This window comes from Nelumbo nucifera, chromosome 1 (assembly GCF_055504915.1).
Source record: "Nelumbo nucifera cultivar China Antique chromosome 1, China Antique-T2T, whole genome shotgun sequence".
In the NCBI taxonomy this organism is placed as follows: domain Eukaryota; kingdom Viridiplantae; phylum Streptophyta; class Magnoliopsida; order Proteales; family Nelumbonaceae; genus Nelumbo; species Nelumbo nucifera.
This window is the reverse complement of record NC_142649.1, coordinates 23,868,707-23,940,795: the sequence shown is the minus strand read 5'-3', so window position 1 is coordinate 23,940,795 and position 72,089 is coordinate 23,868,707. Positions and strand designations below refer to the sequence as shown.

General features: G+C 39.6%; 2 protein-coding genes and 1 long non-coding RNA gene across 3 annotated transcripts in view; all 3 read left to right on the top strand.

Moving 5' to 3' along the window:
• The first annotated feature begins 11,774 nt into the window (after positions 1–11,774).
• On the top strand, positions 11,775–13,044 carry LOC148803005 (caffeic acid 3-O-methyltransferase-like). The gene is made up of 3 exons (XM_088896868.1): positions 11,775–12,083; positions 12,202–12,266; positions 12,644–13,044. Exons 1-3 carry the CDS (start codon positions 11,831–11,833, stop codon positions 12,935–12,937), a joined length of 612 nt encoding a protein of 203 aa, XP_088752994.1. The 5' UTR covers positions 11,775–11,830; the 3' UTR covers positions 12,938–13,044.
• An 18,253-nt stretch (positions 13,045–31,297) lies between these two features.
• Positions 31,298–42,901, top strand: LOC148803004 (caffeic acid 3-O-methyltransferase-like). Its single transcript, XM_088897539.1, has 4 exons — positions 31,298–31,877; positions 41,588–41,898; positions 42,017–42,083; positions 42,460–42,901. The coding sequence occupies exons 1-4, from the start codon at positions 31,459–31,461 to the stop codon at positions 42,749–42,751; spliced, it is 1,089 nt and encodes a 362-aa protein (XP_088753665.1). The 5' UTR covers positions 31,298–31,458; the 3' UTR covers positions 42,752–42,901.
• A 26,255-nt stretch (positions 42,902–69,156) lies between these two features.
• LOC148803003 (uncharacterized) overlaps positions 69,157–72,089 on the top strand; it is a 4,790-nt gene continuing 1,857 nt past the window's right edge. Inside the window, exon 1 of the long non-coding RNA XR_016074152.1 lies at positions 69,157–69,985. This is a non-coding gene — a long non-coding RNA (uncharacterized LOC148803003). The remainder of the gene's footprint in view (positions 69,986–72,089) is intronic.

Here is a 72,089-nt window from a genome sequence, read left to right as displayed (position 1 = left end):
CTTGGTAGTCTTCTTCTAAGGCTTCTTTGTCTTCCTCTTTTTCTTGCCCGTTTTGTTAACTTCAACAAGCATCACCACAGGCTCATCCTTCTTAAGTAAGTCCTCAGCCCTTTGCAATATATTGCTCAGCTCTTGGGTGCTGACATTTAGCTTGTTCATATTGTAGTTTAATATGAACCCATTGAAGGAAGAGGGCAAGGAGTTCAGAATGGCATCTACTTGAGTCCCAAGATCTAGCTCGGATCCAAGGGATTCTAGCTCGTTAATGTAACCCATCATCCAAAGACAATGGTCGTGAACTTTTTGCCCCTTGGACATCTGAGCGGTCATGAACATTTTCAAGACCTTCTGTCGAGTAGAACGGTTCTGCTCTTCATACATTGTTTTCAGACTGTCCAATATGTCCTTAGCGAGTTCGATCTGATCGAACTGCCTCTATATTGAGTTGTCCAAAGAAGCAACGACATAGAAGTGGGCTTGGGAGTTTTTATTCTCCCAATCTTGGAATTCTCTCCTACGGGCTTCAGAAGCCCTATCACCCGGACGTTCCGGGGCAGAAGACTTGACTACCTTATCCAATTTTTCAGATGTTAAAACCAGCATTAGGTTAGGGTACCAGTCGGCATAGTTTGGGCCTTTAAGCTTGTTGTCGTCAAGAAGCTTTGCAAATTGTCCGTTTGCCATTTTCTGATAAACCAGCAAATATCAGTCCACAACCTTATTTGATTCATGTTCATTACATAGATATGGATTTTAATCTATGTTCCATTTCCATTTATTCATCTCTGAGATTTCCCTCCTTTCTCAGTGACGGAGACTACGGGTTGTCTCTGGAAATGTGGGAAATCACATAGGGTGCATGGAGCCAACTGTTTCAGCTGCATAACCCCACCACCTTTCTATGAAGGATCATATCCACTCATCACATGAGCTTTCCCTTTGGCCTCTGTCAGACAAGTTTCAGAGCCGTTTTCAGGTAAACCTTTCTGTCCAGTGAGTGCTTACCCATCATGTTCGTGAACGCCAAGGTACCGTGAGAGAGTTCCCATTTTCTAGTGAAGCCTCTCCCACATCGGTCTATGACGCCCCTATCATCTTATGAAACACTCAGACAAGACCAACAGCAAATGGATAGCCCATTTTCTGGTGCGTTTCCTCATTATTGAAGGACCCATCCTCATGCTAATGATGGAAGGCCTTTAGAGAGTTCATCATATGAATCTCCCTATCACATGCACTCATATTAGCTGGAGGGAATAGTTAATTGCGCCCTAGTTCTTATTTTAGGTCCAACCAAAGTGGCTCCACTGACTTTCATAAAGCTAGATTTCGGTGGGCCTAAATCGGCTAGGGTTCCGCACGTAACCTCTTCAGGAGGTGTGGGGCCCACCATTGAGAAAAGGTCATCCAATGACCAGGAGGGACACCATGGCAATGATTTGCATTCAGCCATGGTGTGCGCAAGAGCCACTATCAAATCTGCATGGGCCAAGCACTTATGGCCCATGAACGTAGCACATCACACATCCATACATCACATGCAGGGAGGAATTGATCCAATCAATTAATTGTCTGTAAAAGCCCATTTGAAGCCCATTTTAATCCATAATATTATCAATTAATATCATCTAGGTATATGGGCTGAATCAGGGTTACCTAGTTCGGCCCATATAGCTTGTTCTTTTGAAGTGGGCTTTTGGCAGTTTTAACAATTTAAAATTGGGCCTTATAGGTTGGGCCGAGTTAAACATCCAATTAATTATCAATCCCTAGGCCCATTAAACAAAAGTTAGGGCTGATATATAGCCTTAATCGAACCCCATATTTGGTCCAAACAATTTGAACCAATCTTGGTTCGAATGGGTCTAGGGTTTGATTTTTAATTAAATCTTTAATTCAAGAAAATAATCTGAAATTAAAGAACTGATAAAAGAAAACAAGAATCAGTCAATCCAGGGCTGTTCGCACAATCCATCCTGCAAAACAGAGGTTAGATCACAGTTTGCAGTTTCACAAACTGCAAATCGTAGATTGTAGTTTTCCCATCTGCGAAATCTCCTTCTCTCCGAAATCTTCTTTTTTGCGCCGCCATCTTCGATCCAAAATAAAATAAATAGAAATCCTATTTCTATTAATAATTACATCAGATCGAATACCTAATACATTGTGTCTAAAAAAAAAAATTATTTACAGACCAAATGTAATGAATAAATCAAGAAACTGCAAATCTTGCAGGTTCCCTGCGCAAATCAAGAACTCGATCTCCTCTTGTACGAACAGCCCATAAATCAATAAAATCATAAAGAACTATTCTAAACAAAAATCAGATTTATATAAAATTAATTTCAGATTATTTGCCCATTAATTTTGGGAACAAATTTCCCAAAACCTATATCTACGCAAATCGGGTAGAACACCTTCTGCCCATTTGCGTAGGTTCAGATCTGAAACAAAATGGTTCAAGATTTGAACCATGGCTCTGATACCACTGAAGGGATGGGATATCCATCACATGGACGTCCAAGTCTTGCGGAATGGACTGGGCGAATTTCAAAAATTTCTCCCATCTTTGTAGGGAATCGAATTCCCTATTTTGAAAACATATTTTCAAGGATCAATCTTGAACCATAAACCAGATCAGATCTGAACCAAAAGGAGTAGGAGGGAGGATGCACCTGATACGAAGAAACAATATCTCCCAATGGAGGTGTTCACGCTCAAGGAAGGATCCAAAATCTGCTCCCACTGAAGATGGTGCAGTGCAGGATGGAGCAGAATCTACAATGTTCTTCCAAAAGAACTTGACCCTTCGCAAGGATCAACTGGATGGCTTGTGAGTACAGCTCCAACCAATCTTTTCCCAAAAGATTGGAATCAAGATCAGATCTTGATTTCTCCCAAGAACTGGAGATCGAACTAAAGGTAATGGCGGTAGCAAAAAGGAGGCGGCAGGAGAGAATTCATAGGGTGCAGAAATCTCTCTTCTTGTGATTTTCAGCTCTAAAGAGAATTGAACATCAATCACTAACTCTCTGTGTGTCGCCCCTTTTTTTTCTTTTCCTAATCTTAAAGGGATCAACTCCTAATCTCATTAGGAGTTGCTAATCCAAATCATATTTGGGTTAGAAGTCCCTTTAAGCGATAAGGGATAACCCTTATCTTATCTGCAGATCAGATCAGCCATCTCCTAATCTAATTAGGAGGTTTCTAGATCTAAATCTCATTTAGATCTTGGACTCTCTAAGTGGATAGGGTCTAGGCCCAATCCTAACAGCTGATCCATCTCAGAATTCGCCCCCTTTTAATTGACTGATCAAATCAGCCTAGTTCGAAATGGGCTTAAGGCCCATTTAAGTTTATGTACTCCCTTAGCCTTCCAAACTGCTGCCCAGTTAGGCTTCCTTGTATGGCGTGGGACCCAAACATTGATCTACACATCAGCCACATAGGTTCGGCCCAACCTTTGTTACAAGGCCTGGCCGAATACACTATTAAAGACAGTGCACCCCCTAAAAACCCATCTTATGGGCTCTATGGGCCCAACACTTACCCTAAGTGGTCCCTGGGCCAAGTCACCATGTAACACCCAGGGACTGTGGGCAGATGCAAGATTAGCCCATCAGGTATTATCCTCAATGGTCTTACACTTAACCTCTCAGCCCATAATGATCAAACACTGCCCGACAAGAGAGGACCTCTCCCTCGGCTGGAAGGAACAGTGTTGCACTCTCAGCTTATATGGATCCCGGGAATTCAAACCTTTTGCAAACCATTTCGAAACCATAACATATATATATATATATATATATATATATCTTTATATAAATATATTTTGCAAAACAAATCTCAACGATTGAAATCGGCTGCCGGCAGTCTTGGTTTCCATTAGCGAGAGTGCATCCCCGATCATTACCTTTGTCCGACTAAGGGGCTGATCCTATCACTATGATCACCCACTTAGATGAATTCTCAGACAGTCCCAACATACCCAGGTTTTGACCCCCGCTAAGGATCTCACTGATTGGTATATCAAAGATAGCCCAATCCGACACCTAGTGCAGTATCATAATCGAGTCTAGGGGTCGGGTGTAACTTTCCAGTTTTGCTCATCAATCTCTAAGGTCCAGGGCAATACTGGAAATCTGGTCCGGTTCAAAGGTTCTATTAATCCTACACAGTATGTGCCTAGGGTCTCACCCTGGCAGCTGAGATAGGCCACCCCAACCGACTTGGTGGCACCACAGTGTCAGCTTTGTCCGGATAGGTCTCCCCAGACCGATCCACTGGCTGTGAACGTTCTAAACTAACACGAGTCTCATTAAGTGTCCAGTTTAAGGGTATTACACAGAAACATACCAATGGAACATGAATCAAATATGCACTTTTATTCATTTACAATAAACTCATAAAGTAGATCATTCTGATTGAAGCTAAGGGCATACAAAACTGTCTAACTAAAGCCAGAGAGGCTTTGCACAATTTCCAATCATACTTCATCAAGCAGATCCCAAGGTCCGAGAACACTGAGGCCGATGCCTTGTCCTGGTTAGCCAGCACAAGTAACAACACCATGAGGACTGTGTACATAGAGAACTTGCCTCGGCCTAGCATTCTCGAGGGGGCAGAGGAGGTCGCTCCTGTTGCACAAGCAGAGCCGAGCTGGATTGACCCACTCATGAGCTACCTACTCTGTGGGACCCTCCCTGCAGATCGTAACACAGCTAGAAGGGTTGAGCGACAAGTAGCCAAGTATGTCATAATAGGCGGACAACTGTACCGAAGATCCTACACACTCCACTACCTGTGCTGCTTGCCTCCCTCAGAAGCCGAGCTTGTTCTCCGCGACACTCATGAAGGTCTGTGTGGTGAACACTTGGGGGATAGGGCTCTCGCCCAGAAAGTGCTACGATAGGGTTACTACTGGCCAACGGTGAAGGCAGATGCGCTTGAACTCGTCAAGAGATGCGACAAATCTCAAAGGCACGCCAATGTCCACTACCAGCCCGTTGCCGACCTAAAGTACCTCACCAGACCATGGCCCTTCGCGTAGTGGGGAATCGACATCCTTGGACCATTCCCTCCAGTGACAGGACAGAGGAGTTTCCTAGTGGTAGTAGTGGACTACTTCACGAAGTGGGTGGAGGCCGAACCTCTTGTGACGATCACAACACGAAGCGTGCAAAACTTCTTTTGGAGGAGCATAGTGTGCCGCTTCGGACTGCCTCGAGTACTTATTTCTGATAACGGAAAACAATTTAAAGACATCAAGTTTTAGAATTGGTGCAACCAAATGGGGATACAGCAGAATTTCACCTCGGTGGCACACCCCCAGGTGAATGGTCAAGCAGAAGTCATGAATAGAGCCATCCTCCGCGGACTGAAAGCACGCCCGAGCTAAAGGACTATGGGTAGACGAGCTGCTCAGTATACTGTGGGCTTACCGAACTACTGTGAAGACCGCCACGGGTGAAACCCCCTTCAACCTCACCTACGGCATGGAGGCAGTGATCCCAGCCGAGATCGAGGTGCCCACGCTATGCCTGGAGGCATAAGACGAAGAGGCAAACGATGATGAGCTACACACCAACCTTGACCTAGTTGAAAAGGTACGGGACCTCGCATACATCCGGACCGCAGCCTATCAACATAGAGTAGCTCAGTACTACAACGCCAAAGTCAAAAAGCGGAACTTCCGCATTGGAGACCTGGTGCTTCGTAAAATCATGGTGCCTAAGCTCGGTGTTGGTAAGCTCGGACCGAATTGGGAAGGACCCTATTGAGTAAAGCGGGTGTTCTGGAAAGGTACGTACGAGCTTGAAACCTTAGAATGGAAACAGGTGCCTTGGGCATGGAACATCAGCAACCTAAGGCGGTATTATCTGTAATCATCTAACTGGAGAGCGGACTATAAGTCACTCCCAAAAGTCTAAGGACTAAAAGTTCCGAGATGGTAAAAGACCTCGGCATTGTATAAGCCCCAGTCGCCTCTTCGGCATGGGCAAGATCAAGAAGGGTGGACAATAAGTCACCCCCAAAGCCTAAGGGCTAGAGTATTGGGTTGACGGATTCATCACCATATAAGTCATAGTCGCCTCCTCGGCATGGGCGACCTAGTCCCAATCGCCTCCTTGGCATGGGCACATAAGCCCTATTCGCCTCTTCGGCATAGGCAAAATACCTCTAAATGCCTAAGGCATAGATGGCTCGGGTGTAAGCCCTACGATGCCTAGCCCACTTCGGCATATAGCAACAAGTTAGACCCGATAGGGACAACCGACATCCAAATGAGTAACACGTGCACAAGTTATTCCTACTAGTAGTCTGGGCAGATAGTTCGGGGTAATCTACACTTAGAAAATTCTTACGGTTGGTTATCCTTACTTATTGTCCAAATTGGTAGCTTGGCAATTCGGGTAACCTATACATTTGCTGCCCGGATTGGAGGCTACTCACACTGAGAATACTTTTACGCAGAGATTAGACAAAAATATGTATTTCATTAACAAAATGATTGTAAGTACAGGAAACTTTCTAAACGACCTGAGCTCAATGATCTCGGGGTGTACATCCAAGATTCAGAGAGAAATAGAAAAGAGGGAAAAAACTCTCAATCTTTCACTCTCACCCAAATCCGACACCCTTTACCCCTTCATCTTAAGACCCGAAGCCGGAACTGATTCCAATACGGAAAAAAAGAAAATTCCCCGAACCCAACCTGTATGCATTTGTGATCGGGGAAAATCCACCCCGTTTGAGGCGGATCAGATCGGTGACCTAGTTTTGTGGGTAAAACTGTCATCCCTAGGTGAAATAGATTTTCAAAGAGAAAGACTTAATTAATTAGAGAGAATGGTGAGATCAGTAGTAAGGGAGGTTCAGGTTTCAGGTTGTCTCAGATCGTGTGAAAGAGGTTTTATACACTTATGATCCCTCGTCTGACAGGCACACGCGTCATCTACCCTCTTTTCCTCTCGGTTCTTGCTTCTCGTTTCACTTTGGAGTCCGGACAGGCAAACAGCCAATCAACGTCATCCCAATGAACCATCAATAGTAGGCCCAATGAAAGTGGGAATGGGCCAATAAATAGGCCCAATAAATCACCTCTATTCACTTCTGTTGTTTGTTTTTCTAAAGAATCGTTATATGTCACCTTGCCATTGTTGTTGAAAGGTACTCCTGTCTTCACTCTGATAGCCACCATTTTGTTGCACTTATGTTGTTTCCTAACCATTCTTTATCTCTCTCTATCAATGGGTCGGAAGTATACGGTTTGGATGAGGTACTAGTCACTATGGTATACCGAAACAATGTAGCAGAATTTCTGATGGGTATTTTTATCGAGAGGGAAAGACCGAACGATGCAGAGAGTGGGACAATGTCAGGGATGTTTATTGATTTCGGAACACTGACAAATACATAAGGGAGAATGACGGTTCAGCCCAGGGTCAGAATTTGTAGGTTCAAAGTACATTTGGGATAGGTGCTAGTTTGGAATTGATGCCAATTCATCTACAGGTATAAGTGCATAGAATGTAGTTTTTTGGCCTTTTGAATGTCTATAGTTCTGTAGTGAAAATCAGAAATCTGCATTGGACTTATCCGTACTTTTCTGAATATATAATTAATGTCTCAGAGCCATTCTCGGCCATTCATCCTAGACGGAGGTCCATACAACAGTTGCCTCTTCCAAACAGAGACATAATGAGCTTATAGACTCCGGTAAAAGTTGCCCATGCAGCCATGGGGAAAGGATGTTGCAGTGAAGAACATGGCAAAAATTACACCTTCTTTGATTCAATATGTGGAGATGAAGTCATCAAAGTAATAAGTGAAAGAGTATAGAACCTATTTCCAACAATTACAGTTTAGTATCCTACACTAATAGCAACGTTTTGATACCATGGCATCGACACTATTCAAATAACTGGGTGTTAAAATGTTAATATAATCAGTTGGGTTTTATTTTGAAAATTTGAAGAATAATGGAGGGTAAATTTGACATTTTACCCTCTAATGTTTTTCTTAGAAGCCTGCTCCACCGAATGGTCAAAACTCCAAAGAACTTGAGCGAGATTTAGGTGGCGTTCGGTAGTTTTTGGTCCCGTTTACAGTAAGATATGGTGTTCTGCTATGTGTGGATATAGTCCCTGCCCATAAAATAGTGGACAGAAACAGGCCCCACTACAATTTATTGTTCACAGTATTTTCCCGTGGATGGTCCACACTATGGTCTGGACAGTTTGTGCAAAGGTTTTAGTGTAACGCACTTGCGTTACATCGGTCCAATTACTCTCATTTTATTTAATTTTTTAATAAATTTTAATATTTTATCAATAAAATAATAATATTTAATGTTAATTCTAGCACAAGTTTGATGGCTCTCCTTTTCAACTCTTTTTTATTATTTAAATATTAATTTTTTAAAATTTCTTATCAGTTAAATAACTTTTAAAATATTAATTTTCTTTTTAATATTTAAAACAAAATTTTTTAAGTTATTTAAAAAATGCAATTGTTGTCTACATATTGATACCTTTTTTTTCAATTTATTTACCATATAAAATGCAAAAATTAGACATTTATGGTCGACATGGTCGACTGTGTAGATCTCCCATAAAATGTATATGAGATACATGGAATCAAAAAGTATGGTGTGGATTTGTTCACATCACACTTACAGAATGCCACCGTAGGTGTGGGCTGGTCCGGTTCGCACAATCTATCCATAGTTTAGAACAACTATGAACTGTGGTGTAGTATGGACTTATCCCTACCATAGGGTGTGGTGTGGACCAATCCACACCCACCAATTTATCATTAACACTTAGAAGATCCCTTATGCTCCTACCAATTTCAATCTCCCCTTCCACCTCAGCAAGATTGTCTGCCTCTTCAGAAAGAAGCTCTATATTTGAATTTGAATTTGAATCCAACATTTCCAATGTGGGCCCCACTTCATCAACATCTCCCTTACCTGCACAAGACACCGACACTAGCTATCTAACATCTCCATCTCTTACTGTGGTGCTGATCGAACTCCCTTAGAAAGTTGGTTAAAAAGTCCTCTCTTTCGTCAATGTCCCGCAACCCACCTCCGGTCCCCTTCCCCTGTCGAGTTAGGATGTATCGACTTCCTTGTTTCTACCTTTACAAAGCCTCCAAGCGAATCCCCTACTTTTGGGAATGTCTTCCAACACCATGCATGCAGGGGAACTCCGAAGCACCTTTGTTATGTTTGTGCCTTTGAATTCTTTGTGGCAACTCGCTTCATGAATCCACTCCTAATTAATTTGAGAAAAACCCAAAGGCAAATTTTCATAATGGTTTGTAGAGGCTCGTAGTCCACCCCACAGCGGCATGGACCTGATCCATATTCATTAACAACTCTTTGAGGGCACAACTCTGTATTTTGGGGCTTAGGATTTTCTGTGAGGGCACAACTCTATATTTCTTCTCCATTGACAACTTCATAGTGGATTTCTATTCCTCCTTTGCCCGTGGAGGTAGGATATAAATTGAATCACATAAATCTATGTATTTTGTGCTTATTTCTCTTTATCTCTATTTTTACTTTTAGTTTGGGTGCCATTCAGATTTGTTTTCTTGAGTTTTTTCACAACAACCTTACCTTTGTTGTGGAATTTTAGTAAGATCTAGAGCTGACTCTTTTGTTTTGGAGCAAAACAAGTGAGTGTGAAGTGTGGCCGCTTCTAAGAGAGATCTAGGGCTTATTCTCGAAAACACTCATGATTCAAAGAGGGGAACAAGGTCGAAATGTTTCAAAACAAAAGAACCACTAAAGAACTGGTGAGTTGAGTTGGTTGATTGGTTAGCTAGTTATGATAAGGAGGAAAGTTTGAAGGAGTCTGACTCCACCCGTACTCTATAATTTAACCTATCATACCTAAGTGTTGATTGAAGTCCAAAAGACATCACCATGAATACTTTTCTCACTACGATGCTCAGATCATTCGATCTTCTTGTAATTTTGTATCTTGTGGGGGATTGTTGGCGGGAGATTCAAATTTACGAGAATCTCTCTCCTCCCTCTCTTGTTTTTGTCCTTTCCTCCCTTGAATGACTCCTTATCCCACATTGCTTGGGAAAGGAGTGGGAGTGGAGTATATTTGTAGTTTTGCTCCCTCTATGGGTAGGGACCCATAGGATGAGAGGACTATAGATATTCCATGCATGTGAGGGGGGTTGGGGGTGCTTTCAAACACACGCACCAAGTTTGGCCGGGGTGGGGGTGCGGGTGCATGTACGTGTATACGGGATGCACTGAATCATTTTGTTTTAAAAATTTTGAAAGGACACATATGTGTCCATTCGGATCTGAGAGCACCCTATAAAAGGAATGCTGGCCAACCCAGTCAATACACACACCATTTTTTGATAGTTTTTCTCTAAGACATCAATCTTCAGTGGTTCGCGGTGGTCTGGTAAGCGAGTGTACGCCTATCAGTGGCCTGTGAGCTGTTTTATCTTGGCGATCGGTTTGCGATCACCAGGCTGCATTATAGGGGGAAAATACGGTTTTAAGGAGAGTGATCAAGTGGCACGACTCAGCCCTCCATCTTCTTGCAATTCTCAGTTTCGAGTTCTTGCAACAACTTCAAATCATTGCTCTCTCTTTATTATTTTCACAACATCAGATCAAGTGGCTTAGCTCCCTCAACACAAGTGATGGATGGTAAATAGGGATGACAATATGATCCACCCCAATCGGGGCCCCGCATTTGACCATTGGTAGGGTCATATTCTAATTAGGGACAAGGTGGGGACAATATTTATGTATGTATGTATATGCATATATCAAATTATAATTATAATTAACACATGCCTCTATTGGGGGAACCTAATCAGGTTCAAGTCCAATCCAAGCAATAGTTTGAGGTGAGTTACAAGTCTATAAAATTTAAATTTTTATTAATTAATTTTAAAATTGTATAAATGTTATTATTTCTTAATTAAATGATCTTAAAATAATGTAATTAATATTAAAAAAGCAAGTGGTATCTATTTCTCTAAATTCAAATTAAGACTCAATTGGTTTGGGCAAGTTAAAGTTTATATTTGTTCTCTACAATATTCAAGCAACATTTTCAGGTGAATTGAATGACCTATTTATGAAATTTATTTTTTTATCAATTAATTTCAAAATTTTATTGATGTAATTATTTTCAAATTTAAATAAAACTTTAAATTAATGTTATTAGAATTTGGGATTGCAAATTGTATTTATTTGCCTAAATTCAAATTGACCTTATGTACTAGTCGGGCAAAGATTGAGGGAAGTGTTTTAATACTCACAATTGTCTTCTACTTGCACCTATTCACATTAACACGCAGTACCCTTTTCAACCAAGGTTCAAAGTATCGACACGTACCGGCTCATATCAGCCAATACGTATCATTCTGGGACCTCCCTGATATGCCCCTATAGTGGGTGTATCGGGTTTCTGACCGGTTCAGGGGGTGGAGGAGCCCTAAACCGCCCCCCTGAACCGGTTTTGAAAAAAATAAAAAAAGAGTAAAAAAACAGTATCAATATCGCCTGTGTATCGATAATTTGAACCTTGTTTTTAACTAATTTACTATCAATCATTTAGCAATCTATATATTCCCCATAAATAGTAGTCTATATATAGTCCATCTTTGTGGCTTCCAAATATTACAAAAAATTAGTTAGCTCTATAATTTCCTTCTTTATTTCTTTTTCCTTTTTTTTTTAATGGACTGAAATAATAGTGTTATTATTTTGATCTGTAGGTACCATTTGAAAGATGTTGTTCTTCAAGGTGGAATTCCTTTTAATAAGGCCCATGATATGTCTCTATTTGAATACCTTGAGAAAGATTCTCGATTCAACAAAGTTTTTAATAGAGAAATGTCAGATCATAGTATAAAAGTCATGAAGAAGGTACTTGAGACATACAAAGGCTTTGAAGATCTGAAAGAGGTGGTGGATGTTGGAGGCGGGATTGGAGTCACACTCAACTTAATCACATCTAAGTATCCTCAAATTAAGGGTATTAATTTCGATTTGCCTCATGTTGTTGTAGATGCACCATCTTATCCTGGTATGACTTATCTTTTCCTTTGCATAATTATCATTATTTACTAGGTAGAGAAATTAGCAATATTTCTGCTTCCAATTTTATGGTATTTTAGTAAGGAATTTTAATTCTTTGTCATCAGGTGTGGAACATGTTGCAGGGAATATGTTTGAAAATGTCCCACAAGGAGAAGCCATTTTAATGAAGGCGAGTTACTTTTTTAATTTTTTTTAAATAATTTATTTCTTACAAAGATCATTCATAAAATATTTTAAATGAATTATTATAATGGGACAATATAATTCACAAAGATCATGCATGCTATAATCCGAATTAGTTCCTTGTAACTTATAAATTGTTTATTACAATTCTTGATTTTATATATTATATATAATCAAGAAATATTTTCAATTGTTGTTATTTATTTGTGTTAAAAGAAATTAATTTATCTAGTAAACTGAGTTTTGAATTGTATTTAAAAGGTGCATGAGACCTGAATTAATCCCCCCGTACGTATTATTAATTTAAAAGCTCAATTATATTATTCGTAAAAGAATTTCTTTTCCTTTCTTAAACACTTGTAGTTCGTACTTCATGACTGGAGTGATGAGCAATGCTTGAAGATATTAAAGAACTGCTGGAAAGCTCTTCCAAACTCAGGAAAGATTATTGTTGTGGAATACATTCTTCCGGAGGCTCCAGCAGCTGGGATTAGTGTGTCGCCTGAAGTTGCAGATTCAGTAATGTTATCTCAATGTCCTAGAGGAAAAGAGAGGGCATATGAAGAGTTTGAAGCACTGGCAATGAGCTCTGGATTTTCCAGTTGTGAAAGACTTTGTTGTGCTTATGACATGTGGGTTATGGAGTTCCACAAATAGCAGGGCTTTGTTTGTTTGTTTTGATGAAAAGGTTCGTGTATGGTTGTGACTGTGAGTTAGTTTTATTTGTGTATGGTTGTGATTGTGAGTGAGTTTTATTTGTAAGGGTGGGGACTATTCTATATATCCTAAAGTCTGAATATTTTAACAGGTAGATAATAGCCACGCTAATATTTTCTCTACAACATAATTAGAAATAAATTGAGTCACTAAAAGCGGCTTTCCTGTGTTATCTCTGGCAGGCCGCTACATTCTAATCAAATTTGTTTTGTAATTCCCTGGAAACTCGTCACCAAGGTTTTTAAAATCAATCCGGAGAATGAACCGGTCAGGGGTCCGGTTCTTGGGTCGAACAGTCGACCTATTCTGATAAAAAAGTAAAAAAAAAAATAAAAAATGGTTAAAACTATTTGAATGGTTTGAATAGTTAATCGTCCAAGTGAGCGGTTTGCTGATCAAAATCAACAGTTTTTGAAAAAATCTGATTTTAGAAAAAAATGGAACCGATCATCTGACTGGTTTTCGGTTTTTCCGATCCGACCGTCCGATCTGATTTTAAAAATCAGGCTCGCCACAAGAATGGGATGACAGTCACCACCTAATTTTTGCAAGAAAAATCAAAAGAAAAAAAAAACAAAAATAGAGGGAGAGAAAGAAGCATGAATTTTGAAAACCTTCTACTAGAAAAAACATGACAGCCAGCTTAGCTATTAAAACCATTGTCTTAGGTATAAGCCGATCTACGATTTTGATCAAACTGGCAGCTTAGACTGAAAGAAAAGATGGTGGTTGTTTTTTGAATCTCCGGCCTTGATATTCAAATGTGGTAGCCAGAATCGCCGGGAAGCCCAGACTGACTTTGCAAGACAGACAATGAAACAAAAGTGGTGTGAGCTGGCCTTCATGACCGCCGGCAGAGATTAATATTTTAAAAGTATTACTATTCTGCAACTTTGCCTGGCTATAATGCATGAGTTTTGTGGAACGGGATCTGCTCCTAATATTGGGCGCCTCACATACACATCCACTGTGCATTGGGAACATCTCCCGTGAAAAATAATTTACAAGTATGGGAGATATTCCCAATGCATGGTAGGATGTGCGTGCGAGACACATGTGAAGCACCCTATGTGAGGAGTAGATCGGGTCTAGGGTTTTGTTAAACCAAAAGCTATACAATAAAATACATAAGAGTACAAGACCAAACCCTTGTTTTATATTTTAAGTTTTAGATAATTAATAATTATTTATATTTTGAGAAAATCTATGATGCGGGAAAGACATGGTATCGAAAGAGTTTTGACCAATCAAAACCCACCCATGATTTCTGATAAATAACACCTGATTGGCTACCACACTTTATGATTCTAGTTGATTGATCAAACATTTTTCAAATATCATATATTTTCCATATTATAGTCGAACCCTTATATTTTATATACTACTTTTAGTTCTTTTTTTTTACAAGACAAAAAAACAATAATTAATTTCAGTTTGGGTTTTCAAGTATTTCCATTTGGCTTTGGTTCAACAATTTCCTAATTAAGCTGACCAGGTCGAATCATTTTCAGATTGGCCATTTGTAAATCGACCACAACCAAAATGACCCAATTATAGACATATAGTAAAATTTTATATTTTAAATATATTCTTTTAATAATACTGCTATAATTTTTAAATTTAAATTTAATTTTTAATTTTAAATCTTTTGAACCAACTAACCAAACTAAAAACTGACACAAACCGATAAAACCTGAATCAGATGGTTTTCATTAATGGTCGGTCGATTCCAAATGACCAACTCCCCAACCCAATTAGGTTGATTTGGTTGGCCAAACCACCTACAACCAAATTGAACTAACTTGTGAATACTCTTAATTTCAGCCAAATTAATAGTCTAATCTCTAATAAATAATAATAGTTTAATCCTAAATAGTTACCGAAAATTTGTAGCAAAAGTACACAATCATTGGAAAGAATTTACAATAAAAATACAATAAATAACTAATAAAAATACAATAAATACTAAAATCTATTAAATTAGTCAATAAATAGTGCAATCTCCAATATAGTTTCATCACTAATTACTATTAATCAATAAATATAACAAAAATACATATTTGCTAAAATTAAATTTATAACAAACATATAATAAGTTAAATTTAAAAACTTAGACAACAATAGTTTGATCTCCAATAATATTAAAAATTTTATACTACATAAGAAAAAAATATAGATTTTTACATAATTAATGAAAATATATTTATCATAAAAATACAACAAAATTTACTGAAAATATAATAAATATTGATTTCAGTATATATAAATCTTTCTTAAATATAAATTAAGGTTTTAAAATTATTATTAATAATAATTAGGTTTTCTTAAAATTATTTCTACAATTATTAATTTATTTAAGTGAAATATTATTTTTATAATTAGTATAATAATAATTTTAATTATGGCTCTATTTTTTAATATCTATTATATTTTTTTGAAAGTTATTATTGTAGAGAAGATGGGTTGAATGGCCCATAGGCTGTTTATCCTTTTTTTTATCTTTTATGTTCTTTTCTGTAATGGGCCTTAATATGGGCTTATTCTTTCTAATTTTATGTCTTTTTAATTTTTTGCCCAAATAGGGACTTCTTTGTAAATTACCAAAGTTTAACTTAATAAAATAGAATTATGGGTGTAAGAGAAGAGATTATGTTCGAAAATCTTTCTCTCTGAACCCAAGTTGCTGCCACCTTCTTCTTCATCTTCTCTCCTCTTGAACTCTGATTCTGCTACTTTCTTTTGATTTTTGCATCTTTCTAAACAGTCATTTCTTCTCAAAAGGCTGCTTTTCTTCTTGGTATCAGAGCAGGCTCATTTCTCCCCTTTTATTCTCCTTTTTTCCCATACACAGTGTGTATGGAGAACTGAATCGTATGAATAGTTAAAGACACCTATTTCAGCCCAGTTGTTAGTGGTTTCCAGAGAGAAGAGGTCTGGCTTTGTTGCCCCATTGACAGATTCAAGTGTGTTGCCTAAAACCCTAATTTTTTGGAGAAATCTGATTACGGGCTCCACAGGGAGTTTGACCTGGGCACTCAGTAACTGAAGGCTTTCTCATTCTCCTTCTTGAAGATCGAATCAAGTGGATTGGTGTTATGTGAAGTCTACAAGGAGCGGATGATTTTTTCTCCCTTTCTTTCAGCTTCCGGGTGTGACGCAGACTACTGGTATGGCTGCATAGAGGTTCGCTCACAATACAGTTTTGTTCTGTCTTAATTTGGTATTTTTTTAAGTTGTTTGAAGTTATTTTTGAAGTGTTTAAGAAGATGAACTCCTCAGACTTTGAAAACAAGCATGTTGCTGAATACGGACAGGTTTCGGGAGCCTCTGTAGACTCTCTACTAGCTGTGACCACAATCAAGCTAGATTAAACTAATTATCTGGCTTGGTCACATTCAGTAAAGATTCATATTTGTAATAGAGGCAAGTGGAGTTTTATCTCCGGGAACAAAAAGGCTCCTCCAGAAGACGATCCATTATATGATTAGTGGATGAACTTAGCAAAGGAAATTTGGGATACTGTTGTTGAAACCTATTCCCAAAAATTAAATGTGGCCAGAGCTTACAAGTTGAGAAGTGATGTGAAGAATTTGAGACAGGGGGAGAAACCATTAGTTGTATACTTCTCAACACTGAAGACTTTATGGCAAGAAATAGATTTGATAGAAGTTGTAACCTGGGACATCACTAATGATGCTGAGACCTACAGAAAACTGGTTGAGAGAAATAGGGTGTTTGAGTTCTTGACATGACTAAATCCAGAGTTGTGAAGAAAGTAGTGAAGAAAGCAGAAGACTTGTCCAGGTTCAAGGGGCTGGTCTGAATGATCACTTTGCTAATATAGGAGTGAAACCCAAGGGGGATGCAGGGACTCCAAGTAGCTTAGGAAAGAAAAAGATTATCTATGAGTATTGTAAAAAGCCAAAACACACTAAAGACAAGTGCTGGAAATTGCATCCTGAGCTCCTACCTCTTCGGTTTCAGAAGAAGCCTGATAATAAAAGGGCAGGGAGTGCTAATGTTGTTGCTGGTCCAGATAGTGATAGATACCAAACTGAAGAGATGACGACTAGTGTGCAGTTAGTAGCTATGAAGGCAGAATATGAGAAGTTTGGGAGGATGATCAGTCACCTAGAGGGTGTGACCTCTTCTTCCAACCCTTCAGAAAATTCAACCTCTTCTGCATTTGCTCATTCAGGTATACAAGCTTCTGCCAATCATGCAACCATTTCAGGTAATCGTAAGATCCTTTGGATTATTGATTCTGGTGCTTCTGATCATATGACCAGCCTTTCTACTTTGTTTGTTTCATATGATTTACTTCCTAGACGTGAAAAAATCACCCTACTCGATGGCTCTCTTGCCCTTATCTCCAACAAGGGAACCATCAAGGCTATGGACTCCTTGTTATCTGTAAGTAACCTAACTAAGTCATTAAACTATTGTGTAACCTTCTTTCCTTCCTACTATGTTTTTCAGGATCTAGAGTCTCAAAAGGTGATTAGGAGTGGTCGTGAGGCGAATGGAATAAACTTGCTAAATACTCCTGGACAGTGCCATGAACAACCTAGAAAAGCTGCTTTTGGGTCTACATCTACAGAGTCCACCAATCGAGTCATGTTATGTCATTTTTGTTTGGGTCATCTTTCTTTTTCTGCATTGAGTCATTTTTTCCCAAAACTGTTTAAGGGAATTAGTTTGTCCAGTCTTCATTGTGAGTCTTGTGAACTGTCAAAACATTCTAGAAACAATTATCCTTTGAGTAATAAATGATCTTCTTCTCCTTTTAATATTGTGCACTCTGATGTGTGGGGACCTTACCACTTACCCTCTATGGGTGGATACAAATATTTTATCTTGTTCATTGATGAATTTTTTCAGTTCATTTGGATATTTTTGATGAAGTCCCGTGATGAAGTTCCCAGACTTGTGAGGCAATTCCATGAATTTGTCCTAACCCAGTTTGATACTAGGAATAAAATTTTTAGATCCGACAATGCAAATGAATATTTTGAGAAAAATTTGACCTGCTATCTCACTGATTTAGGGGTTATTCATCAAAGCTCCTATGTTAGGACTCCATAACAGAATGAAGTTGCTGAAAGAAAAAATAGACATATTGTTGAAGTTGCAAGAAGTATTCTATTTGCCTCACATGTCCCTACAAAGTTTTAGGGTGATGCTGTTCTCACTGCTACCTACCTTATAAACCGTATGCCTTCCAGGGTTTTAGGGTTTAAGTCTCCCTTCAGTGTCCTTCATCCGGACAATGATCTTTTTCCTATTCCTCTTTGTGTCTTTGGTTGCACCAGTTATGTACATATCCCAAGTGTCCAAAGACATAAATTTGAACCAAAAGCCCACAAGTGTATCTTCCTTGGTTATTCTCCCACACAGAAGGGTTACTGTTGTTTTAATCCGAAAACTGGCACTCGGTATGTCTCAATGGATGTCACATTTGATGAGCTTTCTTCCTTTTATGGTTCTTCTCTAGAGAGACACTGTCCAAAGGGGGGGGGATTGTTTCCATGCTACCTTTGATGTCTCAATGGGTGTCACCTTTGATGAGCTACAGTAGATTGTAGCTTTATATAGATTGTTTCCATGTCATATTTTCATCAGGCATCAGATCTGAAGTGTAGCCTGGATCAGACTTTATCAAGTCTCTAGAACTGTGCAACGTCCTCTATCCAGGCCACATCGATTGCAGCACTCGACTTCTCCTCTTGTCTATTCTGTCCCACCTCAAAGTAAATTAGAGATATCACCTGTTCCATGATAGTCTTAAGGACGACATCTAATTCCAACTCAGGTAAGCTCCATTAATCGTCTTTTCTTTTTATTTTTTACTATTTCCTTATTTTTTCTTTTTTTTCTATTGTTTGCTCCCCTGTCGAATCAACTTTCAGAGCAACCCAAAGTTGTTGAAGAATATCACTGAACTGCCAATGAACTGCGAATGTCGAATCAACTTTCAGAGCAACACCAAAATTTACTCTCAATCATACCAAGATTCCATTTCAAGGTCCTAGATTGATCAGATTCCAAATTTGCCCGATCTAGGCCCAATTGGCTTAATCTTACCTTACAAATCACCAATATTACACAAAAATCCAACATCGTGAAATTTCACCCAAAACTGCCTTTGTTTGCCCCTTCATCGCACAAAGATTCCATCTCGATGCTCTAGATTAACCGAATCAAACCCTTTCCAGATCTGACCAATCCGAGGCTCTAGAGTCCATCTTGCACAAAGATTCCTTCTTTTTCTTCTTGCCCTTTTTCTTTCTCTCTTTTTCTCCTTTCCATGTTCCTTTCTTGTTTTTGGATCTTACTGCCGCTGTTACAACTTCCAGCAACGGTACATCACAGTTACCTTTCTCTCTCTTCCTCTATATATCTTCACTCTTTCTCAGTCTCTTTGTCTCCTTCTGCATCGCCTCCCTATGTCGTATGAAGTCTCCTTCCTGCCACTATAACTCATTGCGACGGTAGTATAGACGACGACCAGTGAACTATGAATGTCTTTGCAAATGAGACTATTCTTTATATTCGTTTTTATCCATTATATTTCTACAACCGTATTCATTTTGTATAATTTCCTATTATGTTTTCTGGATTATTAAATTCAAATGAAAATATGTGTATGAACATTTTCTAACAGCAGGAGAGGTTTTAACTTCCTCTCTCATCAAACCATTCCACCGAGTTCGAAGGTGGGGGTTTTGATAAAAGGGGTAAGGGAGCAAAAACCGTTTTTGAAAATTAATCCCGGATGTCCCATCACCTCCTTTTCATATATTTAATGGTTGGCGACTCCATTTCCAGCCCAAGTGGCAAAGTGAGCCGTTTTCCGATGCTAACAGAATGGTGACTCCACGGGAGAGTTCATGGACCATAGGTGGGGCCCACATGAGACCCTTTTGGCTTTATTACCATTTTTGTATATATTGCATACTTTTGTGTTTTCCTTATATTAGAATAATAATTGCTCTCTTGATGTTTATTTGATAGTTCATTATTGCTTTATCTGTGTTATTGTTTTTGTTTGCTATTCACACTCTACGCACATCATCTTGCATTTAGATTTAGCATCCCAACGTCCCATTAGGAGAGAGTTTGGTACACTTGGGCCATCGGGACTAGGAACCCGGTGAGACCGGTGGAAAGCTCTCAGCTAGTCATCAACCTGAGAAGCCCACATGGGTGGAGGTTCCTAGATTGGTGACCTCAACCATGGATCTAGGTGTCACACTCCAACCTCAAGCATCACATTCCACATAGTACACATGTGTCAGCCTAGTCAATTAGGGTGTCAGCCACCTCAACTTTTCTTGCATATATGCCCCTTGTGGGACCCACATCAAATAATAACACAATCAAAATATAAAAAGGGATAAAAAGGTCAAAAATAAATAAAAATCAAGAGCAAAAAATAAACAGAATAAAGAAAAAAAGTAAAAAAAAATTGAATACAAAAGGAGCAGTAGGGTATAGTTAAGCACAAATATACACAAATGAAAATTAAAAAAAGTTAAAATCCAAAAAAAAATTAAAGAAGAGAAAGATAAAAAAGAAAAAAGGAAGGAAAAGAGGAACAAAGGAAAAAAATAAAAAAAATAAAATAACCATAATCTCCAAAAAAAATTATAATTCAAATAAACAGTAAAAAAAAAGTATAATAATAAATCCAAAAAAAATCAACGACGGAAAAATAAAAGTGGAAGTTTTTAAAAGAGGAAAATAGAAAGAAACAAAAAAACTAAAATTAAAAAAATCAAAAATTCAAAAAAAAGGGAAAATTTTAAATACAAAAAAAACATAAAAAGAGGGAAATTCAAAATAAAAAAGAGGAAAGTCATGATGTAAGAAAAAGAGAAAAGAAAAATCCAAAATAAAAAAAAGTTAAAAAAAATCAAAAGCAAAGTAAAAAATAGGGAAAATCCAAAGCCTAAAATAATTGTAATAATAAATAAAAAATGGAAAATCAAAAGAAAAAAAGGGGAAAACATAAAAAAAGAAAAAAAAACAAAATATAAAAGAAAAGGTGAATCTCAAATAAAAAGGGAGAAGAAAAAAAATCCCAAAATAAGAAAATGGACAATTCAAAAACCCAAAAAAAGGCGGTGAGAAAAGAAAATTCCAAAATAAAAAATAAAAAAAAATGTAAGAAAACTTAGAATAAAGTCCAATATATGAAAATGGAAAAGTCTAAAATCAAGAAAATAAAAAAATGATGAGAAAGTAAAACCCATAAAAAGAGGGAAAAGTCAAAATACCCACAAAAGGGAATCTGAAATTCAGAATAAGGGGAGTCCAAAACTCAAAAGAGGAGAAAGAAAGAAAATACAAAAAAGGGTAAAATCTAAAATGCAAAAAAAGTAGAGCAAAAAATTCAAATTTCCAAACAAGGCAAAAAAATCCAAAATTCAGAAAAAAAAAAGAGGAAGAAGAATCCAAAATATAAAAAAAAAAGTTAAATACAAAAAAAAGGAGAGAAAATCCAACAATAAAAAAAGAATAGAGAAAAGCCAAAAAAATAGAAAATTATAAAAAAAGAAAAAATCCAAAAATCCAAAAAAAATGGGAAGGTGAAAGGAAGTCCAAAGGATAAAAAAAAAGGAAAATTCAAAAACAAAAAAACGAAGAAAAGAAAATAGAAAAAGTGTGAAAATCCAAAATAGAAAAAAAGAGAAAAGATACAAAAATATAAAATCAAATAAAAAGTGAAAATTCCAAAATCAATAAAAAAATAAGGATAACAAAATACAAAAAAAAAGGTAAATGCAAAAATGGCAATATATAAAATAAAAAATGGGGATATATAAATGGGAAAATATAAAATCAAAAAGAAAGAAAATGAAGAAAAATCCAAAATAAAAAAAAAAGAAGAGAAAAACCAAAATCCTAAAAAAGGATAAAAAATCCAATGTGCTATAAAAAAAGGAGAAGAAAAATCCAAAAATTCAAAAAAAAGAGAGAAATACAAAAAAAGAAAATATAATAAAAAATCCAAAATGAAAAAAGCAAAATTCAAAATAAGAAATAGAAAAAGAAAAAAATCCAAACTAAAATAGGAAAATTCAAAATCTAGATAATATAACCAAATAGAAATATAAAATCCATAAAAAAGGGAAACAAGTCAAGGAAAATTCAAAAAAATCCATAGTTCAAAAAAGAAGTGATAGAATAATCCGAAAATATTAAAAATAAAGATTAAAAAAGGGATAATCCAAAATTCAAAAAATAAAGAAGGGGAGTTAAAAAGTAAATAAAAGAGAAAAATCATAAAAGGAAGAAGGGAGGAGAAATATCAAGTTAAAAAAAAAAGTCAAATACAAAAAAGTTTCAAAATTTTCAAAAAAAATAAGAAAAAAATAGAGAGAATGAGAGAGTGAGAACAAAATAAAGAAAGGAGTAGTTGCTAACTGGGTTATATTGACATGAAAGCACCATTGAGAGTCCTTGGCCAATTCTTCATCAGATAGTGACCAGATCAGTGACCGAGTCGTGGCGCAAAATCCTTTCCAAAATCTTGTAATCACTTCTCAACTGGAAAATTTGATTTCTTTCCTCCTTAATAGAGCCATGGGTGTTGGTCTAGTTCCATTTTAAACTATGTCCGGTCTGATCCCTTTTAAAAGGGTACATAGAGCAGCCCGTTTCATGGGTCCGTTCACTTCCATAAATAAAATATTATTTTCCCCTATTTCTCTCTCCCTTGCCTGAGATACTTGTTTATAAGAAAGTGATTAGTACGTTCAGGGCTTTTTACCTGTAAAAGAAGGTAGTGTTTGTCCCCTCTCAAAGTCCTAAAAGCATGCTTGAAGAAAAGTCAGGTGTTGATTAAAAGCTCCATAGTTGAACTTCCTGTTGACCTCCCAACCCATAAGAAATCCATCATCCTTATCCAAACTGGGGCAAAATTGCAACTGCCAAAGTATAGCACATTCCCCTTGAATTCCCTGAGCCACCACAGAATAAAGGCACCATCCTAACCTAGTTCTCTGTTAATTAATCAAAGAAAGGACTAGAGGCCATCCTCGGTCATTTTTTTCCTCATTGATCCATTGAATTTGTAAAATTCGCTAGTTAACCAGTTGAACTTATACATTAGACCTTTTTTGGCAAACTAGCCAAACCCACAGAACGCACCTCAGGGATCATCAAAGGGCTAAAAAAAACAAAACAAAAAAAAGAGAAAAAAGAGAGAAAAGAAAAAAGAAAATAGAAGAAAGCGGGAAAGAAGAAGGAGAATGCTCAACATATACTTCTTCAATATGCAACGTCCAATCAATAATGAAATGAAGGGAGGCCATCCTTGGCCGCTTGCTTGACCTTGTGCATTCAATCCTGATAATATGTAATAAAATCCCCTATTTGGCCCTTTGAGCCTTCCTATCAGTCTTTTCTTCACAATAAATACCTTTTAGTGAGTGAGGGTCAAAATAAGCAAATTGCGATTAAAGCAATCGTACAAGATCAAAAAAAAAAGGAAAGAAAGAAAAAAGAAGAGAAGAAAAAAGAACTTTTGGTAGCTTTGGACCCAGGAGAGGAGAGCCTAACCCCTTTCGTCTCCCATCCAAGTCTTACGTAGACTGGTTAGTCAATGCTTTAGGCATTTGAGTCACTATCTAAACAAAAACCGTTTTTGTAAATTAATCCTAGAGGTCCAATCACCTCCTTTTCATCTATTTGATGGGTGGCGATTCCATTTCCATCCCAAGTGGCAAAGTGAGCCGTTTTCCGATGCTCACAGACTGGCGACTCCACTAGGGAGTTCTTGGACATAGGTGGGTCCCACATGGGACCCATTTGGCTTTATTTCCATTTTCATATATATTGCATACTTTTGTGTTTTCCTTCTATTAGAATAATAACTGCTCTCTTGATCTTTATTTGATAGTTCATTATTGCTTTATGTGTGTTATTGTTTCTATCTGCTATTCACACTCTACGCACATCATCTTGCATTTAGATTTAGCATCCCATCATCCCATTAGGAGAGAGTCCAGTACACTTGGGCCATCGGGACTAGGAACCCGATGAGGCCGGTAGAAAGCTCTCAGCTAGTCATCAACCCGAGAAGCCCACATGGATGGAGGTTTGCATATTGGTGACCTCAGCCATGGATCTAGGTGTCACACTCCAACCTCATGCATCACATTCCACATAGTACACATGTGTCAGCCTAGTCAGTTAGGCTGTCAGCCACCTCAACTTTGCTTGCATATATGACCCTTGTGGGACCCACATCAAATAATAACACAAAATCAAAATAAAAAAAGGGATAAAAAGGTCAAAAACAAATAAAAAAATCAAGTCAAAAATAAACAAAATAAAGAAAAAAAAAGTAAAAAAAAAATTGAATACAAAAGGGGCAATAGAGTATAGTTAAGCACAAATATACACAAATGAAAATTAAAAAATTAAAATCCAAAAAAAGATTGAAGAAAAAGATAAAAAAGAAAAAAGGAAGGAAAAGAGGAACAAAGCAAAAAAATAAAAAATTAAATAACCAAAATCTCCAAAAAATCAAATAAAAAGTAAAAAAAGTATAATAATAAATCCAAAAAAATTGAAGAGGGAAAAATAAAAGGGGAAGTTTTTAAAAGAGGAAAAAAAAGAAAAAAGGTCAATAAAAAGAAAGAATAAAACTAAAATTCAAAAAATCCAAAATTCAAAAAAAGGGGAAAATTTTAAATGCAAAAAAAAACATAAAAGGGGGAAATTCAAAATAAAAAAGAGGAAAGTCATGATGTAAAAAAAATAGAAAAGAAGATAAAAAAATCAAAAGCAAAGTACACAATAGGGAAAATCCAAAGCCCAAAATAATAGTAATAACAAATAAAAAATGGAAAATCAAAAGAAAAAGGGGAAAACATTCCACCAAGTCCAAAGGTTGGGGTTTTGATTGAAAAGGGGTGAGGGAGCAATCTTTAATTCTTTTTCTCAGGCCCCTGCATCCAAAAGGGGATTGGCCTGTGAGTATGGAAGAGGACATCCTTTCAAGCTAATGGAAGCTTGTTATTTTCTTTGTTATTGTTGTGTCTTTTTTATCATCTATTTGCAATCATTGTTATTTTGAAATCACCATGTGGGCCCCACTTTTTGAACCCGGGAGAGGGGTGCCTAACCCCTTCCCTCCCCCATCCAAGTCTTACCTAGACTAGTTAGTTAGTGCCTCAAACATTGGAGTCATTATCTAAACAAAAACCGTTTTTGAAAATTAATCTAGAGGTCCCATCACCTCCTTTTCATCTATTTGATGGATGGCAACTCCATTTCCCGCCCAAGTGGCAAAGTGAGCCGTTTTTCGATGCTCACAACGAGTTGGTCGATCCTCGGCAGGGGAAAGCTGCCCCTAAGACAGACTTTATTTAGGTCAGTGAAGTCGATGCAAGTCCTCCACTTCCCGTTGGCCTTCTTCACCATTACCATGTTAGCCAATCAGTACGGGTACTTTACTTCCTGGATGAAGCCGACGTCGAGCAATTTCTAGACTTCATCGGCTATCACCTTCTACCATTCTGTGGAAAAACTTCTCTTTTTCTGTCTGATGGGTCGGTAGCATGGGTTGGCGTTCAGGCAGTGGGTGATGACCTTGGGGTCGATCCCCGAGGTATCTACCGCCGACCAAGCGAACATGTCGGCATTGTCTCTCAGCAATTGCAATAACTCATCCTGAAGATGATCTCCCAAGAGAGAGCCAACCTAGACAGTCTTTTCGGGGACTTCTTCGGAGAGCAACACTTGGATGAGGTCTTCGACAAGCTGGCCGTGTTGTGTCTTCACGTTGTCCCATAGATCTATGCTTTCGGTCTTCAGTGTTTCTACTATAGCTCACGATCCTCAGTAGGAGGTCAAGTAGCACTACCGTGCGGCCCTCTGGTCCCCATGCGGAACTCTTACACCGTACTGGGTTGGCAATTTCATCACAAGGTGGAACATGGAGACAGAGGCCCGCAGAGCGTTCAAGGTCGGCCAGCCGAGGATGGCATTGTACGAGGATGGGCAATGGACGACAATGAAGTCTACCATTGCCGTTGCGGTGATGTCACCATCTTCGATCAGAAGGGGGAAGAGTGATTCTCTTGATTGGCATAAGCGACTCCACGGAGAAGCCCATCAAGGGAGTGTTGACGGGGATGAGGCGGTTTCTGTCGACACCGAACTTGTTGAATGCATCTTCGAAGAGGATGTCTATTGAGCTGATTGTGTCAACTAAGATGCACAGCACTTCGAAGTTGGCCACCTCGGTTATGATCACCAAGGCATCATCATGCGGGGTCTGAACCCCCCAAAGGTCATCCTCCGTGAAGGTGATTAGCTCTTCATGCCTCTTTTTTCTGTCCTTTGTCATCGATCTCAAGTAGCTGCGCATACTTTTTACGGCCCAAGCTGCTTTCTCCTTCGTCGGCGATCCCTCCCGATATCACGGTAATGACACTGGCTAGGGGAACCCGAGGTGGTGGTCTATTCATTTGGCACAATTCTTCTTGTGCTGGCTTCTCGTCTTTGTCGATGAATTCACCAAGGTATCCGCACCTGACCAGGTCCTCAATGTGGTTACGTAGATCGTTGTAGTTATCCGTGTCATGGTCGTGGTCTTTATGGAACTCACAATACTTGCCGCAGTTCCTCTTGTTGCCTTTGGTCTTCATCTTCTCGGGCCACTGGACATAGTTACGATCGCGGATCTGCATCAGAACTTCAAACCGCGGCTTATTCAGTGGCGTGAAGTTCGTATAGGTCAGTGGAGGTGTCCTCGGTCTACGGTTGGACCGGTAGTCCTGTCTCTTGTGGTCCCAGTCCATCCTCTCTGTCTTGTGATCATCGGTATCCCTCCTCTTTTTGTCATGTTGCTCTTCCTCATCTCTCAATTGTGCTTGTGCTTCCTCCGCATTGATGTACTTCTGGACGTGACTCATCAGCGTAGCTATGGTCTGAGGAGGGTTCTTTGAAATGGAGATGAACACAGACCTTGTTGAATGGATGTGGCGGCTATCGATTGGTTCAAGTTCTGGACCTGTAGTGCTTCGGTGTTGAACCGTGCTAGATAGTCTCTAAGGGACTCCCCTTTCCTCTGCCACACTTGCATGAGGCTTGCCGAAGTCTTCCAATGCTGTGAATTGTGCCAAAAATTGGCTCTCTAGCTACTCCCATGCTGCTATGGAACATGATGGAAGGGACGAGTACCATGTTAGGGCTGGACCTTTAAGGGTCGCCATGAAAGCCTTGCACATTGGGCCTTCGGACGAACCATGTTCCATCATCTGGGCCTCGAAGGCTGCCATGTGATCATTGGGGTCTGTGCTTCCATCGTACCTTTTGAACTGCGATGTTCGCCATCCTGTAGGGGGAGATCGTCCATGATTTCTTGGATGAAGGGTGGCTCCTTGGCGGGCTGACCTTTTGGCTGGGCGGGCTAAACTATGGGCGGCCCTATGCTCCTCTGTGCTTGGTTGCGCTTCAACTCGGTCAAACATTGCCGGAGTTCTCATTTTTCCGCATCCCTGTCGTCTGTTACTGCGACGTGTGTTGCTCTTTCCTTCTTGAGCCATGCTAGGTGGTCCTTGATCGAATTGGACTCGGCAATGGAGACCGGTTGATGCAGTGTCTGTTTACCGAGCCTTTCCTTGGCTAGTGGGTTTTGTTGCAGTTGTCATGCTCGCAAGGACCAAGCAAAGGAAACCGACCTTCTTGTGGTGTCTTGCTTTTCTTGATTAGGCTACGCCCCGTCCTTGTCTGACTGTCATATTTTGGAGTCATCAGGGCAAGGATCGGCCTTTGTACGCATCGAGGCAAGAGGGGGGACGGTCTGAGTGGGCAACGCTGCAGATACCAGCGACTACATCATTGCCAAGATCTTGTCGACCTTTTCTTGCATCGCCTAGAACTATGTAGGGTCAACTGTGGTTTGCTGTTGAGGTTGTAGGGTTTTGTGGCACGGAGGGCTGCGATGGAAGTGGGATTCCCAAGATGGGGATTGGCCTATTGAACGCTTAGAGTTGTTTCTCGGCATCTTGATTAGTTCTTGATTGCACGGTGCAGACACCTCATTTTTGCACCTTTAGTCTTTCTACAACATTTTGAGCTTCAAGCATGCTGCATCTAACCTCATTCTCGACCTGGGGATATTTTTGGAATTTGACAAAAGTTTGAGTCTCAAGGATCCAACCCATAGGTACGTAGGGGCCAAAAATCCAAATCCAACGACACCAAGATCACCCAAATTTAACAATGTTTACCTCTTCATCTTAACACCCGAAGCCAAAATCGGTTTCGATCATGATCGGGATCATTTTTTATCTTGAACCTCATTTCAAATCAAATCAGAAATCCAAAACCATAGGTGCATAGAGCCCAGAAATCCAAAAACAATGACATCAAGATCTCCCAATTCCGACACCGTTTACCCCTTCATCCCAAGACCCAAAGCTGAAACTGATTCCGATCGTCCGATCGGAGTCATTTTGATCCTAAATCTCATTCCACATCAAATTAGAAATCCAAAACAATAGGTATGTAGAGTCTGAAAATCCAAATCCGATGACACCAAGATCACCCAAATCCGATACCATGTACCCCTTTATCTTAAGACCCGAAGCCGAAACCGATTCCGATGCAGGAAAAAGGAAAATTCCCCGAACCCAACCCGTATGTGATTGGGAAAAATCCACCCTGTTTGAGGCGGGTCAGATCGTGACCTAGTTTTGTGGGTAAAACTACCATCCCTAGGTGAAATAGATTTTCAAAGAGAAAGACTTAATTAATTAGAGAGAATGGTGAGATCAGTAGTAAGGGAGGTTCAGGTTTCAGGTTGTCTCAGATCCCTCGTCTGACAGGCACACGCGTCATCTACTCTCCTTTCCGCTCGGTTCTTGCTTCTCGTTTCTCTTTAGAGTCCGGACAGGCAAACAGTCAATCAACGTCATCCCAATGAACCATCAATAGTAGGCCCAATGAAAGTGGGAATGGGCCAATAAAGAGGCCCAATAAATCACCTCTATTCACTTCTGTTGTTTGTTTTTCTAAAGAATCGTTATATGTCACCTTGCCATTGTTGTTGAAAGGTACTCCTGTCTTCACTCTGATAACCACCATTTTGTTGCACTTATGTTGTTTCCTAACCATTTTTTATCTCTCTCTCTATCAATGGGTCGGAAGTATACGGTTTGGATGAGGTACTTGTCACTATGGTATACCGAAACAGTGTAGCTGAATTTCGGATGGGTATTTTTATCGAGAGGGAAAGACCGAACGATGCAGAGAGTTGGAACAATGTCAGGGATGTTTATTGATTTCGGAATACTGACAAATACATAAGGGAAAATGACGGTTCAGCCCAGGGTCAGAATTTGTAAGTTTAAAGTACATTTGGGATAGATGCTAGTTTGGAATTGATGTCAATTCATCTACAGGTATGAGTGCATAAAATGTAGTTTTTTGACATTTTGAATGTCTATAGTTCTGCAGTGAAAATCAGAATTCTGCATTGGATCTATCCGAACTTTTCTGAATATATAATTAGTGTCTCTTTTCTGAATATATAATTAGTGTCTCAGAGTCATTCTCGGCCATTCATTATAGACCTATGTCCATACAACAGTTGCCTCTTCCAAACAGAGACATAATGAGCTTATAGACTCCGGTAAAAGTTGTCCATGCAGCCATGGGGAAAGGATGTTACAGTGAAGAACATGGCAAAAACTACACCTTCGTTGATTCAATGAGATGAAGTCATCAAAGTAATAAGTGAAAGAGTATAGAACCTGTTGGAAGATGTAATTAATGATTGTTTGAGAAAAGCAGACTATGTATCGAGGAATGCATTTGAGAATATGGAGTGCACTTTTTGAAACTTTAGGAAGATACGGCATCTCTCGTGTGCAACTCTGCTTGACTGAACAATCATACCACATCTTTCAAAAAGCTTCGTAAATTTGGGGTTTCTGGATTTTTGCAAATTCAATTAGCAAGTCTCAATTTTTGCTGCTATCCCTTTTGCATTGGACTTTGGATAGAAATTCCTAAAACCTCTTCTGTACTTTCCAACAATTAAGGTTTAGTATCCTACACTAATAGCAACGTTTTGATACTATGGCATCGACACTATTCAAATAACTGGGTGTTAAAATGCTAATAGAATCAGTGGGATTTTATTTTGAAAATTTGAAGAATAATGGAGGGTAAATTTGACATTTTATTTCTTTCCGTTAACACTTACTAGTGATGTCAATGGTTAGAAACAGTAAAAGTACTTTAAGACAATATGTAAATAGTAAGGGTAGAGTTAGTCAATTAGCTAAACTATAAGGGTAGTTTAAGAAATTAGCCTTTTTAAAAACACGGAGGAATATTAGAAAGGTAATTTTAAGAGTTGCATCAATATATAATATTATAGTTTGAATGTACACTAGATAATGGCCCCTATATTAGGTATGGAACCATTATTTTGATATTTTTTGTTCATGTATTTTGATAAATTTTGTTTGACACCCATTTTTTATATTGTAAATTTAGTTTATTATTTTATTTGATATTTCTTATATATAAATTTTTTATTTTATTTAATAGACTAAATAAAATTTTATTTCTAAATAACAACCCATTTATGGATCCTTCATTATTTAAAATAAAATTTTGTTTTCTCTTCCTTTTTAATAGTGGTAAATACCCCTAATCTTTTTAAGAATGGAGGTAACTACTATTTACAAACAAATGCATTTTCTCTCTTTTTTTTTTCAAAATTTTCTCCCCATTTTTCATGGTCATCATTTTTCACACACATATTTTCTTAATATCATAGTCAAACCCTTTTAATATGATGGGTGTAAAATATTAGACACATGCCCATTTTTGTGCATATTCTTGTAGTTCATATTTTGATTTTTGGGTATGATACTGGAAAACCTTGTAATCAATCTGTGAGTATCATTAGAGTGGTAACCAATCAGGTGGTTGTTTATCAAATTCATATGGTTTTGATTGGTGTCATGTCATAATGGCAGCATATAATTTTCCTTTAATTTATTTTGTTTACAACATCATAAGTTCACGTATTTGACTCAGATGCCTGAACTGCTGGTTGAATCTGGAGCTTTCCTGACACCAACCTCACAGTGCATTGGTAATATCGCCCTATGCTATGCTGTTAGATTGGTGTAAGGAGCAGATCGGGTCGCTTTCACGTTTTTAAAATACTGATTCACAGACCCAACAACTTAGTTTTTTTACTTCATGTTATCATCTTTCTCAACCTAAAAAAATCCTATAAATCATTCTCTTCGATACTTAAATCAGCACTGCCATGTACTGTTTTTTTTTCAAACTTTCTAAAGGTTAGAAGGGGTTCCCCCAAAGGTTACCAGATACAATTGAAAAGGGGGACGACATTGTTCACCTCTCTTTCATACTAATTTGCTTCCTTTACTGTACAGCCCCATAACTCAAGCAAAATGTCTTCGATTTATAATCGTGCAAAATCCTTAGTCGAAGACGACGACGAAGAAATTTATGCCTTCGCCACAGAATTGGCCGGTGCTTCTGTGCTTCCAATGGTCTTGAAAGCAGCTATAGAGCTAGAATTGCTTGAGATCATATCTTCAGCTGGCCCTGGTGCATATCTCTCGCCTTGGGATATTGCTTCACACCTGCAAACACACAACCCAGATGCACCAACGATGGTTGATCGTATGTTGCGTCTCCTTGCTAGCTTTTCTGTTCTAAAATGCTCTCTCATCAAAAGAGAGAATGGTCGAGTAGAAAGGCATTATGCTTTAGCACCTGTATGCAAATTTCTCACTCGGAACAAGGATGGAGTCTCGCTCGCCTCTTTGGTTCTACTTTGTGAGGACAAGGTCTTCATGGATAGTTGGTATGAAATCCGTAATATATTATTGCTCTATTTTGTTGCACACAAAATGAAGGAAAATAGATGATTTCCTATATATATATATATATATATATATATTCTCATAGCTTTATGTTGCACGATAAAATGACATGGGAAATGAATATTAATTCTAGGAAATGGATATCTATTCTTTCACAATACACTTTATTAATAGAGGTTTGGCCCTCTTGTGTTTTCTCGGTTCTTGATCCGTCCTCTTCATTCATCTCTTGCACCTCCATTTATGAATATAGGTTTGCCCTAAAATGAGATGCACACATATTTCAGTACAGAATAATCTTTCTTAATTTATCCTCTTTTGTTTTTTGTTAAAGATTGTGGGTTGCTTAAGTTCCTAATTGTAAAAACTCAAGTGATGATTCCATTTTATAGAGAGAGAGAGGATCCATTGATCATTGCTCTGACAATATATTTTCATTATCCCTTGATCCTTAGTTTGGTCCACAATTTTACCAACTTCTTTTGTGTTAACGCACTTAATAAAATTATGCTTTTTATTTAATTTCCTAGACTATGGCACAGCAAGGAGACCTATTTTCCATCTTCTTCCACTTTTTTTTTTTTTTTTTTTTTTTTTTTGTACTGGGTATAATAGTTTGTCCTTAATTAATAACCAAATGGAACCTTTGGTTCTTGGTTAAGGAGTTTTTCATGAATATAATGCCTACGTATATTTTGCCCTATAGTTAAGGAATTAAGGAATTATTATAGAAGGATATATAATTAATAAAAGGGTATAGTACATATAGGTAGATGATAGTGATACCTAGTACAGAGGGGGGCAGCAACTGGTTTGGCGGTGACAGAGGGCGCGACAACTCTGGGAAGGAGCAGAAATAGAAAATGAAAATGAATAATAAAAGATGGAGAGAGAAAGGGAGAGAGGCCGGTGGTGGATTCGACGCTGCTGAGTTCGAATCTGCCACTGCAATCAGTTGCAGCGGTGGAAGTCGATGACAAGTTTGAAGGCGGAAGCGGCGGTGGAAGTGGACGAGGAGGGGTTGCTCTTCCGTCGGTTATAGGGGAGGAGAGAAAGGGAGATCGGCAAGTTCTCTATACCACCGCTCTGCATCGTCACTGAGATATCTTTTCAAGACAAGAGATCCAACCTCGCGGCTGTCCCAGCAGTTGTTAGAACCCAAATCAAACACCAACCCAGTAGAGGATGAAGAGGAAGTAGGTGTTTGGATCTGTGTGGGGGTTGAGGGTTGTTGGGTAGTTGAAGTGGAACTTGTATCGATAGTTGGGTTCCTGTCATTTGTGTTATCATTGCCAATGTCTAGTTTTCTTGAGCAACGAGTGAGATAGGGAAAACCATTTCTAGATATAGGACTTGGGCACTTCTGGCAAAGAAACACAGTACTAGTGCTGGTGATGCCGCAGAGCATACCTGGCCTGGTGGAGGACCCTGGAGGAACCAAAGTTGTTGGCTTCGCTGTTCTGCAGGTGGTAGAAGAAGCAAGGCCCCTGACGATTTTGAACGTTGCTGCTGTTGCCGCTGCAGATGTTGCGTCCATCGTAGCAGAATCATGGCCACGCAACCAGAGACTGTGTTAAAAAGGACGGCCTGCGTCGCCAAAGGCAGCAGTTTCGTTGCCTCTCTTCTTGTCAAATGCAATTTTCCATTCGATAAAAAGTTAAAATGGCCCCAACCCCAAAAGTACTTCAACTACAGCTTCAGTACTATAGTACATAAAACTTGAACTGAATTCAAGCAAACGACTACAACAATTGTCTGAAATAATGGGGAGAATTTTTTTTTTAGTTTCTCACACCAACCATTCATTCCACTCTCCTGTTCATTCCTTTTTTTTTTTATGGCCCCAGACAGTGGGGCGAATCCATCATCGTCGCTATCCCCAGACCAGTTTCTCACACCAACCATCACAGTAGCGGCAGTAATCCCTGATCTCCCTTTCTCTCCCCTTATCTCCGCTGCTATTGGTGTATCACGAGTTCAGGGAAGATGAATAGAGACCCTATAGTACAGGGGGTCTTTGTAATTTACCCTTTTTTGCAACAAACAGCCATATGTACATCATGATATCACAACATTGCCCTCATCAATCTATTAATGGCGTTAACAGTTATATATATATATATATATGCAACTATTAGTTTTCCCATAATTAAAAGAAAAAAAACACAGAAATTGATAATTAAAAAGTACATAAACATATATATATATATATATATATATATATTTCAGCTAGAAAATAACAAAAATTATATTACACTGCAAAAATTCAGAAATTCAAAAGAATAAAATGAAATTGATAAAAAATCAAAAGAACAATTTATCCAAAAATTACATAAACTGCAGAAAAAATACAAAATTAAAATTCGTAAATAGTCCAAAATATATGGTTTTTTTGGGAGGGTATTTATGAACTTTTATGCTTTTTGAAATTTCTAAAACCTTTACAAAAAATATTTTTTTGGATTTCTATATTTTTCTTCAAATTTGATATTTTTTTATGAATTTTTATTTTCTAAAGAATTTATGTGTTTCTTTTATAATTTAGATCTTAAAATAGGACTTAAGGGTATTTTCAGGTTTTAGAAATGTATAACCCTTCATGTGAGAATATTCTGTATATTTGACTGATGGAATCTATATCTATATATTAAAAGGGAATGTCCCAAGCTAGCACTTTTCAGCTTGATGGTTATTTCTGAAAGGCACTTATTTTCTTTTTTTTTTTGGTTTTTTTGAACTTTTCTAATTTTAAAATTGAACAAAATAACTCAAGTAGATAATCAACCTTAAGACTTTTATCTTCTCTCATTAGTTATCTCTTCTCTTATTAACTCTTGTAACTATCTCCTCTCTTAATTATGCCATCAACTCTCTCATTCAATAACTCATGCCACTAATTCTATCTCCTCTCCATTGCCTAAAATTCATTAACTTTTTCTATATCTATATGTATTTCAACTCAATTATAATTTTATATACACTAGCTATATTTATAGTAAATTGTAATTATTAATAAAAAATAATTATATTGAAATAGAGATATTCAATGATATATTATTAGGCTAAATAATCAACTTCCATTTAAAAGATAATTAACTTTTAAGTTAATTAAACAAGTAACTTGTATTTCACAATAAATATTGTGTACTTTACTCAACAAATAAAATGATTGTTTTAAAAAAAACTGACTTGGAGGCTAAATAGTTTCTACCTCTACGTTACAAGTTAATGGTTCTCCTATTTGAGTTAGACAAGTAAAACCATAACATATCATTCATCTATATATGTATAATATAATATAATTACATTTTACGAGTGTGTGTGTGTATATATATATATATTAGGTCTAATTTGTACTTTTTATTTTAATTTTAATTTTTTTATAAATAAAAGAAGAGCCAAGGATTGAAATTTAAGGCCACAAAATATGTTTTTTCGAATAATAGAGTTGCAAAGATCGCATAAATTACCCAAAATAAAAAAAGAACAATTACTCCAATCAAACAACTAAGCACAAAATTAAGTCCTCTAAAAGTTTTAAATACATTATATATTGTAATCAGGACCCAATGGCTAGGTCAAATAAGAGTAGTGATTTTATAACTAAGCACAAAGTTAAGTCTCTTTCTAGTTTCTTAATAAATTATTACCTTACCCTTTTCAAAAAAAAGAATTAATAAAAAGTAATAAGATAAATTAAAAAAACTAATATTCATTTAAAATTAGGGTAAAATGTGCAAACATCCCCTAACCTCCCTTATAGTTTCACTTTAGCAAACACCTCCCCTAAACTTTTGAGAAACTCGACAAAACCTCCCTTCCGTCACCTTCCCAGATGGCAAACATTAGGTTTATGCACCCGTTTTTTCCAAATACCCATTCTACCCTTTTACTTTTATAAATTATTTTACATACAAAATTACTCAAATAACCCTATTTTAATTTGACAAAAACCTCCTTTAATGGTCATCTTCTAATGTTTTTGTCGAGTTAAAATAGGGTTATTTCATTAATTTTGTATGTAAAATAATTTAAAAAGGGTAGAATGGGTATTTGGAAAAATTGGTGTATTAGTCTAACATTTCTGTCTGGGAAGGTAACGGAAGGGAGGTTTTTGTCAAGTTTCTCAAAAGTTTAGGGGAGGTATTTGTTGAAATGAAACTATATATAGGGGATGTTTTATGATTGTGAGAAACTTTAGGGGAGGTTTTTATATTTTACCCTTAAAATTAATATAAAACTAATACAAAATTATCTAAAAAAATAGTAGTTTTATAATTAAACTTAATAAGGATTAATAAAATAAAAAATAATAAAAATTTATTATTCTTAATTTAACAATCCTTTGAACCTCCCTTGTGTTTCAAACTTAACAAAAACCTTCTATATAGTTTTGAAAAAAGGAGCAAATACTTTCCTTCCATTAGCGTTCGAAATAGAAAATGCTGATGTAATGCATTGATTTTTTAAGTACCAAATTTACCCTTAGCCAACTTCATTTAGATACAAATTACTAAAATACCTTGAAAAAAATAGTTTCTCTTCCTTTTATGTACCTTTCTTGGTCCAAGAAGCGTGGAGATTTTTATTCTTTGAAAGTTGTCACGCAAAGTAAATTAGTTGAGGGTAAAGTTGAAACTTTAGATTATATATGGTAACACCTTAACAAGGGTATTTTTGTAACTTCAATGTCTTTGTTATTGAAAAGCTAATGAAAGGAGGTATCTGCATTTTTTTCAAAATTATAGGGGTCAAAACACAAGTATGGTTTATAGAATTCTTATAAGAGGAGTTTTTTTTTTATAAATTTACATAAAAATAATTATACACCAATTAAAATTTAAAAATTAATAAAATATGTATCACTAAGATACAAAAAATAATACAAATTTATCTAGAGAGTAAGAAATTAGCTACTCTCACTAAAGTGCAACTTGAATTGTGATGGAATAAAATAGTCATAAATCCCCCAAAAAATAATGCTTGAACTAAACTTAGATGAACATTAATTAATTGAAAATTTCATAGAGCTCTTTCAATTTTTCTTAATAAAATCCATGCATCTCACGAGCCAACTAGTGCTAACATGAGGCGTCATGTGATGACACCCAAAAGTATGGGGTGTTGTTAAAAAAAGTAAAATGAGATGTTATGGTAGAGTTGTGTCCTATTATGAGGAAAATCACTAAGAATTTATGCACATTGATTTTTTCCAATAGAAAAGTAGTCCATTTTTTTTTCTAAATCCTAAATACTAGGAGTAGGAAGGTATTTCAAATAGAAAATATACCAAATTGGCAAGATTTTATTGTTTGGTTTTAATAATTAGAGGGATTCCTTCAAAGTGTGAGTAACCAACCTTTGTCTCTAAATTAGCATGAGTTATCCACAATTTGAAGAAAAAGAAGGTTAGTTTTCTTAGAAATTTATTGTGATGATCAACTTTGTGGTCAATTTAGAGTCTTTTAGAGGTTGTTCCAAGCTATCTTGATGTGGCCAAAACCAACCACTAGTTAGAAGTCGTTACCATGGCAACAAGTTGGGGGGAAAAGTGATAAATTGACCTCACATGACCTTAGAAGGCTTGATTGAAGGCCTAGCCAACCTAATACTAGTTAATCTCACTAAACTGATTTGAGACTAGCTGGTTTATCGAGATGACCTAATACTAACTCACAATATGTGTGTTTAGTCAACCAAAGAATAAGCAACATATGAAAAATCATGTGGAGACATGGTAGCCATGCTGATCAGAGCATCAATGCCAAAGCATTCAATGCGTGCCCACTACCCACCATGTGCACACCTTTAATTCACCTCTTTCTAAAAGTGGCGAAATCAGGATTCATAGGTTCTTGATTAGTGTCACATGCATTTTAGCCCTTATGGTGGCCGTGGCTGCCTTTAGCTGGGCCTAGATTGACAAAGTCAAGCCTCTAATGGTTTTCTTAGAAGAAGTTTGCTCCACTGAATGGTCAAAACTCCAAAGAACTTGAGCGAGATTTAGGTGGCGTTCGGTAGTTTTTGGTCCCATTTACGATAAGATATGGTGTTCTACTATGTGTGGATACGGTCCCCGTCCATAATATAGTGCAGACAGAGACGGGCCACACTCCAATTTATTGTCCATAGTATTTTTTCATGGATGGTCCACATTATTGTGTTGACAATTTGTGCGAAGGTTTCAGTGTAATGCACTTGTGTTACATTGGTTCAATTACTCTCATTTTATTTAAATTTTTAATAAATTTTAATATTTTATCAATAAAATAATAATTTTTAATGTTAATTCTAGCACAAGTCCGACAGTTCTCCTTTTCAACTCTTTTTCATTATTTAAATATTAATTTTTTAATATTTTTTATCAATAAACTAATATTTAAAATATTAATTTTTTATTTTTAATATTTAAAACAATATGTTTTAAGTTATTTAAGAAATGCAATTATTGTCTACATATTGATTCCTTTTTTTTCAATTTATTTACAATATAAAATGCAAAAATTAGACATTTATGATCGACTGAGTAGATATCCCATAAAATGTATATGAGATACATGGAATCAAAAAGTATGGTGTGGACTGGTTCACACCACACCTACAGAATGCCACCGTATGTGTGGGCTGGTCCGGTTCGCACAATCTATCCATAGTTTAGAACAACTATGAAGTGTGGTGTTGTATGGATTAATCACTACCATAGGGTGTGGTGTGGACCAATCCACACCCACCAATTTATCATTAACACTAAGAAGACCCCCTTATGCTCCTACCAATTTCAGGCTCCCCTTCCACCTCAGCAAGATTGTCTGCCTCTTTAGAAAGAAGCTCAATATTTGAATTTGAATTTGAATCCAACATTTCCAATGTGAGCCCCACTTTGTCAGCGTCTCCCTTACCTACACAAGACACTGGCACTAGCTATCTAACATCTCCATCACATACTGTAGTGCTGATCGAACTCCCTCGGAAAGTTGGTTCAAAAATCCTCTCTTCCGTCAACGTCCCGCAACCCACCTCTAGCCCCCTTCCCCTCTCGAGTTAGGATGTATTGAGTTCCTTCCTTGTTCCTACCAGCGACAACAAAACAGGCGTTGAGGCTTCCCCTAGAACATAGTCCGCCTCCACCACTAACATCTTAAAACTTTGCCTCCCACCATCAAAGAGACTGCCACTCTCACTACGAAAATCTCCCCTGCTACCTTCATTGAAACAGATTTAGGGAATTCTCAGGCAGAATGTACCTAGACAACCAATGAATCAACCTTTGTCCAACTCAAATTTTCTGGATCTACCTTTACAAAGCCTCCAAGCAAATCCCCTACTTTTGGGAATGTCTTCCAACACCATGCATGCAGGGAACTCCGAAGCACCTTTGTTATGTTTGTGCCTTTGAATTCTTTGTGGCAACTCGCTTCATAATGGTTTGTAGTGGCTCGTAGTCCACCCCATAGTGGCATGGACCTGATCCATATTCATTGACAACTCTTTGAGGGCACAACTCTGTATTTTGGGGCTTAGGATTTTCTGTGAGGGCACAACTCTGTATTTCTTCTCCATTGACAATTTCATAGTGGATTTCTATTCCTCCTTTGCCCGTGGAGGTAGGATATAAGTCAAACCACATAAATCTATGCATTTTGTGCTTATTTCTCTTTATCTCTATTTTTACTTTTAGTTTGGGTGCCATTCAGATTTGTTTTCTTGAGTTTTTCCACAACAACCTTACATTTGTTGTGGAATTTTAGTAAGATCTAGGGCTGACTCTTTTGTTTTGGAACAAAACAAGTGAGTGTGAAGTGTGGCTGCTTCTAAGAGAGATCTAGGGCTTATTCTCGAAAACACTCAAGATTCCAAGAGGGGAACAAGGCCGCAATGTTCCAAAACAAAAAAACCACTAAAGAACTGGTGAGTTGAGTTAGTTGGCCGGTTAGCTAGTTACGATAAGGAGGAAAGATTGAAGGAGTCTGACTCCACCCGTACTCTATAACTTAACCAGTCATACCTAAGTGTTGATTGAAGTCCAAAAGACATCATCATGAATACTTTTCTCACTGCGATGCTTAGATTGTTCGATCTTATAATTTTGAATCATGTGGGGGATTGTTGGAGGGAGATTCAAATTTACAAGAATCTCTCTCCTCCCTCTCTTGTTTTTGTCCTTTCCTCCCTTGAATGACTCCTTGTCCCACATTACTTGGGAAAAGAGTAGGAGTGGAGTATATTTGTAGTTTTGCTCCCTCTATGAGTAGGGACCCATAGGAGGAGAGGACTATAGATATTCTATGCCTGTGAGGGGGGTTGGGGGTGCTTTTCACACACACATGCCGAGTCTGGCCGGGGCGCAGGCGCGAGCGCATGTACGTGTACGCGCGATGCACTGAATCATTTTGTTTTAAAAATTCTGAAAGGACACATATGTGTCCATTTGGGTTTGAGAGCACTCTATAAAAGGAATGTTGGCCAACCCAGTCAACTCACACACCATTTTTCGATAGTTTTTCTCTGAGACATCAATCTTTAGTGGTTTGCGGAGGTCTGGTAAGCGAGTGCACGCTGTTTTACCTTGGTGACCGGTTTGCGATCACCAGGCTGCACTATAGGGGGCAAATACGGTTTTAAGTATAGTGACCAAGTGGCACGACTCAACCCTCCATCTTCTTGCAATTCCCAGTTTCGAGTTCCTGCAACAACTTCAAATCACTGCCCTCTCATTATTATTTTCACAACATCAGATCAGGTGGCTTAGCTCCCTCAACACAAGTGATGGATGGTAAATAGGAATGACAATATGGCCCACCCCAATCGGGGCCCGCATTTGACCATTGGTATGGTCATATTCTAATTAGGGACGGGGTGGGGACAATATTTATGTATTTATGTATGTATACATGTATATGTATATATCATATTATAGTTATAATTAACATATGCCTATATAAGGGGGAACCTAATCAGGTTCAAGTTCAATCCAAGCTATAATTTGAGGTGAGTTACAAGTCTATAAAATTTAAATTTTTATTAGTTAATTTTAAAATTGTATTAATGTTATTATTTCTAAATTAAATGGATCTTAAAATAGTGTAATTAATATTAAAAAAGCAAGTGGTATCTATTTCTCTAAATTCAAATTAAGACTTAATTGGTTTGGGCAAGTTAAAGTTTATATTCAAGCAATATTTTCGGGTGACCTTATTGTTATTAGAATTTGGGATTGCAAATTGTATTTGTTTGCCTAAATTCAAATTGACCTTATGCACTGGTCGGGCAAAGATTGAGGGAAGCGTTTTAATACTCACATTTGTCTTCTATTTGCACCTATTCACATTAACATGCAGTACCCTTTTCGCCCAAGGTTCAAAGTATCGACACGTATCTGACCGGTTCAGGGGGTGGAGAAGCCCTAAACCGCCCCCTGAACCGGTTTTGAAAAAAATAAAAAAGAGTAAAAAAACAGTATCAATATCGCAAGATACGTGGGCGTATCGATATTTTGAACCATGTTTTCAACTAACTTACTGTCAATCCTCTAGCAATCTATATATTCCCCATAAATAGTAGTCTATATATAGTCCATCTTTGTGGCTTCCAAATATTACAAAAAATTACTTAGCTCTATAATTTCCTTCTTTATTTCTTTTTCCTTTTTTTTAATGGATGGAAATAATAGTGTTATTATTTTGATCTGTAGGTACCATTTGAAAGATGTTGTTCTTCAGGGTGGAATTCCTTTTAATAAGGCCCATGATATGTCTCTATTTGAATACCTTGGGAAAGATTCTCGATTCAACAAAGTTTTTAATAGAGCAATGTCAGATCATAGTATAATAGTCATGAAGAAGGTACTTGAGACATACAAAGGCTTTGAAAGTCTAAAAGAGGTGGTGGATGTTGGAGGCGGGATTGGAGTCACGCTCAACTTAATCACATCTAAGTATCCTCAAATTAAGGGTATTAATTTCGACTTGCCTCATGTTGTTGCAGATGCACCATCTTATCCTGGTATGACTTATCTTTTCCTTTGCATAATTATCATTATTTACTAGGTAGAGAAATTAGCATTATTTTTGCTTCCAATTTTATGGTATTTTAGTAAGGAATTTTAATTCTTTGTCATCAGGTGTGGAACATGTTGCAGGGGATATGTTTGAAAATGTCCCACAAGGAGAAGCCATTTTAATGAAGGCGAGTTACTTTTTTAATTTTTTTAAATAATTTATTTCTTACAAAGATCATTCATAAAATATTTTAAATGAATTATTATAGTGGGACAATATAATTCACAAAGATCATGCATGCTATAATCCGAATTAGTTCCTTGTAACTTATAAATTGTTTATTACAATTCTTGATTTTATATATTATATATAATCAAGAAATATATTCAATTATTGTTATTTATTTGTGTTAAAAGAAATTAATTTATCTAGTAAACCAAGTTTTGAATTGTATTTAAAAGGTGCATGAGACCTGAATTAATCCCCCCGTCTGTATTATTAATTTAAAAGCTCAATTATATTATTCGTAAAAGAATTTCTTTTCCTTTCTTAAACACTTGTTGTACATACTTCACGACTGGAGTGATGAGCAATGCTTAAAGATATTAAAGAACTGCTGGAAAGCTCTTCCAAACTCGGGAAAGATTATTGTTGTGGAATACATTCTTCCGGAGGCTCCAGCAGCTGGGATTAGTGTGTCGCCTGAAGTTGCAGATTCAATAATGTTATCTCAATGTCCTAGAGGAAAAGAGAGGACATATGAAGAGTTTGAAGCACTGGCAATGAGCTCTGGATTTTCCAGTTGTGAAAGACTTTGTTGTGCTTATGACATGTGGGTTATGGAGTTCCACAAATAGCAGAGGTTTGTTTGTTTGTTTTGATGAAAAAGTTCATGGATGGTTGTGACTGTGAGTGAGTTTTATTTGTGTATGGTTGTGATTGTGAGTGAGTTTTATTTGTAAGGGTGGGGACTATTCTATATATCCTAAAGTCTGAATATTTTATCAGGTTTATAATAGCCACGCTAATATTTTCTCTACAACATAATTAGAAATAAATTGAGTCACTGAAAGCGGCTTTCCTGTGTTATCTCTGGCAGGCAGCTACATCCTAATCAAATTTGTTTTGTAATTCCTTGGAAACTAGTCACCAAGGTTTTTAAAATCAATCCAGAGAATGAACCGGTCAGGGGTCCGGTTCTTGGGTCGAACAGTGGGCCTATTCTGATAAAAAATAAAAAAAATAAAAAATGGTTAAAACTATTCGAATGGTTTGAACAGTTAATCATCCGAGTGAGCAGTTTGTTGATCAAAATCAACGGTTTTTGAAAATATTCAATTTTGGGGAAAAATGGAACCGATCATCTGACCGATTTTCGGTTTTTCCGATCTGACCGTCCAATCCAGTTTTGAAAATCATGCTCTACACAAGAATGGGATGACAATCACCACCTAATTTTTGCAAGAAAAATCAAAAGAAAAAAAAAAAACAAAAATAGAGGAAGAGAAAGAAGCATGAATTTTGAAAACCTTCTACTAGAAAAAACGTGACATAGCTATTAAAACCATTGTCTTAGGCATAAGCCAATCTCCGATTTTGATCAAACTGGCAGCTTAGACTGAAAGAAAAGATGGTGGTTCTTTTCCGAATCTCCGCTTTGATATTCAAATGTGGAAGCCAGAATCGCCGGAAAGCCCGAACTGACTTTGCAAGACAGACAATGAAACAAAAGTGGTGTGAGCTGGCCTTCATGATTGCCGGCAGAGATTACTATTTTAAAAGTATTACTATTCTGCACCTTTGCCGGCGGTAACTGACTGTCCCGTATGGGTCACATTAATTTAATTTATTACTAATGGGGACTCGTATAATGCATGAGTTTTGTGGAACGGGATCTGCTCCTAATATTGGGCGCCTCACATACACATCCACTGTGCATTGGGAACATCTCCCATGAAAAATAATTTACAAGTATGGGAGATATTCCCAATGCATGGTAGGATGTGCGTGTGAGACACATGTGAAGCACCCTATGTGAGGAGCAGATCCGGTCTAGGGTTTTGTTAAACCAAAAGCTATACAATAAAATACATAAGAGTATAAGACCAGACCCTTGTTTTATATTTTAATTTTTAGATAATTAATAATTATTTATATTTTGAGAAAATCTATGATGCGGGAAAGACATGGTATCGAAAGAGTTTTGACCAATCAAAACCCACCCATGATTTCTGATAAATAACACCTGATTGGCTACAACACTTTATGATTCTAGTTGATTGGTCAGACATTTTTCAGATATCATATCTTTTCCATATTATAGTCGAACCCTTATATTTTATATACTAGTTTTAGTTCTTTTTTTTACAAGACAAAATAACAATAATTAATTTCAGTTAGGGTGTTCAAGTATTTCCATTTGGCTTTGGTTCAACAATTTCCTAATTAAGCTGACCAGGTCGAATCAGTTTCTACTTAGCCATTTGTAAATCAACCACAACCAAAATGACCCAATCATAGACATATAGTAAAATTTTATATTTTAAATATATTCTTTTAATAATACTGCTATAATTTTTAAATTTAAATTTAATTTTTAATTTTAAATCTTTTGAACCAACTAACCAAACTAAAAACCGACATAATCCGATAAAACCTGAATCAAATGGTTTTCACTAATGGTCGGTCGATTCCAAATGACCAACTCCCCAACCCAATTAGGTTGATCTGCTTGGCCAAACAATGTACAACAAAATTGAACTAACTTGTGAATACTCTTAATTTCAGCCAAATTAATAGTCTAATCTCTAATAAATAATAATAATTTAATCCTAAATAGTTATCGGAAATTTATAAAAAAAGTACACAATCATTGGAAATAATTTACAATAAAAATACAATAAATAACTAATAAAAATACAATAAATACTAATATCTATTAAATTAGTCAATAAATAGTGCAATCTCCAATATAGTTTCATCACTAATTACTAATAATCAATAAATATAACAAAAATACATAATTTCTAAAATTAAATTTATAACAAAAATATAATAAATTAAATTTAAAAAACTTTGACAACAATAGTTTGATCATCAATAATATTAAAAATTTTAACTACGTAAGAAAAAAATATAGATTTTTACATGATTAACGAAAATATATTTATCATAAAAATACAACAAAAAATTACTGAAAATACAATAAATATTGATTTCAATATATATAAATATTTCTTAAATATAAATTAAGGTTTTAAAATTATTATTAATAATAATTTTGTTTTCTTAAAATTATTTCTACAATTATTAATTGATTTAAGTGAAATATTATTTTTATAATTAGTATAATAATAATTTAAATTATGGCTCTATTTTTTAATATCTATTACTTTTTTTTGAAAGTTATTATTGTAGAGAAGATGGGCCGAATGGCCCATAGGCTGTTTATCCTTTTTTTTATCTTTTATGTTCTTTTCTGTAATAGGCCTTAATCTGGACTTATTCTTTCTTATGTTATGTCTTTTTAATTTTTTGCTCAAATAGGGGCTTCTCTGTAAATTACCAAAGTTTAACTTAATAAAATAGAATTAAGGGTGTAAGAGAAGAGATTATGTTCGAAAATCTTTCTCTCTGAACCCAAGTTGCCGCCACCTTCTTCTTCATCTTCTCTCCTCTTGAACTCTGATTTCGGCTACTTTCTTTTGATTTTTGCATCTTTCTAAACAATCATTTATTCTCAAAAGGCTGTTTTTCTTCTTAGTATCAGAGTAGGCTCGTTTTTCCCCTTTTTTCCCATACACAGTGTGTATGGAGAACTAAATCGTATGAATAGTTAAAGACACCTATTTCAGCCCAGTTGTTAGTGGTTTCTGGAGAGAAGAGGATTGGCTTTGTTGCCCCCTTGACAGATTGAAGTGTGTTGCCCGAAACCCTAATTTTTTGGAGAAATCTGATTACGGGCCCCATAGGGAATTTGACCTAGGCGCTCAGTGACTAAAGGCTTTTTCATTCACATTCTTGAATATCGAATCAAGTGTGATGATGCGCAATCCGGTCGGTCTTTGCTGTCAACGATCTTGCCTCTGAACCGGGTGGTAGGGACCTGAAACGGAGGGAGAAGAGAAGCTCCGAGGACCCGACGTAAGGGCTCCGAAGCTCAAGTTAGAGTCTTTCAAAGGCAAAATAGACCAGATAGCGCAAAAGTTAGCATACCTCGTTTCTGGGGGTAGGAGCCTTTTATAACCACCTCGCGCACTCAATTCCAGGCTTCTGTCAGATCGGGCATGATTACTTCTGAACTCCTGCCAGTTCGGATGTCATTTCCTCTGGTCAGTCAGAACCGCCACTGTTCCTTTGTCGGAGCCGTCTCTGCGGCTAGTAACGACGGTGGCAGGTGGCGGTAGCAGGAGGCCGTTTGAAGTGCGGCTGTCAGGCGTCAGATCCCAAATCAGTCAGGTGTGTCGTCCTCGGATACGGACGTTTGATCATCCTGGTGTTTCGGAAGCTAAGTGTTGGAGTGAGCGAGATGTCTTGAGTTCGGTTTGGGGAGTGTTCTGAGCCGCCACGGGCCAGCTCGGATCGCAGCTTTGCGAGGCTTGGGGCCCACTATAGTTTGTGCTCCTTGCAGGGAGCTCGGGTTCTCAGCAGGGAGCTCGGGTTCTCAGCAGGGAGCTCGGGTTCTCAGTAGGAAGCTCGAGTTCCTAATAGGGAGCTCGGACTCCCAGTAGGGAGCTCGGACTCTTGGTAGGGAGCTCGGGCCCTTGGTGGGGAGCTCGGGCCCTTGGTGGGGAGCTCAGGCTCCAAGTAGGGCGGTCTGGAGTTCGGGCTCAGTAATGAGCTTGGACTTTGCTTTCGGTGCTTGCTTCGGGCGCTCTACTGTCCCGAGTTGCTTGTTTCTGCCACGTGTCGGGTAATTGCGTGGTCGGGCCAAATTCCCCTTCATCAATTGCCCCCCACTCCCTGCGACAAGGGTCCCGTCTTGGCGCGGGGAGTTTGTAGGGTTGCAGGAGGGTTTTGGTCCGTGCTGAGCACGCTCGCTTTAATTTGATTTTCAAAAAAGGGCGCGCATTTGGGAGACGTGACGGCAGTCATTCGAGAGTTGCGCTGCAGACGCTTTTATTGCGAGGAGACGTGTGCCGACACCCCGTCAGTTTCGGGAAGACATGTGCTGACACCTGTCCTCTGACAAGACGTGCGCGACGCTTCGTCAGTTTCGGAAAGACGTGCGCTGATTGACTTTGGAAGACGTGCGGTTTAGCGTGAATGTGGGCCGTTGGATTGGCTTCGATCTGGGCCGTCGCATTCTGGCCGTAGTGGATATAAATAGCACGTGGGGGGGGGGGGGGCGTCCGTGCTACTGCTGTACCTCTTGAGCTCGCACCTAAGTTTCCAGTTCGCGTTCAGGCTCTTCAGCTCGCATCCCCGGTTCCTTGCCTGTTCGAGCTTTCGCGGTCTTCTTCAGTCTTCTTCCCGGGTGAGTGCTTTTGGAATTCCGTTCTATTCTCTGATGTCTAGTTCGGAGGGTTCAGGCTATTCAAGCGGGTCTGATGTAGGTTCTACCAATCGATTTGCGTCCCCTGGTAGTTCAAGTGAGCCCAATGTAGGTCCTGAGGAATGGGTTGAACCTACAGGCCGAGGTGCTTCGGGTAGGTCGGCGTCCACCTCCCGTCGTGGCTGAGTTTTAGATCAGTTCGGTCCTTCGACTATGACGTCTGAGGGACTTCAATCCCTCATAGACTATTACGACTTGCCCGGGGAGCACGCCTACTTCATTCCTACGGGTAGCTTCCCTTGGGAACACGGTCCTGATGAGATCGTGATTTTCCGGGAACAGCTCGCTGCGGGGCTGCGACTGCCCTTTCACCCTCTTCTCATCGAGGTTCTAAACCACTTCGGTGTGATGGTTGGCCAGCTTCACCCGAACTCCATTAGGAACTTAGTGGGGACGATCTCTTTATTTTGTGACGAGAACTTTCCTTTGGATCTGGAGATTTTCTCCTCCATTTTAATGCTGAAAAAGCAAGCGGGTCCCCTTCCTGGGCGTAGGTGGGCATACTACCTGTCCCCTCGCCCAGGCTTCAAGCTTTTACATTGACTCCCTAATAAGGTCCCGGCGTGGAAGCGGGACTATTTCGGGGTGCGAAGTGCGCTAGGGTGGCCGTTTCAGACCGGCTGGGGGATGGCCGCTCCCGACTTCGGCGTCACACTTGATAAGGAGACGGCGAAGGGCCTCCGGCAATGGGCGCAGCTCGGGCTGGAGTGTCAACGGTATCTGACGGAGGCCAAGCTTATTGCTGCGGGCCTGAGTTCAGGTAGGTTCTTTCCCTAGCGATCCTGTCTTGCTCTTCTTTTACGTGTCTTACTGATGCCGAACTCTTTTTCGCAGGTACGATGGACTCTCGAGGGACCCGAGGTGGGCACTTGTTCCAGGGCATGAAGAGGAGGAAACGGGTGGCTAAGCGAGCTCGCGCCGAACCTTTCCAGGGTGCGGAGCCCGAGGCACCGGACTATCCGGCGGAGGAGCCCGATATGGTTCCGCCTACGCAGGAGCCGGCGGGGGCTCCTTATGCCGAAACCACACACACTGGGGCTCCTGCTTACTCCGAGTCTGCCCATACGCGAGCTGGGCCGTCGGGGTTGGAGGCCCCGGGGGGCTTCAGGAGCGTGCTGTCGCCTGTTCATGCTCTTCAATGGAGTAAGGAGGCGATGTTTCCCGAGGAAGTTGCGGCGTGGACTGAGCTCCCTCTACACCAAGTGGCCTGCCGTGCCGTTACTCATGCTATGGTGGTAAGTGCTCCCTTTTTTAGAGTTCTTTGGCTTTCATTCTTCTATTCGTTTCTTTGATCCCGTTTTCCTTTGATAGGTGAACTCTTCTATTCACGCCTTAGCGAATCAGGTGGAGAGATACTCGAGGCAGGCGCGAGCTACCGAGGAGGCTGCTCGAACTGCCGAGGAGGCTGCTTGTGCTGCCGAGGCTGCTGCTCGCCTCAAGCGGTCTAGGCAGGCGAGGTCTCAGAGGGATGCTGAGGCCATGGGAGTGGTGGTGAAGAATATGGCGGAGTTGAAGTTGGACCTGCAGCACCAAGTCGAGTATCTTCAGGAGGATATCAGGGAGAGGACTCAGATCTTCTCTCAAGGCATCGAAGACGCGAAGAAGAAAGCTGTCAGCGATTACATTGCTTCGCCGGATTTCGATGATATGATGGTAGACTCCTACAGGAGGGGTTTCAAGCTAAGCCGGTGGATGATCCGGAATACGTACCCCGAGCTCGACACTAGCGCCATATCCATGAAGGGAAGGAGAGATCCATCCTATGGACGCCCAAAGATTGCGGAATAAGGGGCGAATTTCAAAAATTTTTCTCTCCCTTCAACTGGGAATCGTATTCCCTATTTAGAAAATCGTATTTTCAAGGATCAATCTTGAACCATAAACTGAACCAGATCTGAACCAAAAATAATGGGAGAGGATTATACCTGATACAGAGAAGTAATATCTCCCAATGGAGGTGTTCACGCCCAAGGAAGGATCCAAAGACTGCTCCCACTGAAGATGGCGCAGTGCAGGGTGGAGCAGAATCAGCAACGTTCTTCAAAAGAACTTGACCCTTCGTAAGGATCAACTGGACGACTTGAGTACAGCTCCAACCAATCTTTTCACAAAAGATTGAAATCAAGATCCAATCTTGATTGCTCCCAAGAACTGGAGATCGAACTGAAGGAATGGCAATGGCAGGAAGGTGGCGGCAGGAGAGAATTCGCAGTACGCAGGAAATCTCTCAATCTCTCTTTCTTTAAGAGAAGAATGCTGTTGATGATGTTGTGTTTTTAGGCTGCCGCCCCCTTCCCCTTTTATAATCTTAAAGGGATCAGCTCCTAATCAGATTAGGAGCTGCTAATCCAAATCATATTGGGGTTAGAAGTCCCTAAGGGATAACCCTTATCTTATCTGCAGATCAGATCAGCTGTCTCCTAATCTAATTAGGAGGTTTCCAGATCTAAATCTCATTTAGATCATGGACTCTCTGAGTGGATAGGGTCTAAGCCCAATCCTTTCAGCTGACCCTCTTAAGAATTCGCCCCCTTTAAATGACTGATCAAATCAGCCCAGTTCGAAATGGGCTTAAGGCCCATTTAAGGTTATGTACTCAAAAGGCTTCCAAATTGCTGCCCAGTTGGGCTTCCTTGTATGGCGTGGGACCCAAGCATTGATCTACACATCAGCCACATGAGTTCGGCCCAGCCTTTGTTACAAGGCTTGGCCAAATACACTGTTAATGACAGTGCACCCCCTGAAACCCATCAAATGGGCTCTATGGGCCCAACACTTACACTAAGTGGTCCCTGGGCCAAGCCACCTTGTAACACCCAGGGACTGTGGGCAGATGCAAGATTAGCCCATCAGGTATTATCCTCAATGGTCTTACACTTAACCTCTCAGCCCATAATGATCATACACTGCCCGACAAGAGAGGACCTCTCCCTCGGCTGCAAGGAACAGTGTTGCACTCTCCACTTATATGGATCCCGGGAATTAAAACCTTCTTGCAAACAATTTAGAAACCGTACATATATACTTTTATATCTTATATAAAATATATTTTGCAAAACAAATCTCAACGGTTGAAATCGGCTGCCGGCAGTCTTGGTTTCCATCAGTGAGAGTGCATCCCCGATCATTACCTTTGTCCGACAAAGGGGCTGATCCTGTCACTATGATCACCCACTCAGATGAATTCTCGGACTGTCCCAACATACCTAGGTTTTGACCCCCGCTAAGGATCTCACTGATTGGTACATCAAAGACAGCCCAATCCGACACCTAGTGTAGTATCATAATCGAGTCTAGGGGTCGGGTGTAACTTTCCAGTTTTGCCCATCAATCTCCAAGGTCCAGGGCAATACTGGAAATCTGGTCCAGTTCAAAGATTCAATTAATCCTACACTGTATGTGCCTAGGGTCTCACCCTGGCAGCTGAGACAAGCCACCCCAACCGACTTGGTGGCACTACAGTGTCAGCCTTGTCAGGATAGGTCTCCCCAGACCGACCCACTGGCTGTGAACATTCTAAACTAACACGAGTCTCATTAAGTGTCCAGTTTAAGGGTATTACACAGAAACATACCAAGGGAACATGAATCAAATATGTATCTTTATTCATTTAAAATAAACTCATAAAACACATCATTCTGATTGAAGCTAAGGGCATACAAAACTGTCTAACAATCCACTTCGCGCATTACTCAAGAAATGGCTAATGCTGCGGATGCCGAACCAGACTCCGAGGGGGAGGCAGGTCCTTCGGGTGTTGTCGAAGTGGTTTCTGACAACGATGAAGTAGCCCCCGACTTGTAAAATGAAATGTACACTTTTTTTTCTTTTTTTTTTTTGAATGTACACATCTATTCTGAAATGAAGTGACTTTTTGTTCAAGTGCTGGTTGTCCTGTCTTCGAGCTACGTTTTTTGCCGAACTGACCATTTCGGTTCTTCAGTTCGTTTTTCTGACATGAAATGGCTTTTTGTCTGGTTGTCTTCGAGCTGCGTTTTTTGCCAACCTGACCATTTCGGTCCAGTTCGTTTTCTACCTAGGCTTCGGGGTACTTGCCTTGGTGGTCTATAGGTAGTACCTTCTTAAGTTGACAACGTTCCATGCTCGGGGTACTTGTTTTCCTTCTAGGGTTCCGAGCTCGTATGCTCCCCCACCGAGTGCTTTCTTTACTCTGTAGGGTCCTTCCCAGTTTGGTCCAAGTTTCCCTACGCCTGGTTCGGGCACCATGACTTTACGGAGAACCAGGTCGCCGACGCGGAAGTTCCTCTTCTTTACTCGCGCGTTATAATACCGAGCTACCTTTTGTTCGTAGGCCGTAGTTCGGATGTGCGCGAGGTCTCTCACTTCGTCCAGTAGGTCGAGGTTGGTGCGTAACTCGCCCTCGTTTGTCTGTTCGTCGTACGCTTCTAGTCGCAACGTAGGCACTTCGATTTCTGCCGGGATCACTGCCACGGTGCCGTATGTGAGGTTAAAGGGGGTCTCACCTGTGGCGGTTTTTTCCGTGGTTCGGTGTGCCCATAGAACACTTGGTAGTTCGTCTGCCCACAAACCTTTGGCTCGGTCCAATCGCACTTTCAGTCCGCGGAGGATGGCTCTGTTCATTTCTTTTGTTTGGCCATTTGCCTGCGGGTGTGCGACCGATGTGAAGTTCTGACTAATTCCCATACTTCGGCACCATTCTTGGAACTTGATATCTTCGAACTGTTTGCCATTGTCGGAGATCAGCACCCGAGGTAGCCCGAAGCGACATACAATGTTCTTCCAAAAGAAGTTTTGTATGTTTCGGGCTGTAACTATTGCCAGGGGTTTAGCTTCTATCCACTTTGTGAAGTAATCTACTGCCACCACTAGGAATTTTCTCCCGCCTGTCGCTGGTGGGAATGGCCCCAGGAGGTCGATGCCCCATTGGGCGAAGGGCCATGGGCTGGTGAGGTATTTGAGGTCGGCAGCGGGCTGATGGTGGATGCTGGCATGCTTCTGACACTTGTCGCATTTTCTGATGAGCTTGATTGCCTCTGTCTTCATCGTTGGCCAGTAGTATCCTTGTCGAAGTGCTTTTTGGGCGAGGGCTCTGCCCCCCAGGTGTCCGCCGCACAAGCCTTCATGGGTGTCGCGGAGTACCAACTCGGCTTCGGCCGGGCACAAGCATCGCAGGTAGGGGAGCGTGTAGGATCGTTGGTACAACCGTTCGTCTATCATGACGTATTTGGCTGCCTGGTGCTGCACCCTCTTGGCTGCATTGCGGTCCATGGGGAGGGTTCCGTCTAGCAGGAAGCTCGCGAGTGGGTCAATCCAGCTCGGCTCTGCTTCAGTGACGGGAGTGACCTCTTCTGCCCTACCGAGAATGCTAGGCCGAGGTAAGTCCTCTACGTACACGGTTCTCCTAGCGTTGTGGCTCGTGCTTGCTAGTCGGGACAGGGCGTCGGCCTCAGCGTTCTCTGACCTCGGGATTTGCTTGATGAAGTGTGACTGGAAGTTGAGTAGAGCTTCCTTTACTTTTGCCAAATATGCAATCATTGTGAGCTCGCATGCTTCGTATTCGCCTGTAACTTGGTTGACTACGAGCTGGGAATCACTACAGATAACCATGTGCTTTGCTCCAACTTTGTGCGCCAGGTTTAGCCTGGCCATCAGTGCCTCGTACTCCGCCTCGTTGTTAGATGCCGCGAACTCAAAGCGTAGTGCGTATTCCAGTTTTGTTCCGCTCGGGCCACGTAGCACTATTCCAGCCCCGCTACCTTGTTGGTTCGAGGAGCCATCTACGTGAAGGATCCAGGGCTCCTCCTCCCAGTTCACGCTTGGTCTAACCAAGAGGGATGCCACACTGGCTGCTACTTCACGGGGTTCGGATTCGTTGGTTTGGGAGCTCCGAGTTCGCCCGAATTGGGGATCTCGGGCTCGACCGGTTCACGAGCTTTGGGGCTAAACGTACACTCGGCGATAAAATCTGCCAAGGCTTGGGCCTTAATGGCAGTTCTTGGCTTGTACTGGAGATCGTACTCGCTGAGTTCGATGGCCCTCTTCGTCAGTCGGCCGGAAACCTCGGGTTTGAGTAGTACTTGTTTCAGAGGTTTGTCGGTCAGGACGATGACGGTGTGAGCCTAGAAGTACGGGTGGAGTTTTCGTGCTGCTATCACCAGTGCGTACGCTAGCTTTTCTATCTGCGAGTACCTTGTCTCTGCTCCCTGCAAGATTTTACTAACATAATATATGGGTGGTTGGACCCGGTCTGTCTCCTTTACTAGTACCGAACTGACCACCTCGTCGCTAGCCGAGAGGTACAGTTCTAAGATTTCGCCTTCCTCGGGCCGAGCTAAGGTTGGCACATTGGCGAGGTAACCTTTTAGCTCGTCAAACGCGAGCTGGCAGTCTTGGGTCCATTCGAACCCTTTGCCTTTGATTACTTTGAAGAAGGGTAGGCAGCGATCTGCCGACTTGGACATGAAGCGGCTTAGAGTGGCTATGCGACCGTTTAGCCTTTGAACTTCTTTTACTTTCCGAGGCGGTCTCATATCTAGGATGGCTTTTATCTTGTCCGGGTTGGCCTCGATGCCGCGCCGATTGACAACGTAGCCTAGGAATTTGCCCGAGGTGACGCCAAAGACACATTTGTTGGGGTTCAACTTCATGCTAAACTGACGCAAGATTTGGAAGACAGAGTCCAAGTCTTTTATTATTTCTCGTGAAAACCGTGTTTTGACGACCATGTCGTCTACATAGCACTCTATCTTTGTGTCGATCAGGGGCCGAAACAGCCTATTTACAAGTCTTTGGAAGGTCGCCCCGGCATTTTTTAGCCCGAAGGGCATGACCTTGTAACAGTATAGGCCGAACTCGGTTATGAAGCTGGTTTTTTCCTCGTCGGACTGGTCCATCCGGATTTGGTTGTAGCCTGAGTAGGCATCCAGGAAGCTTAGCAATTCATGTCCCGAGGTCGCATCCACTAGGCGGTCGATCCTAGGGAGGGGGAAGCAGTCTTTCGGGCAAGCTCGGTTCAGGTCGGTGTAGTCGACGCACATGCGCCACTTTCCGTTCGCCTTTTTCACCAGCACAGGGTTGGCCACCCAGCTCGGGTAATGGACTTCCCTTATGAAGTCTGCTGCGAGGAGCTTCTCGACTTCCTCGTCGACCGCCTTCCAGCGCTCTGGGGCTAAGTTCCGTTTCTTCTGTCTAACGGGTCTGACTAAAGGATCAGTGTTGAGTTTGTGAGTTATTAGACCAGGGTCAATACCGGGCATATCGGCCATGGACCATGCAAAAATATCTAAATTTTGGAGTAAAAAACTTACCAGTTCGGTCCGTAGGGGTTCTTTGACGGAAGCACCGATCTGGAGTGCGCGAGCTGGGTCCGTAGGCGAGGTTGGGAACGCGACTGTTTCTTCTGTGGGTGAGGCTCGTTCTTCGCCTTGTTCCGCGGGCCATTCCAGATCGAGGTCGCCGGCCGCCTTGGTCTTTCCCTTTAGGGCGGCAACGTAGCACTTGCGGGACTCGAGCTGGTCGCCCCGCGCTACCCCCACACCGAAGTCCGTAGGGAACTTCATGGCCAAATGGTAGGTGGAGACCACCGCCCACAGAATATGCGTGATTGGCCGCCCTATTATGGCATTGTATGGGGAGGGGGTCGCGACCACCAGGAAGTCGTGGTTGAGTCTGACCGCACAAGGCCACGTGCCGACTTCCACAGGCACCGTTATTTTTCCAAGGGGCCTGGCTTCCTCTCCGCTGAAGCCCACCAGGGGAGTGCTTGCGGGCCTTAGTTCGTTCCTTGGCAGCTGTAGCCGATCAAACGCCGATTTGAAGAGGATGTCCGCCGAGCTGCCTGAATCTACAAGTACGCACCTAACCTCGAAGTCGCTGATCCTTAGTTTAATGACAAGCGCGTCATCGTGAGGGTAGCGAACTCCTCGCGCATCGTCTTCTGTGAAGAGGATTGGCTCCTCGGTCTTTGGCCTTTTCGGAGGGTTCCGCTCCTCGAGGACTGCTTCGCGAACTGAAGTCCGGGCTGCCGCTGATGTACACCCCGCTACCACCGAACCTCCCACAATTACATGGATGGTTCCCCGAATTGGCCTTTCTGTCGGCGGCTGTCGCTGCATCGGTTCGGCAGGCCTGCTGCTAGTTTCGGGGGTGTCCTTTTCGTGCTCGCCTGGCCGATCCGCTTTATTGCTATTATTGTTGTGCTGTACAAAGTTTCTTAAGTATCCGCGGCGGATGAGCCCCTCTATCTCGTCTCGGAGGTTATTGCACTGCTTGGTACTGTGACCGTGGTCCCTATGGAAACTACAATACAAATTCTTGTTTCTTTCGTTCGGATTTCCCTTTAGGCGAGGTGGCCACTTCACGTATGGGGCGTCCTTAATCGTCATTAGGATCTCGGTCCGCCTCGTGTTCAGTGGCGTGTAATCCGTCCGAACTGGCAGGGGAGCTCGGAACGATTGGTTTGGTTTTGGGTCCCGGGCCGGGTTTTTTCGGTCGGCTGAGTTAGAGGGCTCGCCATCCCTCTTTCTTTTCTCATTTCCGCCCTCGGTTCTTTGGTTAATTTCCTCCTTAGTCCTCATGAACTTGTTCGCGAGCTTGAGGAACTCGGCCACGGTCGCGGGCTGGTTGGCTACCATGTGCCATTTGAATTCCTTGTGCGTCACCCCTCTTTTTGCCGCGGCGAGCTGCACCGCGGGGTCTAACCGCGGTATCTGTAAGCATGCTTCATTGAATCATTTGATGTAGCCCCGTATGGGTTCTCCTTCCCTTTGGACTACCCCGAAGATGCTTTCCTCTGCTCTGGGGTACCGTTTGCTGGTGACGAAGTGTGCAGTTAAGACCTGCACGAACTGAGCCCAACGTGGTCGCTCGGGGGCCAGGTTCCTGTACCAAGTGCAGGCTACCCCCTTAAGGGTGGTGGTGAAAGCCACGCACATGCATGACTCGCTGGCTCTGGCGATGTGCATTTGGGACTGGAAAGCGTCCACGTGGTCGTTGGGGTCGAAGGACCCATCATACTTGTCTAGAGGCGGGAGCTTGAAATCTCTAGGCAAGGGGACTGCCAGGAGTTCTGATGCGAGGGGGGAAGGAACTGAGAGAATCGGGGCAACTGCTACCTCGTCCAAGCTCGTCTCGCCTTTGCCTCTGAGCTCTGACAGGACGCGGGTGGCGGTTCGTCGACCTCGACGGTGCCATCGCTGCTGAGTAGGCCTTGTACTGGCACTGCTGGCCTCCGTGTTGCTGAGCTCGATGGGCCTGGAGTGCTGGTAGTCCGCTGCTGCCAGTGCGCCGAATCGGTTTTCCACCAGTGGGGACTCCGATTTGGAGCCCCGAGGTGACGATCTCGCGGGCGAGGTTCCCGATCCGCCTGCGAGCTGCGAGGCGGGGATGACTTTTCTTTCTCTCCGGCCTGGGGATGAGGCCTGGCTGTTTGGGGGGTTCTGGGGCCTAGAGGCTTTTCCTTGGAGGCGCCCATCCTGCGGAGAGGCCTTGACCGGCTTCGGAGCAGGGTGGCGAGGTGGAAGTGGTGGTTGGTTTGGTGTCAGTTGGGGGAACTGCTGTTGATAGTGGTACTGTGAGAGGTTGTGCAACACTTGGTGCTGGTGGAGCTAGTGTTGCTGGAATTGTTGCATCTGGGCTTGCTTTGCCTGCATGCACTGCATTAGGTTGTCTAACCGATTTTGGCTAGTTGCCAGGGAGACGGCGGTTGGTTCAGTGAAGGTAGTCTCGATGGGGAGAGGGAAGGGGATGTTTGCGGCAGGTAGGTTTATAGGCACCACTGCTTGTGGCGTAGTCAGATTGGGGATTCCATCCACCGAGAGGGGGATGGTGAACTGCCCGACACACACCATGGGAACTTGGGGCTGTTCCCCGGCGGTGTTTGTCTCTATGCCGCGTTCGGCGTTGCTGGATGAGGCCATGAGTATTGAGTTTTTCAAAGAAGAAGAAGAGGGTATAAAAGTTTTGGAGGGAGGCCTTTCGAAGCGTTTCCCACAGACGGCGCCAATTGATGATGCGCAATCTGGCCGGTTTTTGCTATCAACGATCTTGCCTCTGAACCGGGTGGTAGGGACCTGAAACGGAGGGAGAAGAGAAGCTCCGAGGAGAACCCGGCGTAAGGGCTCCGAAGCTCAAGTTAGAGTCTTTCAAAGGCAAAATAGACCAGATAGCGCAAAAGTTAGCATACCTCGTTTCTGGGGGGTAGGAGCCTTTTATAACCACCTCGCGCACTCACTTCCAGGCTTCTGTCAGATCGGGCATGATTACTTCTGAACTCCTGCCAGTTCGGATGTCATTTCCTTTGGTCGGTCAGAACCGCCACTGTTCCTTTGTCGGAGCCGTCTCTGCGGCTAGTAACGACGGTGGCAGGTGGCGGTAGCAGGAGGCCGTTTGAAGTGCGGCTGTCAGGCGTCAGATCCCAAATCAGTCAGGTGTGTCGTCCTCGGATACAGAGGTTTGATCATCCTGGTGTTTCGGAAGCTAAGTGTTGGAGTGAGCGAGATGTCTTGAGTTCGGTTTGGGGAGCTCGGGCTCTTGGGGAGTTTGGGCCCTTAATAGGGAGCTCGGACTCCCAGTAGGGATCTCATACTCTTGGTAGGGAGCTCGGGCTCTTGGTAGGGAGCTCGGGCTCTTGGTGGGGAGCTCGGGCCCTTGGTGGGGAGCTCGGTCTCCTAGTAGGGCAGTCTGGAGTTCGGGCTCAGTAATGAGCTTGGACTTTGCTTTCGGTGCTTGCTTCGGGCGCTTTACTGTCCCGAGTTGCTTGTTTCTGCCACGTGTCGGGTAATTGCGAGGTCGGGCCAAATTCCCCTTCATCAAAGTGGATTGGTGTTCTGTGAAGTTGTTTGAAGTGTACAAGTGGATTGGCTCACATGTGTGAAGGCTTTCTCATTCACATTCTATGAAGTCTACAAGTGGATTGGCTCACAACACAGTTTTGTTATGTCTTCATTTGGTATTTTTTGAAGTTGTTTGAAGTCATTTTTGAAGTGTTTAAGAAGATGAACTCCTCTGACTTTGAAAACAAGCATGTTGCTGAATCCGGACAGGTTTCGGGAGCCTCTGTAGACTCTCTACTGGCTGTGACCATAGTCAAGCTGGATGGAACTAATTATCTAGCTTGGTCACTATCAGTAAAGATTTATATTTGTAGTAGAGGCAAGTGGAGTTTTATCTCCGGGAGCAAAAAGGCTCCTCCGGAAGATAATCCATCATATGAAAAGTGGATGCAAGAAAATTATACTGTTATTGGGTGGCTTGTGAATTCAATGCAACCACAAATTAGTCAACACTATTTGTGGATGAATTCAGCAAAGAAAATTTAGGACAGTGTTGCTAAAAACTATTCCCAAAAATTAAATGTGGCCAGAGCTTACAAGTTGAGAAGTGATGTGAAGAATTTGAGATAGGGGGAGAAACCATTAGCTATATACTTCTCAACCCTGAAGTCTTTATGGCAAGAAATAGATTTGATAGAATTTGTAACCTGGGACACCACTAATGATGCTAAGACCTACAGAAAACTGGTTGAGAGAAATAGGGTGTTTGAATTCTTGACATGACTAAATGCAGAGTTGTGAAGAAAGTAGTGAAGAAAGCAGAAGACTTGTCCAGGTTCAAAGAGCTGGTCTGAATGATCACTTTGCTCATATGGGAGTGAAACCCAAGGGGGTTGCAGGGACTCCAAGTAGCTTAGGGAAGAAAGAGATTATCTGTGAGTATTGTAGAAAGCCAAAACACACTAAAGACAAGTGCTGGAAATTGCATCCTGAGCTCCTACCACTTCGGTTTCAGAAGAAGCTGGATAATAAAAGGGCAGGGAGTGCTAATGTTGTTGTTGGTCTAGATAGTGATTGACACCAAACTGAAGAGATGACGACTAGTGTGCAGTTAGCAGCTATGAAGGCATAATATGAGAAGTTTGGGAGGATGATCAGTCACATAGAGGGTGTGGCCTCTTCTTCCAACCCTTTAGAAAATTCAACCTCTTTTGCATTTGCTCATTTAGGTATACGGGCTTCTGCCAATCATGCAACCATTTTAGGTAATCGTAGCATCCCTTGGATTATTGATTTTGGTGCTTCTGATCATATGACCATCCTTTCTACTTTGTTTGTTTCATATGATTTACTTCCTAGACGTGACAAAATCACCCTAGCCGATGGCTCTCTTGCCCCTATCTCCAGCAAGGGAACCATCAAGGCTATAGACTCCTTGGTTCTTCCTTCTGCTCTTCATGTACCCATACTAAATACAAATTTGTTATCTGTAAGTAGCCTAACTAAGTCATTAAACTGTTGTGTAACCTTCTTTCCTTCCTATTGTGTTTTTCAGGATCTGGAGTCTCAGAAGGTGATTGGGAATGGTCGTGAGGCGAATGAAATATACATGCTGGATACTCTTGGACAGTGCCATGAACAACCTAGAAAAGCTACTTTTGGGTCTACATCTACAGATTCCATCAGTCGAGTCATGTTATGTCATTTTTGTTTGGGTCATCTTTCTTTTTCTGCATTGAGTCATTTATTCCTAGATCTGTTTAAGGGAACTAGTTTGTCCTGTCTTCATTGTGAGTCTTGTGAACTGTCAAAATATTGTAGAAACAATTATCCTTTGAGTAATAAAAGATCTTCTACTCCTAATATTGTGCACTCTGATGTGTGGGTCCTTACCACTTACCCTCTATGGGTGGCTACAAATGTTTTGTCTTGTTCATTGATGATTATTCTCGGTTCACTTGGATATTTTTTATGAAGTCCCGTAATAAAGTTCCCAGATTCGTGAGGCAATTCCATGAATTTGTCCTAAACCAGTTTGTTACCAGGATTAAAATTTTTAGATCCGACAATGCAAAGGAATATTTTGAGAAAAGTATGACCTGCTATCTCATTAATTTAGGGGTTATTCATCAAAGCTCCTGTGTTAGGACCCTATAACAGAATAAAGTTGTTGAAAGAAAAAATAGGCATATTGTTGAAGTTGCAAGAAGTATTCTATTTGTCTCACATGTCCCTACAAAGTTTTGGGGTGATGCTGTTCTCACTGCTACCTACCTTATAAACCGTATGCTTTCCAGGGTTTTATGGTTTAAGTCTCCCTTCAGTCTCCTTCATCTGGACAAGTATCTTTTTCCTATTCCTCTTCGTGTCTTTGGCTGCACCTGTTATGTACATATCCCAAGTGTCCAAAGACATAGATTTGAACCAAAAACCCACAAGTGTATCTTCCTTGGTTATTCTCCCACACAAAAGGGTTACTGTTGTTTTGATCCGAAGACTGGCACTCGGTATGTCTCAATGGATGTCACCTTTGATGAGTTTTCTTCCTTTTATGGTTCTTCTCTAGAGAGACATTGTCCAAAGGGGGAGGATTGTTTCCATGCCACCTTTGATGTCTCAATGGATGTCACCTTTGATGAGCTACAGTAGACTGTAGCTTTCTGTAGATTGTAGCTTTGATGAGCTACATTAGACTGTAGCTTTCTGTAGATTGTAGCTTTGATGAGCTACATTAGACTGTAGCTTTCTGTAGATTGTAGCTTTTATGAGCTACAGTAGACTATAGCTTTCTATAGATTGTTTCCATGCCATATTTTCATCAGCCATCAGATCTGAAGTGTAGCCTGTATCAGAATTTATCATGTTTTCAGAACTGTGCAACGTCATTCGTCTAGGCCACATCGATTGCAGCACTCGACTTCTCCTCATGTCTATTTTGTCCCATCTCAAAGCAAATCAGAGATATCACCTGTTCCGTGATAGTCTTAAGGCCGACATCCAATTCCAACTCAGGTAAGCTCCATTAATTGTCTTTTCTTTTTTATTTTTCACTATTTCCTTCTTTTTCCTTTTTTTTTCTATTGTTTTCTCCCCTGTCGAATAAACTTTCAGAGCAACCCGAAGTTGTTGAAGAATATCACTGAACTGCCAATGAACTGTGAATGTGTTTGCAAATGAGACTAGTCTTTATATTTGTTTTTATTCATTATATTTCTGCAACTGTATTCATTTTGTATAATTTCCTAATATGTTTTCTGGATTATTAACTTCAAATGAAAAAATGTGTATGAACATTTTCCAACAATAGGAGAGGTTTTAACTTCCTCTCTCATCAAACCATTCCACCGAGTCCTAGAGGTCCCATCACCTCCTTTTCATTTATTTGATGGTTGGCGACTCCATTTCCAGCCCAAGTGCCAAAGTGAGCCGTTTTCCGATGCTAACAGACTGGCGACTCCACTGGGGAGTTCTTGGACCATAGGTGCGGCCTACAAGGGGCCCTTTTGGCATTATTGCCATTTTTGTATATATTGCATACTTTTGTGTTTTCCTTTTGTTAGAATAATGATTGTTCTCTTGATGTTCATTTGATAGTTTATTATTTCTTTATCTGTGTTATTGTTTTTATCTGCTATTCACACTTTGCGCACATCATCTTGCATTTAGATTTAGCATCAAATCATCCCATTAGGAGAGAGTCTGGTACACTTGGGCCATCAAGACTAGGAACCCGATGAGGCCGGTGGAAAGCTCTCAGCTAGTCATCAACCTGAGAAGCCCACATGGGTGGAGGTTTGCAGATTGGTAACCTCAGCCATGGATCTAGGTGTCACACTCCAACCTCATGCATCCCATTCCACATAGTGCACATGTGTCAGCCTAGTCACTTAGGCTATCAGCCACCTCAACTTTCCTTGCATATATGCCCCTTGTGGGACCCACATCAAATAATAACACAATCAAAATAAAAAAAGGGATAAAAAGGTCAAAAATAAATAAAAAATCAAGAGTCAAAAATAAACAGAATAAAGAAAAAAAGTAAAAAAAATTGAATACAAAATGAGCAATAGGGTATAGTTAAGCACAAATATACACAAATGAAAATTAAAAAAAGTTAAAATCCAAAAAAAGTTAAAGAAAAGGAAAAAATAGAAAAAAGGAAGGAAAGAGGAACAAAGCAAAAAAATAAAAAAATAAAATAACCAAAATCTCCAAAAAAAATTAGAAATCAAATAAATAGTAAAAAAAGTATAATAATAAATCCAAAATAGATCAAAGACGGAAAAATAAAAGGGGAAGTTTTTAAAATAGGAAAAAAAAGTAAGAAAAAAACTAAAATTCAAAAATCCAAAATTCAAAAAAATGGGAAAATTTTTAAATACAAAAAAAAAAACATAAAAAGAGGGAAATTCAAAATAAAAAAGAGGAAAGTCATGATGTAAAAAAAGAGAAAAGAAAATTCCAAAATAAAGAAAAGAAGTTAAAAAAATCAAAAGCAAAGTACAAAATAGGGAAAATCCAAAGCCTAAAATAACAGTAATAATAAATAAAAAATGGAAAATCAAAAGAAAAAGGGGAAAACCTAAAAAAAGAAAAAAAACCTAAATATAAAAAAAAAGGTGAATCTCAAATAAAAAGGGAGCAGAAGAAAAATCCCAAAATAAAAAAATGGAAAATTCAAACACAAAAAAAAAACGGTGAGAAAAGAAAATCCAAAATAAAAAATAAAAAAAATATAAGAAAACTAAGAAAAAAGTCCAATATATGAAAATGGAAAAGTCTAAAATCTAGAAGAAAAAATGATGAGAAAGTAAAACCCATAAAAAGAGGGAAAAGTCAAAATACCCAAAAAAGGGAATCTGAAATTCAGAAAAAGGGGAGTCCGAAATTCAAAAGAGGAGAAAGATAGAAAATACAAAAAGGGGTAAAATCTAAAATGCAAAAAAATAGAGCAAAAAATCCAAAATGCCAAACAAGGCAAAAAAATCCAAAGTTCAGAAAAAAAAAGAGAAGGAAGAAGAATCCAAAATATAAAAAAAAATTTAAATACAAAAAAATGAGAGAAAATCCAACAATAAAAAAAAAGAATAGAGAAAAGCCAAAAAAACGAAAATTACAAAAAATAGAAAATTATAAAAATGGAAAAAATACAAAAATCCAAAAAAATGGGAAGGTGAAAGGAAGTCCAAAGGATAAAAAAAGGAAAAGTCAAAAACAAAAAAAAGGAAGAAAAGAAAATCCAAAATAAGAAATAAAAGAAAAGAAAAAAATATAAAACATTAAAAAAAAGAATCCAAAATCTGAAAAAGAGGAAAATTCAAAATACAAAAAAGGGTGAAAATCCAAAATAGAAAAAAAAAAGAAAAAAGATACAAAAATATAAAATCAAATAAAAAAGGGAAAATTCCAAAATCAAAAAAAAAAGGAAAACAAAATACAGAAAAAGGTAAATGAAAAAATGGCAATATATAAAATAACAAATGGGGATATATAAATGGGAAAATCAAAAATCAAAAAGAAATAAAAGGAAGAAAAATCTAAAATAAAAAAAGAGAAAAACCAAAATCATTAAAAAGGATAAAAAAATTGAATGTGCAATAAAAAAAGAAGAAAAATCCAAAAATTCAAAAAAAAAGAGAGAAAACAAAAAATGAAAAATAATAAAAAATCCAAAATGCAAAAAGGAAAATCCAAAATAAGAAATAAAAAAAAGAAAAAAATCCAAACTAAATGGGAAAATTCAAAATCTAGATAATAGAAGAAAATAGAAATATAAAATCCATAAAAAAGGGAAAGAAGTCAAGGACCAAAATTCAAAAAAGAAATGATAGAAGAATGTGAAAATATTAAAAGTAAAGAATAAAAAAGGGAAAATACAAAATTCAAGTAAAAAAATCAAATACAAAAAAGTTTCAAAATTTTCAAAAAAATAATAAAAAATAGAGAGAATGAGAGAGTGAGAACAAAATAACGAAAGAAGTAATTGCTAACTGGGTTATATTGACAAGAAAGCACCATTGAGAGTCCTCGGCCAATTCTCCATCAGATAGTGACCAGATCAGTGACCGAAACGTGGCGCAAAATCCTTTCCAAAATCTTGTAATCACTTCTCAACTAGAAAATTTGATTTCTTTCCTCCTTAATAGAGCCATGGGTGTTGGTCTTAGTTCCATTTTAAACTATGTCCGGCCTGATCCCTTTTAAAGGGGTACATAGAGCAGCCCATTTCATGGGTCTGTTCACTTCCATAAATAAAATATTATTTTCCCCTATTTCTCTCTCCCTTGTTTGAGATACTTGTTTATAAGAGAGTGATTAGTACGTTCTGGGCTATTTACCCGTAGAAGAAGGTAGTGTTTGTCCCCTCTCAAAGTCCTAAAAGCATGCTTGAAGAAAAGTTAGGTGTTGATTAAAAGCTCCATAGTTGAACTTCCTGTTGACCTCCCAACCCATAATAAAGCCATCCTCCTTATCCAAACTGGGGCAGAATTGCAACTCCAAAGTATAGCACATTCCCCTTGAATTCCTTGATTCAGCACAGAATAAAGGCACCATCCTAACCTAGTTTTCTGTCAATTAATCAAAGAAAGGACTAGAGGCCATCCTCGGTCATTTTTTTTCCTCATTGATCCCTTGAATTTGCAAAAGTCGCTAGTTAACCAATTGAGCTTATACATTAGACCTTTTTTGGCAAACTAGCTAAACCCATAGAACGCACCTCAGGGATCATCAAAGGGCTAAAAAAAACAAAACAAAAAAAGAGAAAAAAGAGAGAAAAGAAAAAAGAAAATAGAAGAAAGAGGGAAAGAAGAAGGGGAATGCCCTAAGGAGCTTTGATCGATATATACTATGCTAAACATATACTTCTTCAATATGCAACGTGCAGTCAATAAAGAAATGGAGGCCATCCTTGGCCGCATGCTTGACCTTGTGCATTCAATCCTCATAATATGTAGTAAAATCCGCTATTTGGCCCTTTGAGCCTTCCTATCAGTCTTTTCTTCGCAATAAATACCTTTCAGTGAGTGGGGGTCAAAATAAGCAGATTGCGATTAAAGCAATCGTACAAGTGCAAAAAAAAAAAATAAATGAAAGAAAAGAGAAGAGAAGAAAAAAGAAATTTTGGTAGCTTTGCTGAGAATGAAATACTCAAGGAAAGTGGGACAATGAAGATCAATGCAATAGTGAGTTGGCAAATGAAGAATCAAGAAATAGTTAGAGGACAATAGGGCAGATCGGATGATTTTATCGCTATGGGATCTTTCTTGATGACACCTGCATGCTAGTTTTGATTATCCCTACCTATTTACATTTTGTTCCAAAATAAAGTCCTCCTTGATCAATAAGAAGGCACAATTCATTTTGATGAAGAATATGAAGAGTAACCTCCATCCATATGGCTATGAATAGAGCCTAGATAAAAAAATCAAAAAAAAAAAGAAGAGAAAAAGAAAGATGATAAAAACATGATGATGGGAGCAAACCCTGAATCAAATTTCCCAAGAGGTGATCTGTGCATCTGATGCTTCCCATAAAATTGCTATTTGAGCCTTTTAAGCCATCATTTGTAACCTCTATCCCATATGATGTTTTGTCCTAATGAGCAAGACCTCATCGATCTTCAGAAAATTGACAAATCTGCACTAGACAGACCTATTTGGCCGATGATGAAGGACCATAGTTGTCACTCACTCCATTTAAGTATCAGCTTCATAGCTCACCATTGTTGTTAGCCAAAAAAAAGAAAAGAGAGAACAAAAAAGAGAGAGAAGAAGAAACAAAAAATGAGAGGAAAAAAAAAGAAAAAAAAATTGGGGCAGACCCCCTATGGTAAAGCCTTTCTTACAATAAATCCCTTGTTCAATAATTCACAATTCTATTGTACATGCTTTTGAACTCAATGAGTTTTAAGGGGCAATCCTTGAAGAGAGGATACACATTCTCATTTGATGCGAACTAAACATAGCCCATTTGAACATAATTACTCTCATGGTGGTTGAGGTTGAAGGCACTTTTGCCCTTGAGTTTTGAAACTTTTTCTTCTTACCATTACCATTACCATATTTCATGTCTTTGTGCATTGCACAGATATTTGAATACTTCTTGTACCATAGTTTAAGGAGATGTTTGAACTTTTTAGTGCATACTCAATTTCTATTTTGGATCTACCATCATGACATATCCTTTTGCTTATTTATATATTGGTTATTCTGAGCTCTTTCACGCATATCTTTGCCTTATTTTTCAAAAATCCCTTCAACTATTTATCTCACACCTCGGTGTTCTGCTTCTTGAGTCAGTAATTTGATTAAAGATTTGTCAATTAAAGTATCCGAGTTTCAATTTCATTGATGATATTCACATAGAAATTCCGTTGATCATGTCAGCCTCTATGCTTTGACCTACATCAGAAATTCCATTGGTCATGTCATCTTCTATGCTTTGACCCGCGTCAGAAATTCCGTTGGTCATGTCAGCCTCTATGCTTTGACCCGTGTCAGAAATTCTATTGGTCATGTCAGCCTCTATGCTTTGACCCACGTCTGTCTTCCATTGGTCATGTCAGGCTCTATGCTTTAACCCACGTCAGAAAATTCCATTGGTTATGTCAGCCTTTATGCTTTGACCCGTATCAAAAAATTTTGTTGGTCATGTCAGCCTCTATGCTTTGACCCACATCATAAAATTCCATTGGTCATGTCAGCCTCTATGCTTTGACTAGCATCAGAAAATTCCGTTGGTCATGTCAACCTCTATGCTTTGACTCGCATCAGAAAATTCTGTTAGTTATGTCAGCCTCTATGCTTTGACCCACGTCAGAAAATTCCGTTGGTCAAGTCAGCATCTATGCTTTGACCCACGTCAGAAAATTCTTTTGGTCATGTCAGCCTCTATGCTTTGGCTCGCGTCAGAAAATTTTGTTGGTCATTTTAGCCTCTATGCTTTGACCTGCGTTAGAAAATTGCGCCGATCATGTTAGCCCTTATGCTTTGACCTGCGTCAGAAAATTCCGTTGGTCATGTCAGCATCTATGCTTTGACCCATGTTAGAAAATCCCATTGGTCATGTCAGCCTCTATGCTTTGACCCGCGTCTATCTTCCGTTGGTCATGTCAACCTCTATGCTTTGACCTGCGTCAGAAACTCCGTTGATCATGTCAGCCTCTATGCTTTGATCCGCGTCTGTCTTCTGTTGGTCTTGTCATCCTCGATGCTTTGACCCATGTCAGAAAATCCCATTGGTTATGTCAGCCTCTATGCCTTGACCCACATTAGAAATCCCGTTTGTAAATCTCCTTCCTTTGACCAACACTAGTTTTAATTGAATAAATACAAATGATATAAATGATAATAAAAATTTAGAGAAAAGAAAAGAAAAGAAAAGAAAAAAACTAGAAAAAAAGAGAGAGAGAGAAGAAAGAGTGAAATGAATGATAAATAATATTTGAAACTCTTATTTGACATTGTGCCATGCCAAAAAGCAGTTATTAAAATCTTTCAAAATGTGCTAAAAAAACTAAAAAAAAACTAAAGAATGTTTGATGGTGTTTTATGATGGTGCTTTGCAAGATTTTTGAACCTTTGTCTTAATGAATGATTTGTTTGACATGTTTTTCTTAGTGATTGATTTACTTTGGTCCAGTTTTTCGTAGTTTTATCCTAGATCCAGTTTTAGTATTTTTATCCTAGATTTAGCTTTAGCAGTTTTATCCCAGAACCAATTTTCGTTGACCCGCATCAAAAAATTCCGTTGGTCATGTCAGTCTCTATTCTTTGACCCACGTTAGAAAATTCTGTTGGTCATGTCAACCTCTATATTTTGATCTGCGACAGAAGTTTTCGTATTTTTATCGCAGATATAGTTTTCGCAGATTTACCCTGATTCCGTAAGGTTTTTGATACCTAGGAGGGGCCCTTTTTCAAAATAAATAGTTTTCATATTATCAGTTGTTTTTATTATTTTATTTTACGGAAAATCTACCCTGATTCCGAAGGTTCTTGATACCTAGGGAGGGTTACTTTGCCACGAATAAAATGACCTGAACATAATGAAATGATGCTACACCGGAACTCCTCCTCTTCTTTGCCTTCCTTCATCGTCGCACCCTTCTTTCAAGCCTGCTCTTCACAAAAATCTCCGCGTGCTTCTTTTTAGTATTTGTTGTTTCATAGTCTCCTACCGCACAACAAACAAGGGCAACTGTCAACACTCGATTTTTGCTCGGTCCGCTGCCTGAGCCTCCAATTTACCCCAAACACCCGATCAGACCCTTCTGACCTCTCCAAAAAACCCAAAAATCCAAAAAAACCAAATTTCGCCCCGAGAGCCCTCAAATCTACCGTTAAACCTGCCCAATACCTATCTAATGACCCCAATCGACCCTCACTTATACCTTAACCATTAAATCAAACACAACCATCAAACACGGGACATCCCAAAACACCTACCCATGAAATTTGAAATAAAAAATTGTACCTTGTGAAATTTCACCCACAACTGCTTTCGTTTGCCCCTTCATCGCACAAAGATTCTATTTCGAGGCCCCTGATTAACCAAATCAAACCCTTTCCAAATCTGACCAATCCGGGCCCAGTTAGGCTAATCCAACCTTACCAATCAACTTGGAATTTTCGAAAGCCCTACCCTATGAAATCTCAGCCTAAAACACCCTCATTTATTCTTCCATCTAAAAAGATTCCGTTTCAATCAATCTCATTAGTTCGTACTCATCAAAACCCTTCTCAACCATCAGATCCATCTCAACACTCCATTTTTTGACCCAAAACCATCCATCATTGAACCAGGACCCATGTCTGAGCCCCTTGACCAACTTGACCCAATTTTCACAAAATTACAAAAACACCCCTAGATTTCCCTAAAGTTATAGAATTACCCCTGCCCATCATAAAAGCAAAACCAAAACTCTCTTTTAACCTAATCGATAGAAGTTTACAAAAAAGGGGATACTATTCACCTCCCCCTTCGTTCGAACCCAACCCAGGCGGCGTCAAGGAAGAGAAGCAATGGCGATTTCCCTCCTTTGACCACCAGATCTGTCATTCTCCCTTTCTTTCTCCTTCTCCCTTTCCTTTTTTTCTTCTTACTCTTTTTCTTTCTCACTTTTTCTCCTTCTCGTATTCCTCCCTTGTTTCTGGATCTTACTGCCACCGCTGCTGCAACTTCCAACAACGGTGCATCGCAACTACCTCTCTCTCTCTTCCTCTTTATATCTTCACTCTTTCTCTCTCTTTCTCAATCTCTTTGTCTTTTTTTGCATCGCCTCCTTATGCCGTATGAAGTCTCCTTCTTGCCACTACAACTCATTGCAATGGTAGTACAAATGATGGCCAAATCCTTTTGATTTGACCTTATCCCCTCTTCATTCTCATTTCTCTGGTTGAATAGTAGCAACCACTGCCACATTGTTCGAGACCTCATCATCAATCAAAGACTTACATCTGGGTACGGGCTTCGTTCCCATACTATTCTCATATTCAGAGATAGCCTTTGTTCGATTGCTAGCCGTCGGAAGTCTGAAATCACAGTAGACTGTAGCCTTTTGTAGATCGTTTCCATGCCATATTTTCATCAGGCATCAGATCTGAAGTGTAGCCCAGATCAGACTTTATCAAGTCTTCAGAATTGTGCAACATCCTCTGTCTAGGCCACATTGACTGCAGCACTCAACTTCTCCTCTTGTCTGTTTCGTCCCACCTCAAAGCAAATCAGAGGTATCCCCTGTTCCGTGATAGTCTTCAGGTCGACATCCAATTCCAACTCAGGTAAGCTCCATTAATCGTCTTTTCTTTTTTATTTTTCACTATTTCCTTCTTTTTCCTTTTTTTTTCTATTGTTTGCTCCCCTACCGAATCAACTTTCGGAGTAACCCGAAGTTACTGAAGTATATCACTGAACTACCAATGAACTGCGAATGTCTTTGCAAATGAGACTATTTTATTTGTTTGTTTTTATCCATTATATTTTTGCAACCGTATTCATTTTGTATAATTTCCTATTATGTTTTTTGGATTATTAAATTCAAATGAAAATATGTGTATGAACATTTTCCAGCAGCAGGAGAGGTTTTAACTTCCTCTCTCATCAAACCATTCCACTGAGTCCGAAGGTGGGGGTTCTGACAGAAAAGGGGTGAGGGAGCAATCTTTCACTCTTTTGCTCAGGCCCATGCATCCAAAAGGGGATTGGTCTGTGAGTATGGAAGAAAACATCCTTTCAAGTTGATGAAAGTTTGTTATTTTCTTTATTTTTGCTGTCTCTTTTTTATCATCTATTTGCAATCATGCTTATTTTGGAACCACCATGTGGGCCCCACTTATTGGACCCGGGAGAGGGGTGCCTAACCCCTTTCGTCTCCCATCCAAGTCTTACCCAGACTGGTTAATCAATGCCTCGGGCATTAGAGTCACTATCTAAACAAAAACCGTCTTTGAAAATTAATCCCAGAGGTCCAATCACCTCCTTTTCATCTATTTGATGGGTGGCGACTCCATTTCCAGCCCAAGTAGCAAAGTGAGCCATTTTCCGACGCTCACAGACTGGTGACTCCACTAGGGAGTTCTTGGACATAGGTGGGGCCCACATGGGCCCATTTGGCTTTATTGCCATTTTTGTATATATTGCATACTTTTGTGTTTTCCTTCTATTAGAATAATAACTGCTCTCTTGATGTTTATTTGATAGTTCATTATTGCTTTATGTGTGCTATTGTTTCTATCTGCTATTCACACTCTACTCACATCATCTTGCATTTAGATTTAGCATCCCATCAATCCATTAGGAGAGAGTCCAGTACACTTGGGCCATCAGGACTAGGAACCCGGTGAGGCCGGTGGAAAGCTCTCAGCTAGTCATCAACCTGAGAAGCCCACATGGGTGGAGGTTTGCAGATTGGTGACCTCAACCATGGATCTAGGTGTCACACTCCAACCTCATGCATCACATTCCACATAGTACACATGTGTCAGCTTAGTCAGTTAGGCTGTCAGTCACCTCAACATTGCTTGCATATATGCCCCTTGTGGGACCCACATCAAATAATAACACAAAATCAAAATAAAAAAGGGATAAAAAGGTCAAAAATAAATAAAAAAATCAAGAGTAAAAAATAAACAAAATAAAGAAAAAAAGTAAAACAAATTGAATACAAAAGGGGCAATAGGGTATAGTTAAGCACAAATATACACAAATGAAAATTAAAAATCTAAAATCCAAAAAAAAGTTAAAGAGAAAGAAAAAAAGAAAAAAGGAAGGAAAAGAGGAACAAAGAAAAAAAATAAAAAATAAAATAACCAAAATCTCCAAAAAAATGAGAAATCAAATAAAAAGTAAAAAAAAAAGTATAATAATAAATCCAAAAAAAATTTGAAGAGGGAAAAATAAAAGGGGAAGTTTTTAAAAGAGGAAAAAAAAGGAAAAAGGTAAAAAAAAAGAAAGAATAAAACTAAAATTAAAAAGGAATCCAAAATTCAAAAAAAGGGGAAAATTTTAAATACAAAAAAAAACATAAAAGGGGGAAATTCAAAATAAAAAAGAGGAAAGTCATGATATAAAAAAAATAGAAAAAAAATCCAAAATAGAAAAGAAAATAAAAAAATCAAAAGCAAAGTACAAAATAGGGAAAATCCAAAGCCCAAAATAATAGTAATAACAAATAAAAATGGAAAATCAAAAGAAAAAGGGGAAAACATTCCACCAAGTCCGAATGTGGGGGTTTTGATAGAAAAGGGGTGAGGGAGCAATCTTTCACTCTTTTGCTCAGGCCCCTACATCCAAAAGGGGATTGGTCTGTGAGTATGGAAGAGAACATCCTTTCAAGCTAATGGAAGCTTGTTATTTTCTTTATTATTGTTGTCTCTTTTTTATCAT

Bases quoted from the DNA above. Each gene is read 5' to 3' on its own strand.
- LOC148803005 (XM_088896868.1), top strand. From the start codon at position 11,831: ATGTCTCTATTTGAATACCTTGAGAAAGATTCTCGATTCAACAAAGTT. The intron at 12,084-12,201 runs GTATGACTTATC...CTTTGTCATCAG, and splicing joins AGATGCACCATCTTATCCTG to GTGTGGAACATGTTGCAGGG. The intron at 12,267-12,643 runs GCGAGTTACTTT...AAACACTTGTAG, and splicing joins GAGAAGCCATTTTAATGAAG to TTCGTACTTCATGACTGGAG.
- LOC148803004 (XM_088897539.1), top strand. From the start codon at position 31,459: ATGTCTTCGATTTATAATCGTGCAAAATCCTTAGTCGAAGACGACGAC. The intron at 31,878-41,587 runs GTATGAAATCCG...TTTGATCTGTAG, and splicing joins AAGGTCTTCATGGATAGTTG to GTACCATTTGAAAGATGTTG. The intron at 42,084-42,459 runs GAGTTACTTTTT...ACACTTGTTGTA, and splicing joins GAAGCCATTTTAATGAAGGC to CATACTTCACGACTGGAGTG.